This window comes from Aulonocara sp. 'chitande type north' Nkhata Bay, linkage group LG6 (assembly GCF_057382095.1).
Source record: "Aulonocara sp. 'chitande type north' Nkhata Bay isolate Kocher_YH1m ecotype deep benthic linkage group LG6, A_spYH_male_GT1.1, whole genome shotgun sequence".
NCBI classification, from domain to species: Eukaryota; Metazoa; Chordata; class Actinopteri; order Cichliformes; family Cichlidae; genus Aulonocara; species Aulonocara sp. 'chitande type north' Nkhata Bay.
Genome location: NC_141349.1, coordinates 38,910,423 through 38,982,511, shown reverse-complemented (window position 1 = coordinate 38,982,511; position 72,089 = coordinate 38,910,423). Strand labels below are relative to the sequence as shown.

The following is a 72,089-nucleotide window of genomic DNA, read 5'->3' as shown; positions in this document are numbered from 1 at the left end:
AGGGTGGAGTGCCCACTCCGGGTCGGGGATGAGTTCCTGCCCCAAGTGGAGGAGTTCAAGTATCCCGGGGTCTTGTTCGCGAGTGATGGGAGAAGGGAGCCGGAGATCGACAGACGGATTGGGGCTGCAGCTGCAGTAATGCGGACGCTGCACCGGTCCGTCGTGGTGAAGAGGGAGCTGAGTGTAAAAGCGAAGCTCTCAATTTACCGGTCGATCTACGTCCCTACCCTCACCTATGGCCACGAGCTGTGGGTAGTGACCGAAAGAACGAGATCGCGGATACAAGCGGCAGAAATGAGCTTCCTCCGAAGGGTGGCTGGCCTCTCCCTTAGAGATAGGGTGAGAAGTTCGGCCATCCGGGAGGGGCTCAGAGTAGAGCAGCTGCTGCTCCACATCGAAAGGAGCCAGCTGAGGTGGTTCGGGCATCTGACAAGGATGCCCCCTGGGCGCCTCCTGGGTGAGGTGTTCCAGGCATGTCCCACCGGGAGGAGGCCCCGGGGCAGACCCAGGACACGCTGGAGAGATTATATCTCTCGGCTGGCCTGGGAACGCCTTGGTATTCCCCCGGATAAGCTGGAGGAGGGGGCTGGGGAGAGGGAGGTCTGGGCCTCTTTGCTTAGGCTGCTGCCCCCGCGACCCAGACAAAGCGGATGAAGATGGATGGATGGATGGATGGAATAAATAAACCAGAAAAATATATTTTTGTTTTAGCAGCTACCTTTATTGTTCAGAGGAAACAGTATGGTACAATATAAAAACTGGAATCACCATGACTTTATGACACCTGTGAATCGAATGCTTTATAACAGAAAAGCTCTTTGGCATGAATTACATGAGGTCTGTCTCTTTTACACAGAACTTGAAAATCATTGAAATGCTCATTGAGACACGCTGTTTGCAGTGCAAAAGTAATCAACAATAACCTCTCATCCTTCACAACAACATGGTAGAACTTGGCATTTCACAATGGACTTTTATACAAACAACTAAATCTTCACAATAAATATTTCCATGGTGTTTTGCCCAGCTAACATTTAACACCTTGGTGTTGATTGGTAGCTGAAGAGTCTCTGCCATCTCACAGCCCCAGTCCAATGCATTTCAAGAAAGCATTTTACCTAGTCCAGTGGTCAGTCTCTTGGGGTCAAATGTCTGCCAACTGAAAGCAATAGGACTTTGATGTTTTGTTGCCAATGTTTTAATTACATTTTTGAAACTTTTCAATTGTTTTTTTTAAAGAAGCTGCGTTTTGCTTCATTGCGTATGCACCAGCTATGCAAAAGTGGTCCTGTTTTAAGTATACATGTAGGATAATGCATCATGAAATGATGCTTTGGTAGCAGCTTCTTGTGTGGAAATAAACCTTTGAATAATCTGTGGTGTTTGGCGATCAAGTGTTTCAAGAAAATAGTGATACCTGTTGATAACACTGCTGAAAATACAATATTCACTATTTGAAACAACAGCAGTAGCAAATACCAGTGCTGATTGTTTGGACAAACTAAGTCTCCAAAGATGAGTAGTAGATGCCGATGTAAACACCAGGACTGGATGCCATTTAACTCCAAGTCATTTGAGTCCTTTCCCAACTTCACTTTAGGTGGCTTGTTGTTTTGTTCCATTTAGCCATAGTTAAAGCTCTTAATTCTCATGTCCACTTCTTTTGATGTTGTATACTGATCTATTGCATGTAACATAATCAGTTTTATTTCATATTGTGTGACTCCCTCCAAGATATTGTGCATAATATCAACAGAGAAATTTTCACATGTATTGAAGCACTGCAATGAGTTTAGAATCCAAAACTGTTTAACACCCATCACATAAGGCAGTCTGGGATTTGCCTCCATTTTTTGGCAATGTTCAGTATGAAGTGCTTGAGTTCGCATGATTATCTTGGGTGAATCCTCTGTAAACTCTTTCTGAAAGTCCTCTTTCTCAGCAAGACAAAAGTAGCAACAATATCTGGCACTAAATGATTCTAGAAAACCAAACAGACAGTGAAGACCAAGGTTGTCAGTAGTAACTTGGTCAATAGTTCCATGTACTGGGTCATCATACAGGGCAATCGTAATTCCATCCCCTCCAGGATTTTCATATGATTCACAATTGGATCAAGTATCTTAGAGAAGCCATATGTTCAGGATGTTGAACTTCTTGGCAACTGTGAACATAATAAAATTGCATTATACATTTGAAATAAACACCAGAACAAGGCAAAGAAAGTGAAATTAAATAAATTGAGCAAAATAAACCTAAACAGTTGGTATAGCAGCTATTATAACATCATCCCCAAAGCTTGACTGATTCACACTATGAAACACGCAGGAAATGTTGACGTTTTTTACTCACCGCATTCCAAATATGATCTGTAGGTCAGCTGGCCCTCAAAACTGATGTACTTCTGTTGTTCTCTGCACTTCACACGCACAGCTTGCATCCTTCATGAAATGAAAAGGATATTTTTAAATAATTAGATTTACTACAAATACTTACAAAATTGAACAAAACACAGGCACACACAAAACACATAGGGCTTAAGAAACATCTAAAACTGCACACTTGTGCAGACTGCAACCATGTATGTTTTTCAATTTGAGTAAAACACACGTGCTTGCTAAACTAACAGCAGTACACATACAAGATTCACTCCATTAAACACACATGCTCCTAACCAAAGATCAGGCGAAAACAGTCGTGTATGTGACTCAATTTAGAGTAAACCACACGTGCTTTCTAACTGAACAGGTGAAACATCCACAAACGTCAATCCTCGATAAAACACACATATTACTAACAGAACATCAGGTAAAAAAGTCAATTTTCATGACTCAGTTTGGAGTAAAACATATGTGCTCACCGACCTTTTTGGATAAAACATTGGTGCACTGGATTTGCTAAAAACACACTACTCTGGTCAATTATACTACCTAAAGCAGCTATTGAACAATGCTAAACTTAGTTTAGTGATATATACCTTAATGCTGTCTGTGAGTCTAACAACATTAATTTAGCAGAAGCTAAGGTAAGCATCAACCTTGCCAATTATGCAGCATGTAAGACCCACAAACTCTCAAGCTGTAATGTTACTTACAGACCTTTCAGATAAACAGAAATCCCCCATTTTATCCTAAATTCAATCATTATTGAGCACTTTACTCACTTACGTGGCTCACCGCTGACAGTTGTCTCTGTTCCACTGTGGGATAGTGGGCGTGGTCATGCCATATTACTCCAATGGAATTTCCTCTGTTTTTTTGCTCCAACTCTGGCGGCCAATCGAAATGAGTACATTCCAAAATGAGTGAAAATGACTCTTTTAGAGGAAAATAATGTTAACTCTGGAGAAATTACTCTCTCCATTTTCCTGTGTAGTTTCCACCTAAATATGATATAGCATGTTCTGACTAAGAGATTTTTGAAAAAAAACAAAAAAACGTAGAGCTCTGCTATCACTTTCAACATAAATGAAGACAGAAAACTAAACAGCAGTGACTTTTGTAGGGTTAGTGAAGTTGGACTAGCTGGTATATAATGATGTGCTCCGTGATCGCTAGCTCACAGCTATGTTAGCATAACATAAACACAGTGAAGCTGGAGGATGAATGCTAACTTTTTTCCACTCCATAAAAGTTAACGTGAGGGTTCCCGATGGTTAGGGACTAATGCAATAGCATGGCAGGATGCTATAAACGGACCAAACTTCAGTCAGGAGAACAACTGAGATAATCCATCCACAATACGACAAGGTTAGTCATTAATATACTGCAACAACATGGGAATAGAGCAGCTGCCAGAGAATTCAACATTAATGAATCAATGGTAGGGAAGTGTAGTAAGCAAGAAGAATGAGTTGAGTAAAGTTTGATTTATCTGACTGTTTTGTTTCGCTTAATGCACCTTATAATCCGGTGTGCCTTATGTATGAAAACAGACCCGTTCATCAAAAGTTGCTCCTTATAATCCGGTGTGCCTTGTGGTCTGAAAAATACGGTATCCTTCAATTTCAATTCAATTCAATTCAATTTTATTTATATAGCGCCAAATCACAACATAAGTTGCCTCAAGGCGCTTCATAGATACAGAGAAAAACCCAACAATCATATGACCCCCTATGAGCAAGCGCTTTGGCAACAGTGGGAAGGAAAAACTCCCTTTTAACAGGAAGAAACCTCCGGCAGAACCAGGCTCAGGGAGAGGCGGCCATCTGCTGCGACCGGTTGGGTCAGGTCCTTTACCAGAGGTCTAGGAGCTTGAGGGTCCTGCACACTATCTTTCTATTTCTATGAGACAACGATCTTCTAGGCAATGATCTTGGAAGTCGTTCTTGGGATCTGTTCGAGCTACTTGCCCAGTTTGGGCAATATTTATTGATATACAGACATGTTTTCTCAGAGTATTACAAATTATTCATATAGAATTATCAACTTAGTTCAAAACAACCAGACCAAGAAAGAGGTGAGGCGATTCTTGGGGCTGGATGGCTGACTGTTACCACCGGTTCGTGCCCGAACTTTGTGGACCTGACCGGCCCCCTGACTAACCTCAACCAATAAGGTGCTTCAGATCTGATCCCAGGAACTACTGTGATACTTGCAACACAGAAATGGCAGTGTCCTGGCAGTGCTTGTGCAGATAAAGAATGCTTTAGGCATGTGGATAATCCCTGCTCCACACACCTAACTTTTCCCTCCCTTTCATTCTGCAACAGAGGGCAGTTTTGTCCAAGTAGGCAAGTTGGGTTGGCCGCCCAATTGTGTACATTAACTGGAAATTGTCAGATCAAGAAGGCCGGTATACCACTGTGGAGAAAGAGTGCTTTGGTAGGTTGTCGACTCTCTTTGTTATTACCTCCTGGACTACAAAATTTTTACCCTCTGCTTGGATCATGCACAAATTTGAAGCCATGCCAAAATACTACTAATAATAAAAGAAAATAAAGCTGCATCAGATACATGCCAAAGGCAGCACATATTCGTGGGATTCCATCCATCCATCCATCCATCTTCATCCGCTTTATCCGAGGCCGGGTCGCGGGGGCAGCAGCCTAAGCAAAGAGGCCCAGACCTCCCTCTCCCCAGCCACCTCCTCCAGCTTATCCGGGGGAATACCAAGGCGTTCCCAGGCCAGCCGAGAGATATAATCTCTCCAGCGTGTCCTGGGTCTGCCCCGGGGCCTCCTCCCGGTGGGACATGCCTGGAACACCTCACCCAGGAGGCGCCCAGAGGGCATTCTTGTCAGATGCCCGAACCACCTCAGCTGGCTCCTTTCGATGTGGAGCAGCAGCTGCTCTACTCTGAGCCCCTCCCAGATGGCCGAACTTCTCACCCTATCTCTAAGGGAGAGGCCAGCCACCCTTCGGAGGAAGCTCATTTCTGCCGCTTGTATCCGCGATCTCGTTCTTTCGGTCACTACCCACAGCTCGTGGCCATAGGTGAGGGTAGGGACGTAGATCGACCGGTAAATTGAGAGCTTCGCTTTTACACTCAGCTCCCTCTTCACCACGACGGACCGGTGCAGCGTCTGCATTACTGCAGCTGCAGCCCCAATCCGTCTGTCGATCTCCGGCTCCCTTCTCCCATCACTCGCGAACAAGACCCCGAGATACTTGAACTCCTCCACAACCCTTACTCATTGTTTGGTAGATTTTCCAGTGAAGCCTCTACAGCCAACTTCCATATGGTTATTGTGCGTACATATATACATCTTTTTGTATATAACCCCCCACACACCCCCACCACCACCACCACCAGCAAGATCATGCTTTGGGGTAAAATAGACCATTTAACAAGATTAACTACAACACAAATCTTCATTAATTATTTTAAAAGCTTGCAAAGGTGGTATTCTTAGAATATTTCCAACCTGATAATGCCATAACTGTAAAAACACTATGTTATTCACCGTGGAGCATCATAGAAATTACACATTTTGCTGTGATATCTGTGCTCCCCCTCTTCATCAAACTATATAACATTACTCAGCATTACTGGGATACACAGTGTCTGTACCTCTGCCAAGCATCCACCTTTTTATCTCTCTCTCTCTCTCAAACACACACAAACACACACTTTGCATTTCCCATGCAATCTCATACACACACAGCCCCACAAGCAGAAGTGACCTTGCCTCCCATGGGAAGGACCATGTTTAATTGTTCATCAGCACTTTCCTCAGTGTTCTGCGGGCTGGGAATTAAAGGAGAGGAGGAGAGGGAGAGAAAGGGGAGTGAAGTAGAGAAGTTAGCTCCCAGGAGGATACCAAACACAGAGGGAGAGGAGAATACAAGAGAGAAGAGTAGAGAAAACCAAGGCATGTGCCTAATTGTTTTGGAAGCAGATGGACAAACAATCAGGCAAACACATTCTCTAACGTAATCAACTTCAGCATGATGAGCATCCTGAGAATAAGCCCAGTAGCATTGTGAGTAATTGTTCTATATGTCTAGTTAGATTCCAATAAGAGCGCAGTAGCATTGATGTATTGTTAACAATATGGTGAGTAACTGGGGAATGATATGCTATTTAAACCTTCGTAAATCACACTGAAACATTAAACTACTGCTTTAATGGTACATATATTGGTCCCTCAGCTCTTTTGTACCATGTATGCTGACTAATCATCTGCTGACCAAATAGACTGTGATGTGTGAAGTGATATTCACTGATTTATTTCCATCTCTTTTCTCTTCTCTCCCTCCCTCTATGTTCGCTCCTTAGAATGTCTTCTATCACTGCTGTTTTTCTTCCCTTGCTTTCATTGTCTGTGCACCTCACCCTTCCTCTCCTTTTCACTCTCTCTCCAGACTTGTGACTAGATAGGGTGGCAGATAGTGATGAGCCAGCAGTGGCCATGCTCGGCTGCTTTGGCTAATGGAACTCTCCTGTCTCTACAAGGCCTCACAATGTAGTCCAGAATAAAGGCCTTATCTTGTGATCTTTGTGTGGGTGTATTTTCTCCCCCCGAGCATGTGTGCATCATGTCATCCCACAGTGAGCATTGTAAGGGGAAAATAGCACAAAAGAAACACAAGCATCAAGTTAATCATACATTTTAACAAGCCACAAAGTCGTTTTGAGAAAGAAAATGTGTTTGACTTTGACAGCAGGTTTTATCGTTTGCTGATGACCAATAAAAACTGCACAAACAGCAAAACTTGTACAGCTCCCTTTCGGTCAAGTGGAATTGTGTTGGTCAGGCTGATGAAAAAAGGATAATAAACATGGTAAAACTATATGAATGTTGTTTGGTTTATTCAATGACCTAAGCCTCAAGCTGATGTTAAACTTGTTGAATTGAGTAAGAATCTGCTGGGTTAATGCAAGCCAGTTGCTGCATTTCAGAGCTGTGAACACTGTTGACACTCAAAACCAGTGGAATTCAAACACGACGTGCTTAATATGAATTAAGATGTGTTAAATAGTATATTAGCAACACTGCATCAGGTATAAAATAGATTTTAGCAGTGGCAGTAAATATTGAAATAATTCCTGGACTAATAAACGAGGTGGCAAGATGTGTGGACAAGATTTCCAGCAGTGAAGCTTTTTCCATTAGCTCAACTAACATTGACATTATAGAAAATACATGAAAATTCACTTCTATGTTATGGAGAAAATATGAATGCTTTTAACAGTTATAACCACTGTGGTTAAGGCTACAGCCAACTGGGCAACCAGTTACGAGAGCTGGCATTTGTCTCAACTCAACTTGCTCTTTCAAGAGAAAAACAGAGGGTACATTCATATACATACACAATGTTGTCAATACAGTCACACATGCTGTAGCCACAAAAACATATGCTATAAACTAGGATACATGGTAAAACAATAAATCTGTCTTAGATGGCAATCTGTACTAGAGAGATGTTTTCTCAAGGTGCATATGTGGATTAATTAACTCACCGTATACTAGGAAAGTGAAAAATATCCTCAAGCACATTTCTATTTGCCATTTTTGCCAGTGAGATCAGGCTTCAAAGCTAGCCTCATGAGCTCACAAATTACCTCTTTTCAGTTCAAAAGAACTAATGAGAACATGCAAGGAGAAGAACATGTGAGTGCTAACTCCCTGAGTTTAACTTGGATAGGTTCATGCAAACAAAAAACAGTGTTTTTCTCAGTCATGCCACTGCAATTATTGCAGATGCACTTAGCCACTATTATCCAAATAATTAACATGGCTGTTGAGGCAATAACTTATTGCAATGTTTGTGTTGATCTTTTTCATTAACAAACTGTATGACTTAATTTCACTCATCCTCAAGGACTGACCATAAAAGTTGGGCTCAACTGTAATATGCTTTTATTTCCCAAGTAGTACTGATTTATCACCTGCTCAGACATGATAGGTACATTGCAGTGCACCTATCATTCCAGTGAGTGTGAAAAACAGAAGTTTTTCATGCACTGGCAAACAATCACACAGCCGTCAGCTATTGTCAAAATATTTTTATTAGTTTCTTTTAGCTTGAATTTTTTAAACAGTGAACGTGTAGAGGACATCTTGGCCCCAGAATATTCACTGGCCCCGAAATATTAGCGGTTGTCCTCTGAGGCTAAATCATGCGCTAAGCTTTCCATATTGTAGTAGGTTGTAAAAACGTTGGGAAAAATGTTTTTTTTTTGTGACAAAAACATTTCTCCGGATTAAAATCCTACTTCAGATGAACAGTTTTTTGGATTTTCTTACCTTAATGATTGAGCATGCATCATGATAATAAGTTAGTTATTAAAACGTTTTCCATGCACCATTATTCTAGTTCACACATGTTGTTCAAGGTAGTTAGCAAATAGAAGCTCATCTGTTTTGATGATAAATGACTGGAGCCTTTTTTCTGCTAATGCTAGCTGTTTTTTTACACAAGGAACAAATTGTAACGGATCTCAGAGCAGGTGAGCCAACGGCAGCTTGCCTCACACACTGCTCTCCTGTCAGTTTACTAGTGCTTCATCGACAGTGTGCAAAACCACCAGACAAACACTGCTGGCCTCTCAATTTGCTCAGTTCAAGTCATTGTTAACAGGAGATGGACACACCTGTAAAACAGTGAAAGCTATGATTTCCTTTAAGTAGAAAACAAGTACAGGTTTTAGCAACGATAGCCCACTGTGGCAGTATGTCAAGGATGGATGTGAAAAGGTGAGCAGTTTCATGATTGTGCTGTCTGAAATAAAAGGAGACAGATCACTTTACTTTAGTACATTTTAGTTTATGTCAGTTTTTAGATTTGACAAAGCAAGCAGTACTTGCCTTGCTTGTTCTGACAGAAACCCACTGACCTGTACATTGTTGCATTCATCTTTCCCTGATCCTGAAAAGTCTCCCAGTTCCTTTTGCCAAAAAACATCCCAACATCATGATGATGCCACCGCCATGCTTCACTGTAGGAATGTTGTTGGCCAGACGATGAGTGGTGCCTGCTTTTCTCCAGACGTTTCACTTGGCATTGAGGGCAAAGAGGTCAGTTATTGTTTCATGAGATTATATAGAATGCAATTAATTTTGTTATCTTTTCATGAGCAAGCAATTGAAGACCTGAAATTAATTCAATTCAATTCAATTCAATTTCTTTATTGTCCCACAAGGGGAAATTAGTTAACTCAAACAAAGAAGTAAATCATTGTAAAAGCAAGGTCAAAGCCATAAAACTTTGATTAAAAAATGTAGCCTGTATATAACAGACAGTTGCTACAACAGGCAAAGTGCTACAGAGAAAAGACAGAATAATTTATTACCATTTATCATTTTTTCATATTCATCTATTTTTCAGTTTCTCAATCTATAGGTTAACCTCAGTATGATCCACATCAAGATGATATACTGTGCATACTGTGAATGTGTTGGTGTGTAAATGTGTTTATAAATGTGTCTATGAAGATGCTACAGGATGGAAAGGAAGAAATGTTTGGTGGATCAATGTGTGTATTGTGATGCTCTCAATCTTATTCCCTCTACTCTTTGCTTTAATTCACGCCCTTGCCTTGCTCAAGGCTTTATGCAAATGCACACTTAGGAAAACAAATGATATATGAGTGAAATGAACCCCACATAGTACATAAATAAATGTATGGGAACAGCAGCACAGATTGTTTGCACAAACCTATTTTCCCTCCTCTGCCTTCTTCCATTTCCTCACACTTCTCCTGTGAGCAGAAGGAACTGCCCTGTGGCCTTATTACTGCAGTTAAACATGTTTAACTGTGTGTGTATTTGTGCAAATTTGTACTTGTCTGTCTGATGAACTGTTTGTGTGAGCTTGTATTCATTTATGGGGCTTTTTTGTATAAACCTCCTTTACATTTGTTTTGTTGATGTGGTTCTTCATGCAGTACTGTGTGACTTTATTTAGAGAAGTGAGTGGTATGATCCGAAAGAAAGTGAAATAAGGAGATCAAAGGAGGATACAGTTAATGCTGATGATACTTGCAAATTCTGTGGCCGCTAACATGGTTTATTTACTTAATTTTGCACTACAGAGAACTAGGGCTGCCACGATTAGTCGACTAGTCACGATTATGTCGACTATTAAAATCGTCGACGACTAATTTAATAGTCGACGCATCGTTTGAAGCTTTGTAAGATCACAAAGGACGCAGGAATGAGTAGTAGGATTTAAGAGTGTAATAACGGACTGAAACAGAAGATGGCAGCACTGCATGTACAAGGATGCCAGCTGCCGTTAAACCCCGAAGAAGAAGAAGCTGTGTCCCAGAATTCATAGCGCAGCCCAGCGCCGTTGTCAACAATGGCGGCAGCTAGTTAGTTTTAACTTTACTCTTATTATTCTTTCTTGGTCACAAAATAAACGTTTAACATATTTTCAGGCGAGAATGTAGCTGTGTAAACCTCAAATATCTGCTCAGTTTATCAAGACACCACATATTTTCAAAAGCGCTCCGACGTTTTCGGAGACGTCTGTTACCCACTAGCTCGTTAGCTAGGCGGGGGCAAGGCTAACTAGAGCCGTGAGAACACCGGACTCCCGGCAAATCGTTTTCAAACCCACCGCCGTCTTTCGCTAGTCAGGTTAAACATATATATAAGTCACTTAGATAACTTAAAAATGTTATTGTTTGGCTTTCTTTAGTATTTTATTTGTTCCTGAGTAAATCGGTTTGGCTGAGATTAAAGTTATAGTTTTTGCACAGCTAAAACTGTCAAGCAGACAGCTGATTATCAGAAGTGTGAGACGCTGGAGAATATACTCCGGTGTCCTGTTATATTTTAGAAAGCAAGGAGTTTATTAAACTTCACCGAAACAATCTGCAAATTTCATTAAAAATTAATAAACTACCATCTTGTCTTTATTTTTAGTTAGCACAAACACTTCAAGCTGTAAGCTAATGATAGTTATATAAGACCAGATGCTGCTGGTGCAATAAGCTGTACATCCAATGGATGATGATCTGATTAGTCGACTAATCGCAAAAATAATCGGTGACTAGTCGACTATCAAAATAATCGTTTGTGGCAGCCCTACAGAGAACTTACGTGTGCATGTGTCTACATAAATAGGAATGTTAATCTCTACAGTGCATTGATATGAATGGATTGGCCTGGTCACAAGCTGTAAAGTATGACACATGAACGAAGAAGTCATATCTCAGCTCAACTTTCAGAGGAAAAAAGAAACCGATAGAGCTGAAAACACTCTTCATTGTAATCCTCACAGCATAAAATGAAACCACATCACAGTCACACTCTTTTCTATAGATAGAATAATCAAAACAAACATTCATATGTTTTGAAGACTCAAATACTCTTACTAACACACACAAACACAGGGTTAAATAATCTCTAAATAACTGCTACAGTATGGTCTAATTATCAATTACAGCAAATGTCTGTTAAACCTTTTAACTACTTTGGTCCTCATTAACTCAAACAAAGGCATTCATTAACGGCTTAGCCCTCTCAGGTATGAAGCCACACACATTTATACAGACACATGTGCAGTACTCATATAACACAGTGACATACTACAGTGTGGAGGTTCAGGGGCTACAGCTTCTTACTTTAGTGTACTTGTGATTCATTTTTTAAATATGCATTTTACATGTGATCTTAAAATGAAAAACCGGGCAAATGAACCTTTCATTCCGATCAGCTCCTCTAGTTTTTCTTTCCTTCTTTCTCATCTCTATTCCCTTTGTGACTCACACAGCTCCAGTATGTATTAAAACTGGTATGTTCAAGCATATATTTTTTAGTCAGCTCAGTGCAAATTCCTGTATGATCATGCCCTTCCAATGCTGTTTACACCAACTTTAAAACAAACTTTTCATTAATTCTTGTTTTGTTCAAAACGTACGATACAAAACATGTTACATATCCGATTATGGTATGACATGGTATGACGGTGTGAACAGCACAAATCCGTTATTTTACAATCTGATCCAGGTCATTTTCGTATGTGGTACTGAATCCGATACATATCTGATGTTTTAGAAAGCGACTGCTGTTTGAATGGTCATGTCGCATTAAATCTGTCTTTTACGTTACTGACACAAGACAGACACCAATTATCAGCGCCGGAGAAGACATCGTGAACGCTTACTGGCCATCCAATGTAGATGTTAGTGAAACTGTTGGGAAGACAACGTTGGAGAAACGTGAACATTTTATTTGTACTGTATAATCTGCAGATTCTGACAGAAATTTCCAACTATCCTTTGAAGCACCGCTCCTCTCTAAAACAGCAATAAGGATAATTATTAGGCCACATGTAAATAACAAAATAACTTTATAACTTAAAGCAAAATTGGGAAACGTAAAGTCCGAAACAAGTCTTTATGTTAAGGGCCATCAGTCAAACAATACTGTTTGGTTTGGGTCTAAATAGAGAGCGTGGGGTTGTACATTTCCGGTAGCTTTACTTTGCGGTCAATCACTACTGCGAAGATATACTCCAAAATCATGTCCAAAACTCGAAAACGGAAAGATCACGTTAAGTTACAAAGAGGAGAAGGTGGGAACACTGACTGCTGTTGTGTCATAAAAAAATCTAATGATCAATTTTGACCTTTAAAAAGTTTAGATCGATCAGTTGCTTACATCACTCAACACAAGCAGAACTGCATTACAAAAATCAGAAGACACACCGTCCACATTCAGAAGCACATCTCTGTATAGTGACAGTTATTATGATTTAAACAGGCAAATGTTCAGCATTCAAACTACAGGTGAAGTCAAACCAGATGTTTCCCCGTTATTGTCGATATCAGCTAGTCAAGTACACACCTACACAGCATGTTAACAAACCGTGAAAAAAGCCACACAAAAAATGAATGATTGCTGGTAAGGGTTTCTATACATTAGTATTTACGAAGGGTATGTTGTGACATACCTTAAAAATTACAGTGGTCCCTCGCTATAACGCGGTTTACCTTTCACCTCGCTGTTTCGCAGATTTTTTAGTGCAAGTTTGCATGCTTTTTTTTTACGTCACATTGTGTCCTGCGTCCTGATCGCTGCAGACGATCTCCTCCGTGACGTCTCTCCTGTACAGTACAGAATCGCTGCATCGATCGCTAGCAGTGTGACTCTGCAGTGCAGTACTGTATGTCCACGATGTCCACGAAACGTTTTGCACCGTCAAAAAATAAAATTGGCTACTTGATTTCACCTATCGCTGGTTATTTTTAGAACATAACGCCCGCGATAAACGAGGGACAGCTGAGAAATATAACATTTGAATCCCTTTTCTCTTTTGCTCTGAGGCGCGGGGGAGAAATATCGACAAGTCGATGAACATCATTTACAGATATATTCGGTAAATGCCCAAGACATCTATAGAAATGTAAATCGCCGCTTGATTCATTCATTTGCTTAACTTGTTTTGGACTGTAAACAAGGTGTGAATAGGACACTGGAAACAAAGCTCCCCACGGGAGTTTCCGCACCGGAAGTAGCATATGCTAACGTGCACATAGTCAATTTCCCCCTCCAGAGGTGGGACCAAGTCATTGTTTTGCAAGTCTCAAGTAAGTCTCAAGTCTTTATCCTCAAGTCTCAAGTCAAGTCTCAAGTAATGTCAGGCAAGTCAGAGTCGAGTCTCAAGTCACTGGTGTAAAAGTCCGAGTCAAGTCACAAGTCTGAAACTTTGAATTTCAAGTCCTTTCGAGTCTTTAAAAAAAAAAAACGAAAAAATAATGTTGCAGTTATATGCTAAATGTAAATATTAGACCATGTAGTTTTTAAATCTGTGTTTTTCTCAACACATGACAAAATAGTGAACTTAGAAAATATACACAAATTGTGAAATTGCACCTCTTTAAAATGCAGCTCAATTAAACCTAGCTCCAAGAATAATTTTCACCGACAGTTCTGAGATAAGCTGCATGTTATTAATCTTGGATGCGGTTGTAGGACCGGCTTTAAAATCGCATGACAAAAATATCATACACATAAAAAAAAAACTGTATCTCCAACGTAGCCTGTACAACATTTGCTAGTTAGATGAAGTCAGCTATCTCATCTTAGCATATTTATAATCATACGGTTCTTGGAGTGAGTGCATACACTCATGAAGTTTAGTAACTTCAGGTCACTGCAACAAGCCCAGGTACAGTTTACCGACGGATGGGTACAGGACCTTGAAATGCACCGTGTAGAAAGTAAAGACCATCGTACGTATCATAAGTTTACCAGTCTCACAAATTGTCGTCATAAATACACATTCCTTAACCGTTTATTAATAGGACCTTTGAGCTCAACGGTAATTAATTAGTAGTGGAAATAATTTCTGGTACCCATCACAGAAATGTAGCAGTGACAATAATACTGTATGCTGTAATCGTACTGGGCAATTAGTGATACAAAACAACTGTTTTATCCTGTGAATAAAAGTATATGTTTTTGTCAATGTACCATAATAACAGAAGCGAAACGCAATATTGTGTCAGGACAATTTACTATTTATGCACAATAAACAAAGGAGCATAGCGCGACAATTTCTGTTCAGCGCCAGACTTGCTTGTAACCTATATCACCAATTATGTAATGAAAATGACGTATTAACTACTAAAAAACACTGACCTTCGTGTAAATGCTTGGAGCAGACTAACCTGTGAGCTGGAGGGTTCTGGGACGTTATATTTGATCTTTGAATGGCTGCAATCCAGGCCATCCGTCGCGTCTTTGTTACTTCGGAAACATGGCTAGAACAATTTCTCTTCAACGACGTAATCCGATAACAACCGATCTCTTTACCCGTCGGCTTCCCGTGGCTGTCATGCGACCGGCTATTGCAGTTAATAATACAACAGCTTCTTGCCATTTTTGTGTTTCTTTTTATCGCTGTGTAACTGATTTTAATTGAAAGCCTCCGTGCGCTAGTACCGCTTGCCACGAGTTCCCAGAATCCTTTGCGGTTCTACCCGTGAATGACGTCACATTTTCAATCTCTATATAATATGCATGTTAAATTTTATATTTGGGGTAAAATATCAAGTCTTTTCAAGTAAACCGGTTCAAGTCCAATTCAAGTCCCAAGTCATTGGTGTAAAAGTCCAAGTCAAGTCACAAGTCTTAGAACATTTTTTCAAGTCAAGTCTAAAGTCATAAAATTAATGACTCGAGTCTGACTCGAGTCCAAGTCATGTGACTCGAGTCCACACCTCTGTCCCCCTCCACCAAACTTTACATTTGACAAAATGCAATCAGACAAGTACCATTCTCCTGGCAACTGCTTGAGCTAATCTGAAGGCCAAATTAAGTTTCAGAGGTCATTGTAATTGACACTGCAAAAAGTTGGTGACCGCTGCACACTATGGTACTGAGCAGCCGCTATTTTTTTATCTACAGGTTGGATCATGGAAGCGTTGTCTTTTGGATATTGAGGCCAGAAATCTGGGTGCTTGTTTTAGTGGTGATCAAACTATATTTCTTAGATGCACAGGTTATCAGAAGATACTCTAAATTTACTTTTTTTTTGTTTATGTGGCTAATCAGCTTTGTTCATAGACAGTAAAAAGCTTTATATTTGATTTTATTCAGTCACAAGTCTACAAGTGACTTATAACAAATGAGCACTGATAAATAATTTGCGACAGGGTCTGGTTTGTAGCAGATCAATAACTTTATCTCAGTGCTGATAGATGTTATGGAAGTCACAGTTCTTTACAGGACCATTATATTCCTTCCCACCAAGCTTTGTTGATGGAGCTTGATTTGTTCAAAGAAGTGATTGTCATTTAAAGAGGAATGCACTTTGTCCAGTGTGATACCAAAATGTCAGATGTACACTATAGTACTATATTGACATATAGTACTATAGTGACATTCTCTAGCAATGGGCTTTTCTTTAATAAGAACAACCATGAGGAATGGTCCTCACAAATATACATAAAAGTATAAAAGGTAGCACAGACTATTGCTGCCACACAAAAGGGGAAATGCTGAAAATTTAAAACTAATGGTACATTTTAAATGTTTGTCCTTATTTTCAACAAACATACTTTATATTCTTTCCATATTTTACATTCTGATTGCATCTTATCACCCTCTCTTCTTTATAGCTCAGATTTTGTATTGCAGTGTTTTATCCCTTCATGTTTTTGTTTTGTGGGAAATATAATGTGTTAAGTCACTGGAACTACTGCCAAGCACCACACATAGGCAGGCCATTTTACAACTCATCCACAATTTGATAGTAATTTCACACTTGAGGAAGGCAGTCATGACAATACCCTCTCAATGCATGTGGAGATCCTCGCTTGTTGGATAGCACAGTTCACAACATTAAGGACAGCTTGAGCAGTTATGATTTATGTGGTTGGTTAATTTGGCTGTCTGGTATTTTGGGATAAAGGAGATCATTATGCTTTTGAAAGGCAATGCACTAAGCTTCTTAAAGTAACTAATTCAGCATCAGGGCAAGTACAGTACTGCCTGAGATGTGGTGGTATATTGTGTTTATACCAATGGGGACAAAAGTATGGCAAAAGAAATAAAAGAGATAAATAAAAGAAACTCAGTGTTTTAGTTCAATTTAGGAATTTAAACAAAACAATGTCAAGCACTGTATAGCAGATTCTTAAATATATGTGAAGATCAAAGTGGTACAAAATAAACTTTATCACACAATGTTTTAACATGCAGCACCAAGGTATTTTTATATGTTGGATGTACTATCATGATAGGCCAAAGTCAGCAAAAAATGAGTAAAACTTGCCATGTTTCTAGCATTAATCTAAAGTTTTATTTCCCCCTATTTCTGTTCTCTACCCACAACTTTGATTTTCCATGAATACACTCATATGTTTACCTTCTCACATTGCCTGCAGCGCTTTCTTTCACCTGTGCATATTTCTACGTAGGGATAAATAGGTAGATTTAGCTAATTTTTATTTTATTTTATTATTTTTGTATTCTCAGCACTGAACTTGATGCATACGCTTGAACCTGCCTGAGAGAAAAGGTAGACAAATATTTTAATTAGGGGTTATTTTTTGTGTCATTTTTGATTGACAGGCAGATAAATGCAGCGCTTTAGGCAAAAGAAAGTGTTTGTGTGACAATAAGGAACAGGGATTTTAGAAACAGAAGAACACAAATAAAATCCTACATAAGAAGCAAAACTTGCTAAAGTTTAAGCAGCTCCATACGGAGAATTCAAAAGGACTATTTGGAACTATTACTTCTTGTACTAAAGTCTAAGGAGCTTGGAAAGAAATGCGTCTGGACTTCTTTGAGTTGCTTGAAGACGTTTCACCTCTCATCCGAGAAGCTCCTTCAGTTCTAGGGTCAAATGGTGGAGAGTCCAAGATTTAAACCCAGTGGGAGTTTCCCCCCAAAGTGGGACAAAGGACCCCCTGATGATCCTCTACCTAATCATATGAACCAAGGTGTGAAAACGGGTGTGGGTCACAATCAGCCAGGGTTTCGGGTGAGCTCATTGTGAAACCTGGCCCCACCCATTCATGTGATTTCCTGAGGTCAGATGGCCCAGGGTGTGAGTGGGCATCTGGGAAGGGATCTCAAAACTGGATTATAGATGGCAGAGAGTTGGTGTCGTAAACCACCGCCTCTGTTCAAAGATGGTCGCTCACAGTGGACGTAAATGGCTTCTTTCACTACTCTTTCAAACCATCTGTCCTCTCTGTCCAAAATGTGAACGTTGGCATCCTCGAAAGAGTGACCTTTGTCCTTTAGATGCAGATGAACTGCTGAGTCTTGTCCCGTGGAGGTGGCTCTTCTATGTTGTGCCATGCGCTTGAGAAGTGGCTGTTTGGTCTCTCCGATGTAGAGGTCTGGGCATTCCTCGCTGCACTGTACAGCATACACCACATTGTTAAGTTTGTGTTTAGGAGTTTTGTCTTTCGGGTGAACCGGTTTCTGTCTGAGTGTGTTACTGGGCCTGAAGTACACTGGGATGTTGTGCTTGGAGAAAACCCTCCTGAGTTTCTCTGATACACCGGCTACATAGGGGATGACAATGTTGTTGCGTCTGTTTTTCTTATCCTTCCTAGTTGGTGTCTGATTTTCTTTTCTGTACATCTTTTCTGACTTTATGAACGCCCAATTGGGATAACCGCATGTTTTAAGTACTTCCTTTACATGTGTGTGTTCCTTCTTTTTCCCTTCAGGCTTAGAGGGAACATGTTCTGCCTGGTGGTGTAGGGTCCTCATTACCCCAAGTTTGTGTTCCAGGGGGTGATGGGAGTCAACAGTGTTGGGTAAGTTACTTTAAAATAGTAATTTAGTTACATTACTAGTTACTTCTCTCAAAAGTAACTCAGTTACTTCAAGTTACTCGTTACTTTCAAAGTAACTAGTTACTAGGGAAAGTAACTTTGGTTTTACTCAGAATTCTCTTGTTAATGTGTTGCTTCCATAACTTTGCCAGTCTTCTAGCTTGCTTACTTGCCACAAGTGCACTGTGCCACCTACCAATAGAAAGGAAAAGATAATGTGCATATTTCCACGAGAGAAATCCCACGCCTGGACCGTCATTGACTGCTGCCATGATTCTAGCCTACGTCACAGCGTCATGTGCGCCTTTTACATCCAACACAAAAACTGCAGTCGTGGTGCTTTCGATTGTACTCAGAACTCGGAAATTCTGCCTTCTGAATAGGAAGATGTAGGTAACACCAGACTGCAGATGAGCTGCATACAGGGCTGGACTGGGACAAAAAAATCGTCCCGGGCATTTTGACTAGAGACGCCCACCATTATAGGAAAAATCATAAAGCCTTTGAATGAAAATAAACACTGTTGTGAGAGTGATGTACACTGTTTTGATGGTATATATGCGTCAATCTATCAATCGTTTGTTGTAAGATTCAGATAATTATTTTTTTAAAAGCTAGACATTTTAAATGAGAATAAGAAAGAAAAGTATTTGTTTGTGCCCCCCATTCCCTGTTAATGCCCTACATGCCCCCCTGGCAACACTTTGCTAGACCCGCCCCTGCACAGTTACCAGCTGTCAGCTACCTAAAAAAGGATCCTGGTGTTATTTGTCTCTCAGAAACCGTTCATAACTTCCCTTCAACTCATTCATGTCACCTAAAAGGTAAACCTGTTTCTCCATCACAGCTCTGATGATTCAGTAAGGACATCTCCTGGTTTCATCTTCATGTTTCCCTCTCACCAGATAACCAAACCATATCATGACCAGCAGCTTTTTTGCAGCTGTGGCTCCAGCAAACATCAGCTGATACTAGAAATTAATATTAAATAAATTCTAACAATAGCTGATCAAGCTTAAACGTGCTGCTGTTGTTTAGCGCGACATCCGCTGGTTTGAGTGAGCGATAGACAAACAAGAGAGCCGATCAGCTGATCACTGATCAGTTTTCATGATTGAAGTAGAAACGGGAGAGGGAGGGGGGAGAATGAAAGAAGAAGAGGCAGCAGTGCAGCGTAAAGACACAGAATAACTCCAGCATTGTGCCTTTTTCATTGTAGCTGAATTACGGGACAAACTGTTCCCTTTCACCTCAATAAGAAACGCGTAATATTTTCTCTGAATACCAGACAGGACGGTTGGCAACTCTAATAACTTATGAACAAAATAAAGTTCAACATCAGTAACATAGCACCCACCCAGCTGTATAGAAACTCCGTCATGCTAGCTAGCACGCAGTACGGAAAAAGTCAGAATAACGAAAATAAACTCCACCTAAACTTGGTTTATATCTGACCCAGAGAGACTGCAGGTCATAACTTCTTACCTGAAGTTCAGTTCACACTTGGACCGGCGGCCGCCTCGGGTCTCTTTTCCTTCTGCGTCCCTTTTCCTTCATCTACCTGCTGGCCTCCACCACTTGCTAATGTTACTGAATCTGTGGAAGCTCCGCGATAGCCACCACACGAAGTAACGAGTAACGAGCCTATCTAAATCCCAGTAACGAGTAACGCGTTCCTGATTTTGACATAATAACTAGTTACCGTGCTCGTTACCACAATAATAACGTAGTTACTGTAACGCGTTACTTAATAACGCGTTAGTCCCAACACTGGGAGTCAAAGAGGAGGTACTGGTCCGTGTGAGTGGGCTTCCAGTAAACTTCAATGTTGAGGTTGCCATTCTCTTCAATGTGCACAGCGCAGTCCAGGAAATGCAAACAGTTATACTTTCTTCTTGAGGTGTTGTTTACATATCTGTACCAGTGGCTGGGTACTCTCCCAGCCCTTTCTTGGCTCATGCGATTAGGTAGAGGACCATCAGGGGGTCCTTTGTCCCTCTTTGGGGTGATACTCCCACTGGGTTTAAATCTTGGACTCTCCACCATTTGACCCTTAGAACTGAATAAGCTTCTTGGATGAGAGGTGAAACGTCTTCACGCAACTTAAAAAGTCCAGACACTTTTCTTTCCAAGCTCCTTAGACTATGATGACCTGGATGACTGAGAACCTTCACAGACTTCTTGTACTAAAATCATTATCCATTTTTCTTAGTGAAATTCAACCATAATGTAACAGATGTTACGTTTGCTGCAATATTTTTGATAACATCTGGAGTCCGCATGTGAAATCAAACACTGACAGAAGTGTGGAGAAAAAAAAAGTCTAATATCATGATAGTTTAATATCTTGGTGATGTGCTATTACTTGTTTAATTTCATTTATGTATAATGATTAATGTTTAATTTAATGGGTTCTAACGGTTGTGTGCACTTATGTGGTGAACAAGAGTTGAGATTACAGGGCTTTTCGAATACACCTTCTTAAATTCACTATCTTAATGGGGAACAACATTCTCATGGGACCTGGGACGTTGTGACTGGGAGGAACTGCCTACATGACCTGAATCTGAACTCTATTTCATTGCTGAACTTCTGTGATAATCACAGTTTGCCTATAACAAACAACTTGTTCAAACAAAAGGGTAACAGGTCAACCTTGGCCACATGTGATGATCACTTTTGTAATCATATCATATTATCACATCTACAGACACGTCATATGGTGGTAGAGGATGCTGGACAAGCCTGGTTTGTCGAAACATATTGTGAGGGATTGTCTGGGCAAGGCCCCGGTCAATGAGATCTTCAATGATGCATTGAGTATTTCTTCTTCAGTCACTTTTCTCACTCACTATGTGTTAATAGACCTCTCTGCATTGAATCATACTTGTTATTAATGTCTGGCTCTCTTCCACAGCATGTCTTTTGTCCCGTCTTCCTCCCCTTACCCCAAGTGGTCGTGGCAGTTGTTCCCGCCCTCCCCGAGCCGGGTCCTGTTGAAGGTTTCTTCCTGTTAAAAGGGAGGTTTTCCTTCCCACTGTTACCAGTCAAAGAGCTTGTTCATAGGGGGTCATATGCTTGTTGGGTTTCTCTCTGTATGTATTATTGTAGGGTCGGTCTACCTTACAATATAAAGCGCCTCGAGGCGACTAATGTTGTAATTTCTTGGTATATAAATAAACTGAATTTGAATTTAAAATTCAACTCCCGCCTCAGACAAAACGTCAAGAGGGAGGCTAGATTGATTGAGTCTGAATGAACCACATTCCACACCTCCATTGCTGAGGTGGCTGTACGGAACTGCAGCCACAAGGTGGTTGGAGATAATAGCCCTCAATCTTGCTAAGTAAGTTAAATGTGTAAACTAAGTTTTAAAGGATTGATAGTCTACATACCAATTCAGAAATGTTTACAGTTGTAGCATGTATAAATGAAGCACTATATTTGAGTAGGCTTATGATTTACAAATAAATACACAATTAAATCATTCATCAACATTTTTTTCTAGCACTTCTGATGTGTGTAATGAATATCCAATTCAAAACATTTCTGCAAGAAATAGTTTAGAAATTGATGTACATTAGATTTTTCAGTTCATAAAAAAACAAATTATCTTTAGAAAACAGTCAGTGCTTTCAATCTGTGTTACACAATTTGTTTTTTGACCTTCAAATGACTTGTTTATCTGCAGGGAACCAAACCCTGGTTATGATTATAACCCAGACTACTTGACTTCAGTACAAACAGAAAACAGAAATCCCAAATCAAATATTCTAATTTCTTTCCTGCACATTCTACATATTTATATGCAGATATTTGTCTATAGAGAAAATCTGTACGTTTCCTTTAATTAACTGAAATAACACAAAGCCAAGTTAATGATAGCTGTTCTCAATAAAATGTGTAAGGTAAACATTTGTTTCAAGTGTAAACAATATTGACAATTTGTACAATATGTACTTTCTTCCTTTAAAGTATAATTAAGAGAATTATTTTTCTTTAGACTTTCTAAGTGACTAAGCCACTGGGACACAGATTGTTCCTTCTTAAAATACAAACAGGAAATGAGAAAAAATAGATATATGTGTGTAGTTCAATTACACAAGCTTTGACCTTGTGTAATCAAATGTCAAACTTGAACATGTTTAAAAAACAAAAACACTGAACCACAAATTGATTAAACTAGTGTAGAAGTGCTTGAAAAAAACTCAAAGTAAATGCACTACATTTAACATTAAACTAATATGTAGAGATAAAGATTACTTACGTTGTGCTCTGTCTGCTAAGTATTTGAACAAAATAAATGTAGAACTGTTTATCATTAAATACCCAGTCAATATCAGAGAGCGTGTCAGTTTGACCTGTAACATATCACAAAGATTTATTTAAAGTTTAACTTGCCTGAAATTGAAAATTAAGAAGAACATGAAATAAATGTAGTACATTCCTACGGAAACGAGACCTTGGATATCAAAACATCTTTTCAGGCCACGCAGAATCTATGAAACTTTAAACCAACAGTAAAGATGTGATCACAGAGCAGAATTTTATTTTAAATAAATGGGTTTTTGTACGTTTTTGAAGTAGGTGTTTAGGAATTACAGCCATTTTTTATATATTCACCTATTTTCAGAGGCTCAAACCAGAGGTGTGGACTCGAGTCACATGACTTGGACTCGAGTCAGACTCGAGTCATTAATTTTATGACTTTAGACTTGACTTGAAAAAATGTTCTAAGACTTGTGACTTGACTTGGACTTTTACACCAATGACTTGGGACTTGAATTGGACTTGAACCGGTTTACTTGAAAAGACTTGATATTTTACCCCAAATATAAAATTTAACATGCATATTATATAGAGATTGAAAATGTGACGTCATTCACGGGTAGAACCGCAAAGGATTCTGGGAACTCGTGGCAAGCGGTACTAGCGCACACAGGCTTTCAATTAAAATCAGTTATACAGCGATAAAAAGAAACACAAAAATGGCAAGAAGCTGTTGTATTATTAACTGCAATAGCCGGTCGCATGACAGCCACGGGAAGCCGACGGGTAAAGAGATCGGTTGTTATCGGATTACGTCGTTGAGGAGAAATTGTTCGAGCCATGTTTCCGAAGTAACAAAGAGGCGACGGATGGCCTGGATTGCAGCCATTCAAAGATCAAATATAACGTCCCAGAACCCTCCAGCTCACAGGTTAGTCTGCTCCAAGCATTCCCACAAAGGTCAGTCTGCTGTTGTAGTTAATACGTCATTTTTCTTAACATAATTGGTGATATAGGTTACAAGCAAGTCTGGCGCTGAACAGAAATTGTCGCGCTATGCTCCTTTATTTATTGTGTTTATTGTGCATAAATAGTGAATTGTCCTGACACAATATTGCGTTTCGCTTCTGTTATAATGGTACATTGACAAAAACATATACTTTTATTCACAGGATAAAACAGTTGTTTTGTATCACTAATTGCCCAGTACGATTACAGCATACAATATTATTGTCACTGCTACATTTCTGTGATGCTACCAGAAATTATTTCCACTGCTAATTAATTACCATTGAGCTCAAAGGTCCTATTAATAAACGGTTAAGGAATGTGTATTTATGACGACGATTTGTGAGACTGGTAAACTTATGGTACGTACGATGGTCTTTACTTTCTACACAGTGCATTTCAAGGTCCTGTACCCATCCGTCGGTAAACTGTACCTGGGCTTGTTGCAGTGACCTGAAGTTACTAAACTTCATGAGTGTATGCACTCACTCCAAGAACCGTATGCTTATAAATATGCATATAAATATGCTACGATGTGATGGCTGACTTCATCTAACTAGCAAATGTTTTCCAGGCTACGTTGGTGATGCAGTTTTTTTTTTAAATGATATTTTTAAAAAAATATCTTTTTTTTATGTATCATATTTTTGTCATGCGATTTTAAAGCCAGTCCTACAACCGCATCCAAGAATAACATGCAGCGTATCTCAGAACTGTCGGTAAAAATTATTCTTGGAGCTAGGTTTAATTGAGCTGCATTTTAAAGAGGTGCAATTTCACAATTTGTGTATATTTTCTAAGTTCACTATTTTTTCATGTGTTGAGAAAAACACAGATTTAAAAATTACATGGTCTAATATTTACATTTAGCATATAACTGCAACATGCTTTTTTTTCGTTTTTTTTTTAAAGACTCGAAAGGACTTGAAATTCAAAGTTTCAGACTTGTGACTTGACTCGGACTTTTACACCAGTGACTTGAGACTCGACTCTGACTTGCCTGACATTACTTGAGACTTGACTTGAGACTTGAGGATAAAGACTTGAGACTTACTTGAGACTTGCAAAACAATGACTTGGTCCCACCTCTGGCTCAAACATAATTTGGGCAAACTAAAAAAAATGAAATACTTATATTAAAATATTTTGCAGTCAGTGAAGGTTTTTTTTTATTATTATTGTGAAACGGTCTGCAAAACAAACGGAGCTACACTAATTTATGTGTATATGTTAGCCAAGCTAATGTCAATTATGGACAACACTACTTGCCTCCTTCATGAGACTATGAAGACCCTGAGCAGCTCTTTCAGTAGTAGATTGCTACAGCAATGGTATATTATTTTCACTCCTACTGCACTTTATGTATATATAAAAAAGAAAAATATTGGTGTTTCTTACTGCATATAGTAATCAACTATACATGGCATAGTATTCTGTCTTTTTTTGTAGACTTTTTTTTCCTATTTTTATTTCTCTAATATATTTCCAGTTCACCTTTTCTTTTTGTCCCTTGTGCTGCTGTAATGAGTGAATTTCCTCAGTGTGGGATTAAATAAAGTCTATATCTTTGCCTATGTCTATTTGGCGATATATAAAAATACAATTAAATCCAGTCTTAGTAGTCCCACAGAGTGCCTGTAGGGCATGGAGGTAAGCTAAATTCTGAAATAAACATACAGTCGTGTGAAAAAAAAAAACATTCTATGTAGTCCTGTGTAAAAACCTAATACCCCATGATTCAGTATTTTGGAGAACCAATTCTAGCAGCAGTAATTTTAAAGTAATTATTTTCTGTATGACTTCATCATGTGTCACACTTCACTGTTGAGGAATTCTGGCCCATTCTGCTGCTTTAGTTCTCATTTAGGTTTGCAGGCATTTGTTTGTGCACAGCTCTCTTAATGTCTTGCCAAAGCATTTTAGTTGGGGTTGGTGTGGACTTTACCCTTTTCTTTTTCAGACAGTTTCTTGCAGAATTGCTTGCTTTATCCTGGCAACTTTTCCAGTTTTTTAACAATTAAATGGTCATGAAAGTAAACAGTTAATAGGCTAACTGAAGCCTGACATGTAGCTCTTTGGATTTTTGCAGTTTCTCTGTGAATTACATTGTCTGACCTTGGAGTAAATTGGCTGGGTTGTCCACTCCTGGGAAAATTATGGTTTCCACCCATCTGATGAGCAAACTGTCAAAACATCTGCTGTTATAGAAATTGTAACACTGTAACAAGTACGTTTGATTAGCACTGCATAAACTGGTTATTGTTCACATAAGGAAGCACTGAGGGAACAATAAAGATATCATTTGTTTTTCAGAGGACTGCGTGTGAACACTTGAGTCCTGTGAAAACTTCAATATTGATAACATAGTGTAGCAATTATTATTATTTTTTAGGGGATGCTGGACAAGTTTTTTATATTTTATATGTTTTTTTATATTTTATTTTTTGACAATTTCAAGCAATATAATGTAGTAAAGTGCAGCTCTAACTATATAATAATGTATCGAAAGTAGTGCTGTTGAGCAATAGAATATGTAGTTTTTTTTTTATAGATAGCAGTTTTACATTACATTACAAACCAGGTGGATTCATATTTAAAGACTTTTTTTCTCAACCTCCATAGCAAAACTGTACACACATACACGCACATTCATTTGATAAACACTACTCATGACACTGCATAAACAGCAAGGAGACAGTCATGACCATCTTGCAATCTCCTTCTTCATCTCTCGGGATTCTTCAGCAGCAGGGGAGTGGGTGGAGTTCAAAGCCGAGTAAAAATAAAGAAACAAAATGTAAACTGAAGAACTGTGTACTCTGGCAGCTTCCTCCCAGTAACCGTCTGGCAAACCGTTATTAGCTGTCTATGTGGGAAATCATTAATTTTAGAAAAACAAAATATGTCAAGTTTATCCCTGGGGCCAGCTGCTATTTCTGTGTGTTCAAGACAGGAAATGTTGAATGTGATGATATCCTGAAGGCAATTTGTTATTTATTAATTTCTTCTCAAGCATTTTATTTGAGCTGTGGGTTGAAAGAAAAGCTGTAATTTGTACACAAACACACGGTTTATTTACAGGCTAATGCAAAAAAAAAAAAAAAAGGACTCACAGAAGGGAATATTTAATATCTCTGCTTTTTAAGTATATTCATTATTTCCATTTTGATGTGTCACCTCAAATTCAGTGTAACTCCACGGAAATTGATTTCTACTGCTCTTTTCCATACTTGTGTTTTGCCCCTGACATCACAACCTCAGATTCAGCCTTGAAAATATTCATGCATTCTCACTCCTTGGGAAATCTTGCCTTAAACCAAGCCCATTCATCCATGATGGCAGTGACAATACAATGGTGACAGGCACCCAGAATCCCAAAAATGTAGTACAACTCCAAACTCAAAATGCAGCACAACATGAGACCTTTCCTCACCAGAGATTCTGTCAAGTTCCTCGCTCAAATTTAGTCACCTCTTGTCTGGGCTACTCTGATTCCCTCTGTGACCACACTCCATCCAACCTCTGCATCTAATCCAGAACACAGCAGCATGCCTCGTTTTTAACATGCTCAGACCCTCCTACGTTATCCCACTCTTACAGTTCCTCCACAAGGCTGCTTGTATTGCATACAAAATCCTGTTGTTGTCAAACAAGGTTGCAAAGGGATTCACACATGCATACAACCAGGGCACTGTCCAGGTCTACACACACCATCTTGCTCTGCTTGTCAGTGACGAGAGGCCACTTAGTTCATCATTTTGATTCCTTCCCAGACTTCCTGATTTCTCCTTGTATTTCCATCTCTTCTCTCATTCCTCTCTTCAAATGTGTTGTATTTATTTCATAACTTTTTATTATAATTCTGGCGTATTACCAGCCTTTTTTTATGAATTCAACTGTTGAGCTCCAATTAAGTTACTCGGAATGAGAATGTCAGTCAAATTAATGAAATCTAAATGTCAGTCTTTTTGCCTACTACTGTTTTTCATTTTCTCTGCTCTATTTCTCTTTTTGGGCTTCTATAAGAGTGTTGTTAAAGCACTGAACATACATCTGAAAGTTACAAGCTGAGTTATATGAGCTCACTCAATCTTAAGTTGATAATTGCATGCTTCCTCCCCTGAATATATCTGGAGACTGGTATACATACCAGTCTCCAGATGCGTGTACAGTTTTGACTCACTCACATTAACCCTGTGAGCCCTAGGCGTGAGAAGCCTACTCGAAGGCTTGTTAGGTGTGGTAAATGTTGTGCATGTACATGGATTGAGCGCACATCACGATAGGAGTCAAAGCATTATACGATGACCATAAAACTTGGGGAAGACTGTAGCTTGATTGCCTGCTGTCTGTGCACTAACCTTTTCATGGTTTGGCTAGGAATCAGTGGATTTAGAGAGCCATCTGTCCCAAATGCAGTTTCTTCTGCAAGAAGAAAGGCTTTCACTGCATAACTATATGGGGCCATTTTTAATTGGTGTTGTCCTTTGACAAGTGACAACCTTATTTAGAATTTTAAATTTTGTCAATGTTAGTCTATGAACTTAGATAAAAATAATCTAAGAGAGGTACATAGAGCACCACAAATGTCTCATCTAGCTCCTTAATAGAAAACAAAATAATACATAAAATTCTCTTAATAAAATAAATTTAATTGTGCCAGTGTATTAAAGCATGGCTAACATTCGGATGCAGTTGCCGAAGTTCATTTAAAAAGCTTAATTCTTTCCACTGCTTTTGTTCATGGAGAATTATCTTCTACATTATAGGCATTCATGGTTCTCAGGAGAAGAAGTGTTCTGTCTTTCATCACTATTCCCTTGTGCTAACAATGATATGATTTTTGAGGTTTTCATGACATCAGAAAATTAAGTATTGTTTCCATCAAGTTTTAGACATAAATTCATTGTTCACAGAGGATTCATTCCAGTTACTATCTACCTTCCAGTTTCCCTGGAATATCTTCAGCAGGTCAAAGGTTGCCATATTCCATTGGTACAGCTGGTGGATTTTGTACTGACATTCACTTGGAAAAGTATAATGTCTGACTGTCTGTGAAGGTTCTCAGTCATCCAGGTCATCGTAGTCAAAGGAGCTTGCAAAGAAAAGCGTCTGGACTTCTTTAAGTTACTTGAAGACGTTTCACCTCTCATCCAAGAAGCTTCTTCAGTTCTAAGGTCGAATGGTGGAGAGTCCCAGATATAAACCTAGTGGGAGTATCCCCCCCACAGAGGGACAAAAGGACCCCCTGATGATCCTCTAATCGCCTGAGCCAAGGTGTGAAGCTGGGTGTGGGTCACAATCAGCCAGAGTTTCGGGTGTGTTCATTGTGAAACCTGGCCCCACCTTATCATGCGAATTCCTGAGGTCAGATGGCCCAGGATGTGAGTGGGCGTTAAGGCGTCTGGGAAGGGATCTCAAAACTGGATTATAGATGGCAGAGAGTTGGTGTCATAAACCCCCGCCTCTGTTCAAAGATGGTCGCTCACAGTGGACATAGATGGCTTCTTTCACTCCTCTTTCAAACCATCTGTCCTCTCTGTCCAAAATGTGAACATTGGCATCCTCGAAAGAGTGTCCTTTATCCTTAAGATGCAGATGGACGGCTGAGTCTTGTCCTGTGGAGGTGGCTCTTCTGTGTTGTGCCATGCGCTTGTGAAGTGGCTGTTTGGTCTCTCCAATGTAGAGGTCTGAGCATTCCTCGCTGCACTGTACAGCATACACCACATTGTTAAGTCTGTGTTTTGGCGTTTTGTCTTTCGGGTGAACCAGTTTTTGTCTGAGCGTGTCTTCAAGTAACTTAAAGAAGTCCAGACGCGTTTATTTGCAAGCTCCTTTGACTATAATGTCTGACTCTTTCCTAGAACCAAACGCCAGTTGATTTTAGAAGAAAAATTTGGCTCATGGTTACCAGAGGAATTCTACTATTCTCACTAGCTGCTTTTGCCCATTTATTATTCTTGGCACATACAAAATAGTTTAGCACATTTTGTAAATCATTTATAGTTCACAGAGAATGTCCGCTAATGACTTGTTTCAGAGAATCTGTTGGGAATATCACCACAAAAAACATTACAATTCTCATTTCCTAAATACTGTTAAGAGAATTTTATCAAGGTGTAAAGCTGCAATTCTTCTAACTGCTTGGCTTAAAGAATTCAGGCAACACTTTATAGGCCAGTAAGAACTGTCTACATAAAAGATCGGTAACCAGTAGGAGTTGAGTAAGAAATTGAACAATAGTCCCTCCTCATTGCTGTTCACTTTTTCCTGGGTCAGTATTAGGCAAATGTCACAGAAAAGCTGTTAACATGGATGTTAAATGTGCTGCTGACGACAGTCGGCAGCATGACATATTTTTCCAAGAAGAATCATTGTCAGTTTCTATGTGTATTTAAAGTTATTTTGGACTTTCAGCTCCTTTGTGGATGAACTGACACTAACCTCTTGGTTGGAAAAAAGAAAAGAAAAACATGCAACCTGTTGCTGCCTCATTAGCTTAGTTTCTTTTTGTGATGAGTATTTTAACATAATTAACTAATGTGTTAAACTTCAGTCATACAACAACCTCTGCTATTCTGAGGTAAATTAATGTGCATGTGTGAATGTGTGCTTTTTTGTTGTTGTCAATGCAGTCTGGTCAGTTTAGCAGAGATATAAATTCACAATATAATATCTAAAAGGGCTGTATGACACCATACAGGGTGATGAAAATACTCTTAATACACCCTAGGAATATCCAAACTAACACGTTCATGTTCTCCAGTCACTTGAAGAACTAAAAACACTATGGAATACTTTAATCCTTCATGCATGAATTACGACAACCTCAATCTGGATTTTTTTTTTTTATTCATCTTTAGACATGAAGAAAAGACTTTTGAACTTCATGTTTTTAAACATGTACTTTTCAAACAGTTTTTTACATGTCCACTTTGGTGGACATTATACATTTTGACTCATGAATTTGGTATGGAGTGCCACATCAGTGTCCATTGTAGTGTTTTATGTGCAAGTATACCATCAACACTGACACAAATACAAGAAATCAGGCTTTGAATAGCTGTCCACTGTAGTGACCACTATGCGTGAAAGGGCTAAACTAAAGATACCTCCCAAGTAACTGGACACCTGTGTTGTTGCCTAGTGGGGCTAATGCAATTAATGGCTTTCACTGCATGCACACAGTTCAGACATCTGTGGAAAATGCAACATGAATAAAATCTGGAAACGACTGATTTATAAACACCAAAGATACTGCATTTGAATAAAATCAAATTCACAAATCTTTCCTGATGTAGACATAAACTGTTGTCAGTGTGATAGCTGATGCAAAAGACTCATAAGCTGGGTCCACTGGAAAAAGTTCAAGGACTTTAATTAACTCTTTTAAATTCGCAACAGGTAGAGGTTCACAACAGAATATGCAGCTTTTCAGAATGATACAGAAGTTGATATTCAACTTTCAGTCTTTCTTTTTGTAGATTAAAGGCCAGTTACGACACGGTGGTATGACAGGTAAGTGTTCAGTATCCACGCAGGTTGCAGGCACATGTTGGTTGTGGTTACTTTCACAGGTGAAACTGCAGGTAAGATAGATTTCTGATTTGTAAAGATGTATTCTCTAGTAATGATTCTCTTTTTCTCCAGAGTCTCTGGTGCAGGTAAGGTCTCTCTTTATGAGTGAGAATGGGTCAGGCAGGTTTTTCCAAAAGCATGGCAGGTAAGCACACTAGGACAGAATCTATGATGAAGGAGGGCAGATCAGATGCAGCAACTACCTACAGAGCATGAGTTAACAGGTAACAGGCCTCAAAGTAAGATGTGTGAAGAACTCTATCACACTGAATAACTGGGTATACTGTATATACACACTACCAGTCAAAAGTTTGGACATGCCTTCTCATTTAATGTTTTTTATTTATTTTCACTATTTTCCACGTTGTAGATACATATTGAAAACAGTGGATATATGAAACAAGATTTAGGGAATTATGTAGCAAAGAAAAAAATGATCAACTCGGCTGAGAGACATATTTGACAACTGTTAGAATTCATATTATGGCAAGAACCAATCAGCTAAGTAAGGAGAAACTATAGTCCATCATTACTTTAAGAACTGAAGGCCAGTCAGTCTGGAAAACTGCTAAAACTTTGAATGTGTCCACAAGTGCAGCTGCAAAAACCGTCAAGCGCTACGACGAAATTTGTTCACATGAGGAAGATGAAAGGAAGATCAAGAGTCACCTCTGCTGCTTAGGATAAATTCATCCAAGTCACCAGCCTCAGAAATGGCAAGTTAACAGCACCTCAGATTAGAGCCCAGATAAATGCCACAGAGAGTTCCAGGAGCAGACAAATCTATACATCAACTGTTCAGAAGAGACTACACAAATCAGGCCTTTATGGTCAAAGTGCTCAGATTACCACTGGGACCACTGTTGCCTTCACTCTCGATATCTTCTTGAACTCTTCTCTGAGCCCTCTGATCTCCTTCTCCATGGAGGGTACTGACACTTGTGGCTGCTGTCGTAGTGTAAATCAGCTGTTTAGTCTCTGTAATGGTCGCGGTAGGTATTGTCAGTAGTGCTGCATTCACATCAAGTAGTACCCTTCTAAGGATACTTCATGTAGTCTTGGTAACCGGCTACAGAGGGTCGAGGTTTCAAGCTTCGCTATGATCCTATCTTTCAAGTCAATTCCTCTTGCACTCAACAATCCTTCTTCTATCACACTTGGGGCTTGGTACTTAATCTCGGGTGCGGGTGATGATATCTCCCCCCTGACCTCCCCACTGAGTGTTGTACCTCGTCAATATCTAGCTGTGAGAGCAGTCCCTTCTTCCGAAGGGCTGAGCTACTAGTTGTTTTGCCATCAATGAGGATGCTGGGTATCGAAGATTCAATAGATCCCTCGTCCTATTCATGAAACCCCTTCCGCTGGGGTTACTTGCATAGTAGCATTCCAACGGCGCCCTATTTTCATCTCTTGCCCACTAATGTCGTCTTGTTCCAGTAGTCCACTTCTCCATGTGTGGTCATCAAGTCAAAAGCCTTCTTGTAATCAGTCCAGGGCGTGCACAGGTTGTTCAGTCTGATTCTACAGTCTCAGGCAACTGCTCTGCCTACCAGAAACTGCTGTTTTGTCCCTTTGGTATTCCTACCAATTAGTTTCTGTTCCTCATCTTATGCATTGAGCCATGTGCCTGTTCATCTCCGCCGCTATGATGCCTGACAGGAGATTCCATGTGGTACTGAGGCAGGTTATTGTCCAGCTTTCAGTTAGCCATTCTTGCCGTGTCTCGTCAATTAGCAGCTGGTTCATTTTTGCTGCCAGACATTCATGGAGTGCAGTCAGCTTCTTCAGCCAGTAGGTGTGAATCATGTCAGGGCCTGGTGCTGTCCAACCCTTTCTTGGATATCTGCCACTCTGATGGTTACTGGACCCTGTTTAGAGAGGTTGCTGTGGTCTGCTCTTGGATCCACTAGCCACTGAGCATTGCTGTTATGGGTCGCAACCTTCTGTCATAGGCTCTTCCAGTGTCGGTCAGTCTTTAGCCTTGGTGGGGCTTTTCTGTATGGTTATGTGGAGAACAGCTGGGTTATCCGCCTGCCTTCTATTTTTCTGGTACAGCTCTTCAAGCGGCTGTCAAAGGCTGTGAGTCTTTGCTTGGTATTTTCTAAACGCCCCAGGTATGAACAGCTAGCTATACTTCTTAGGCACTTTCTTCAATGCACCTTTCTGCAACTCAGATAGTTGGCTAACTTCGCTTCTGATCTTGTCCAATGTCCTTCTCCATCAAGGGTTCTGCTCGTGGCTGTTCACTTTGTGGCTGATCACTGCTGCCATGGTGTAGATCAGCCCGATTAGTTTCCATGATGGTTGCAGTACGAAGTGTCCCTAGTGCTGCATTCACATCATATAGCAGACCTTCAGAGGGCACTTCATGTAATCTTGGTAAGTGGCTACGGAGGGTCCAGGTTTCAAGCTTCACCATAATCCTGTCTTTCAGGCCAGTTTCTCTCGCACTCCTTCTTCCATCATACTTGGGGCTTGGTACGCTATCTCCGGTGGGGGTGATAATAATATCTCCCCCCTGACCTGTCATCTTGGCTCCCTGCCATAGAATTTGTGTTGTACCTCTTCAATCTCTAGCCGTGAGAGCAGTTCCTTCTTCCAGATGTTGGAACACTGAGCTACTACTTTTGCTGTCAGTCTGGATAGCTGTGTATCGAAGATTCCATAGGTCCCACATACTATTCATGTAACGCTTTCCACTGGGGTTACTTGCAGAGTAGCATTCCAACAGCACCTAAAAGGACAAGGGGCCCGACAATCACTCAACCGAATGACTCTGAAATATTGACATTAACAGGGCATTAAACTACAAGTACTACTAATGAAAGCAATCTGACAAATTCTACATCAGATATGTTAAAAACAACAATACTGAGAATTTAGCTGTATTAACAAGTAAAGTTATCATCCATGATGATATCTCTACATGCAAAGTTGGCTGCTTCTCTCTGTCATTCACAGATCTCTTCATCAAAAACAGTGGGTAGCAACTGTACCAGTTTTATTTAAAGTTCCAAATAACAACACACCATTAGAAATGGAGCTTAAAACCAGGAGCATACAGGCATGACATAAAAAAAAAAATTATCTCTGTGGTTTTTCGGGTTGAAGCTTGGAATCTACAGTCTGTGCACACGTGAGATTAACAATAATATGTCTTAAAGTGGTACAATATGGAACCTTTTATACATACACGTAATAGTTATTACTTTGATGGCAACTAAATTATTTTTTACAGTGTAATCATCAGGCGAGAATTTCTGCCTATTGTATCATTTGGTTTATAACATGACACAAAATGCAAAACTGCACTATTTTGTCAGTTTTCTTCAGTAGATTAGAGTTGGCTAGAAAAAAATGTAAACAAGTATCCTTAATATCACTCCGTATGAGTGCATATATGCATCACTGTGAGCTTGTTCACCTGCTAAAGTTAGCACATAGCTCAAAATTATTCACTGCTTAAACACATCATGAAATATTTTTGAGACTCTTACTCCTCTTGGAAGAAAAAGTGAGAGAAGTGTGATTATTTCTTTGTCCTTGAGTTGGAAAATTAAATTTCCCTTCTTACCTTTTCTATACCCTGTTGCTGCACAGCAAAATAGATTTTCTTTCTGGGCCTGAGTTGTTTTCTTAAAGGGGCTCAAAACATGAAATGGATAGATGAGGAAAGAAATAAAGATAGAGACAGGTGTAGTTGAAGAGATGGAGAGATGAATAGAAGATGGGGAGTGGGGTGAAAGGGGAAATGGAAAGATGGATAGAAAGATGGATGCATGATTAGGTGGGTGGGTGGTTGTAGGGGGGGGCAGTGAAGTTAGTGGCATCTATAAATAGGTGAATGAATGGATACCTGGCTCGTTGCTGGCTGAATGAGTGGATGGATGGATGAATGGATGGATGGGTGGAGAGATGAAAAGCCTTGAGGTGAGGAGAGATTTTAAAAGATGAATGAATACCGAGCAGTTCACTCTCTGCACTTCTCCATTTTCTTTCTTTCCCCCAGCTCTCGCTCTCTTTTCTCTGGGTCTCTGTCTCGCTCTGTCATTGTTTCTCTCTCTGTTATGGACTCTCTCCCCTCCTCGCTCTCCCTCTCTTATTCTGACCAGATGAGTAATAGCTGTGATGCTGTGGCTTGACTGATTAATGCACTCAAAGAACCGAGGGAGGTGGAGCACAACAAACAGACGGGGGAGGGAGGAAAAAAGAGGAAGAGAAAAGATCTCAGAGAGAAGCCTGAAGAAGAGTTAGTGAGAATGAACATGTGTGTCAGCATGGAAATCTTAATGCTGCCATTCAGGCTACTGCATCAAGTTGTGTGACTGTCAGAAGGTCCTTTCTTTTTCCTCATCTCTCTTTCTCTCTTTTTAATTTTAGAAAAATCATGCTCGGTGGTACTGTGAGGGAATGAATTGATAATAAACAGAAAGTGAAAGAGTAAAAACACGCACACACAGGTAAGGCAAAGTTACAAATAAGTTACTATTTTATTTTATTTTTTTTTAATTTTGGGTTGATGAGGCTGAAGATTGAAGTGAATACTGATTGACTGTTTTTGGTTGTTTTTTTCTCTTGACCATCATTGGTAGCTCTTTCTTCTGTTACTTCTCACTTACTAATTAGCAAAAAAACTACTATGTCTTGATTGTTTTTACTCTCATAGAGCGAGGCACTTCTGCCCGTTTTTGCACTATTAAGATTAGCAAGTATTAATGAGTCATGAACAAGATTTCTGAAACAAAGTCAGCCTGTATGTCTTAAATAAAGCAGGAAAACTTCTTTGATGATAAATGCCCCTTCTTTATTTGTCACATGCATAGTTATACAAGTATAACACGCAGTGAAATGTAGCCTGACACGCTCCTCGACTTGTGCAAAAACGGTGGTGGGTGGGGGGGGGGTAGAAGAAGAACATTACATATATAATATATACATTAGGTGAATGTGCAGTAGTAGCATGTATGCAGCAAACAGGTGAATTTTGTACATAAAGTGAATTAAATAAGATTGTCTATTCTTATTTAATTCACAATCTGACTATTTTACAGAATAGACGATATAAACCTTGATAAGTGAATCAAGGTACACAACTGCAATATCCTTCATAATTTTGCCAAGTTGCAGTATTAGAGTATGCATTTTGCACAAGACTCATTTTGCATCCCTGAAAAACCAGAAACATTGATTTCACTGTGATTATGTGACTTAAATTTGGATGCTTCATCAGATCTTAAGCTTGTGCAATGAGAAAACATCAACTGCTCACTGTACCCCAAGCTTCATGCATTTGTTTAATGTAAATATGTTGTGTTCCATCATGCCGTTGTCAGCCTGTGCTTGGTTACAGCACAATGTAACTGCAGGAGTTGTCACAGTGGTCAGTGGTCAGAAATGGACTTCTAAAAATAGAAGCCATGCTGGAAGTGTGACAGTGCTGCCCAAGGTGACTACCTTAAAGGGTAGACTAGCCAAATTTAAATTGGATATGATTTTTGCTTTTTATGAGCAGGGTTATAGGATATTTCGAGGTGTGACATATTTGTGAATATGTCATTGGTGACAAATATATACCTTCGACAAACTCACATTCATATTGTTTTGTTTGTGTGCTCATCTTGACAGACATGGCTTGAAGCTGTTTACCTTGTCGACAATGAGAACCAGTGAGACATGAAGCACATGCTGGAAACTAACTGCTAGTAAGGCTCAGCGGAGAAGTGGCATCTCTAACTCAGGCTTTCGCCCAACGGATTCCACTGCCCGACTACCCGCTTCCTGCGGCTCCTCCCCAGGTAACACATGCTCCTGCCGTCACTACAGCAGCCACAGCTACTCCGGCCGCTAGCGCGGTAGCTTCAGTAGCCTCCCCAGTTTTGCTGGATCAGCTTTTACCTTCACCTGAGGCTTTTTCTGGAGAGATCGGAAAATGTGCGGGATTTTTGTTGCATTGTTCCATGCAGTTTCAATTACTACCTCATGTGTTTGTTACTGACGGGGTTAAGATCGCTTACGTCACCCAGCTACTACGTGATCGAGCCCTGGCCTGGGCCCAGGCCCAGCTGCAGGCGTGCCCCGGAATGTCTTACGATGACTTCCTGTCTCGCTTCAAGTCGGTGTTTGATAAAGGCTCTAGTACGGAGGCTGCCGGCTATCGTTTGATTAATCTGAAGCAAGGTAGGCGAAGCATGGCTGACTTTTCTGTTGATTTCTGGACCCTAGCTGCACAGACCAAGTGGGGACCTGAGGCCCTGAAGACCACTCTGCTAAATAATATCCGCGAAGAGCTCAAGGATGAGATAATGATGCGGGAGCTTTGTGTGTTTAAGGCACCAGTGACCCCGCTCGTACTAGGTTATCCATGGCTTTCACAACACAACCCACACATCGACTGGAAGAAAGAGCAAGTTATGGGGTGGAGTATGGGCTGCCACATGACCTGCCTTCGGGCCGCCACGCCTTCTGTCCCTTCTTCCCTCTCCGGGAAGCCTTCTAAAGCGCCAGAGCTATCTTCAGTTCCTTCCGTCTATCATGACCTCGCAGCAGTTTTTAGTAAGGATGAGGCGAGCTCGCTTCCACCACACCGGCCCTATGACTTTGCTATCGATCTTCTCCTTGGGGCGCCTCTGCCCTCTGGCCGACTCTACAGCCTCACACAGCCCGAAAGGGAAACCATGGAAAGATACATCAATGACTCTCTGGCTGCCGGGATAATTCACCCGTCATCTTCCCCGGTGGGGGCAGGTTTCTTCTTTGTTGACAAGAAAGACAAGACGCTCCGGCCGTGTATTGATTACCGCGGCCTCAACAAGATCACTGTAAAGAGCAAGTACCCTCTTCCCCTCCTGAATTCAGCTTTCGAGCTACTCCAGGGGGCCACGGTGTTCAGCAAACTAGACCTGCGAAACGCTTACCACCTGGTGAGAATCCGGGAAGGAGAGAGTGGAAGACCACTTTCAACACACATATTGGACACTTCGAGTATCTCGTCATGCCCTTTGGCTTAACCAATGCGCCCGCGGTCTTCCAGGCCCTAGTTAACGATGTTCTGAGGGATTTTATTAATCGATGTGCTTTTGTGTACCTTGATGACATTCTCATTTTCTCTAAGTCCCAGGCGGAGCACGAGAGTCACGTGAGGCAGGTCCTGCAGCGCCTCCTGGAGAACCAGCTGTTTGTGAAAGCGGAGAAATGTGAATTTCACGTTGACACGGTGGCCTTCCTTGGCTATATCATCTCTCGGGGGGATCTCAAACCTGACCCTGAGAAGGTCCGGGCCGTGGTGGACTGGCCTCAACCGCCGAACCGCCAGCAACTCCGACGGTTCCTAGGATTCGCCAACTTCCACCGACGCTTCATAAAGGACTACAGTAAGATTGCCTCACCTCTCACCGCACTTACCTCCCCCAAAGTTCCTTTTCAGTGGGACCTCTCTGCTCAGGAGGCCTTTTCCCTACTAAAGGAGAAGTTCACAACCGCCCCCATCCTCCGTCAGCCCAACCTCAGGCAACCGTTTGTGGTGGAGGTGGATGCTTCGGACTCTGGAGTGGGAGCAGTTCTGTCACAGCGATTCGAAGGTACGCTCCATCCCTGTGCGTTCTTTTCTCGTCGTCTCTCACCCGCAGAACAGAACTACGGCATCGGTGATCGGGAGTTGCTAGCGGTCAAACTGGCCCTGGAGGAGTGGAGGCACTGGCTTGAGGGCACGGAACACCCGTTCATCGTGTAGACCGACCATAAGAACCTTGAGTACATCCGGTCTGCCAAACGCCTAAATTCACGGCAAGCCAGGTGGGCCCTCTTCTTCATAAGATTCAATTTCTCCATCACTTACAGACCAGGGTCGCACAACGTGAAGCCCGATGCACTCTCCCGTCAGTTTTCCAGTACGGAGGGGGACTCCGATCCTGAACTGATTCTTCCAGCTACTTGTGTTATTGGAGCTGTCACATGGGAGATCGAAGCTCTCGTGCGCGAGGCCCAGGATACTGACCCTGACCCGGGCCCCCCTGGTCGGTTGTTTGTCCCTGCTGCTGTCTGACCCCAGGTGCTCCACTGGGGCCACACTGCCCGGTTCACCTGTCATCCAGGAGCCCGCCGCACCTTCACCTTCCTCCAGCGGTTTTTCTGGTGGCCCTCCTTGGACAAGGACGCCAGGGAGTACGTTATGGCATGCACCACATGTGCCCGGAACAAATGTCCCAACCAACCACCCGCCGGGCTTCTTCAACCGCTCCCCACGCCAGGATGGCCCTGGTCCCATATAGCGCTGGACTTCATTACGGGGCTCCCACCATCATCAGGTAATGCCACCATCCTCACTATCGTTGATCATTTTTCTAAGGCAGCTCATTTCATCGCCCTCCCGAAGCTCCCTACAGCCCTGGAGACCGCCCAGCTGCTCACCACCCACGTATTCCGGCTTCATGGCATTCCTTTTTTTTTTTTTTTTGCCTGTCCCGTTTGGCTCTTTTGCCATCAGAATTGTTGTCTAAAGGCAAAGAAAGATGCCCAACGGATTTACTTTACCAAATTGACCATCCCAGCCTTGCCGTAATGGTCAATTTGATTCACCTTTTATTGTTTATTTTATTTTCACTTACTGAATACAGGACAGACTTGACTGGGGGAAAGAAGGGGAGAAAGAAAGAGGGAAAGAGAAACAGCTGAGAAGAGGGACGGGGGAGAAGGGCAAAAAACAAAAACCAACAGAATGAGCAGGAAAAAAAATGCATATATCAATCACCTGGATCACCTGCTGAGAAAGAAAAAAGAAAACAAGCAGAAGAGAACAAGAGTAATAGAATAAACAACATCACAATGATATATGGGAATATGGCAGTAAATACTAAATATTAAACATTATTGTGCAGCACATAAGATCAACAGAACACAGTGTGCTTTGAGGTAGGAGCCAAAAAGGGTGTAGTTTGTGGGTGTGATCACCCGTGTGTACACCTGTGAGCATGGACGCGCTTGTTTTTTTTTGTTTTTTTTAAAAGGTTCCTTCATGTAATGATCTGCTAGAGGGTGTGGGGGGGCCACAGCCCCGTCCTCCAGGGCATGAAGCAGGTATGGAGGAGATCAAAACTCCAGACATCCAGAGGCCCCCAGAACACAAGAGACCAAGGAAGACCAACAGAGGGCCAGCCACGCCACTGTCCCAGAAAGAGCTGAGGAGAGTCCCAGATGAGGGCTCACTCAGCAGCCGCGGAGCAGAAGCCAGGGGGAGTTGCAGTGACGCGCCCGTGAGCTCCGCCGGCAGCCAGCCATGCCTGAGTGACCGAGCCCCAGGCCGAGAGGCCGGGGACACCCCACCTCCGAAGTGGCCCGAGCGAGCCCCAGGCTCCAGGCCCCGATAAGCGGCCGCCAAGGAGTGAGCCGGTGTGTACCTGGACGCCCATCCCCGGACACAAAGAACCACCAACGCACCGATTTCTGAGGGAGTCCGCCACTGGCAGGGGAAGTGGTGGTAGGGGAGATAGGCCTCCAAACCTTGGAGGGCCTAAGATGTCCCCAGAGAGGTGGTGGCTTCATGGCATTCCGATGGACATCGTCTCCGACCGGGGACCCCAATTTACCTCTCGGGCTTATAAGGAGTTCTGCACGCAGATGGGCGCCAAGGTCAGTCTCTCTTCGGGCTTCCACCCTCAGAGCAATGGACAGACCGAGCGTACCAACCAAGAGCTTGAAGCAGCACTCCGCTGTGTCATCTGTCACAACCAGACCACTTGGAGCGAGCAACTCCCCTGGATTGAGTACACCCACAACTGCCTGACCTCATCAGCCACTGGACTGTCGCCGTTCGAAGCCTCACTGGGCTACCAACCACCCCTGTTCCCGGCCGTGGAAGGTGAGCATACCGTCCCATCAGTGCAACATCATTTCCGCAGGTGCCGCCGGGCCTGGCGGTCCACTCAAGCCTCTCTGCTGCGGACAGCGGAGCTCAATAAGGCGCTCGCCGACCGCCGCCGGATCCCTGCACCTGCCTATACGGTTGGGCAACAGGTATGGCTCTCCTCACGCTTCGTTCCCATTCGTGCTGAGTCGAAGAAACTTTCCCTGGCGTTCATCGGTCCGTTCGAGATCGAGGCCCTGGTCAATCCATAATGTTTTCCATGTCTCCCAGGTCAAACCCGTGCTCTCCAGCCCGTTGTGCCCTCCTTCCAGGCCCCCTCTGCCCGCCCGGCTCGTGGATGGGCAGGAACATCACCTGCATTATGGACTCTCGGCGGCGGGGGAGGGGCGTTCAGTACCTGGTGGACTGGGAGGGCTACGGGCCAGAGGAACGTTCCTGGGTGCCCCGGTCGGCAGTTCTGGCTCCTGGTCTGCTCCGCGAGTTTCACCGGCGGCATCCGGGTAGGCCGGGTGGGTCGCCGAGGGGCTCCCATTGAGGGGGGGGTACTGTCATGACCCTGTGCCTTCTCGGCTGACTCTGTATGGCTACAAGTGTTTTTGTTGTGCTGCGTCTCTCTCTCTCCCCTCCCACGCACTGCGCTCTACCGGGGCGGAGTCATGACGGCTCCAGCCCCTGGCTCGGACACCTGCAAACAATCGTCTCATCTCATTCACTTCTTAAGGCGGCTGCTGAGAGTGCTTCTTCGCTGGATTATTGTGTAACACTCGTCAGTGTCATTGCAAATCTGAGCTTTTTCCCGAGTTTCTTTCGTGCTGCAACTTACCTGTTCTTCCTTCCTGTGCCAGATTTCTCGCCAGCCTGAGGACCGCTGTTTGGTGAGCTAAAAGCCGGAGTCCGAGCTACCTGAGCTTCAGTGAAGGATTGTGTACATAGCCCGTTCCCTTCCCGTGCCTGTGTTCCCCGGAGACCCTCTTCCTCTGCCCCCTCACCTGTATATATCCGCACCTGGTGTCTGTGTGTAAATAAATTGTGAACTTAAGTGACGGTCTGCCTCCAAGTCCCTCCTTAGCCTGACAGAGATAAACGAGGGACAGCTGAGAAATATAACATTTGAATCCCTTTTCTCTTTTGCTCTGAGGCACGGGGAAAAATATCGACAAGTCGATGAACATCATTTACAGATATATTGGGTAAATGCCCAAGACATCTATAGAAATGTAAATCGCCGCTTGATTCATTCATTTGCTTAACTTGTTTTGGACCGTAAACAGGGCGTGAATAGGACACCGGAAACAAAGCTCCTCACGGGAGTTTCCGCACCGGAAGTAGCATATGCTAACGTGCACATAGTTAATTTAGTATACAGAACTGTTTTCCTAACAAAACCACTGTTATAATTAAGTGAAGGTGCTCCCATCTAATTTGAACCTTTGGCCTCTAAAATATGTGGTTCAATTGCGTGCTACGTACATAACGTAATGTCAGCTAGACCGAAATGAAATTTTATTATATTGTTAAAGTCATTAAAATGGCGCCTGAAGCTTGTTGTGATGTGAATTGTGTGTCTGCTCTAGAAACTCAGAAATTCAGTAGTGCGGAGCCGTACGTTAAATACTCACATCAGCCTGTACTTTGAATTCTGTAAGAGCTGTATAAAATACAGCTATGCATAGGTGTTTTGAATGAATAGAAATGTGACACATGAGAAGGTGTGTCTTTGACTGTTCCTGTATAACTTCTTTTCGGACTAGTTAACAAGTTATGCTCCAGTCATTTCATGTTACCAAGATGCATGTCCTTTTGTAATATAGTTACATTTTCTTTGTACATTTCATTTATCCACCATCATACATTAAGCCAAGAAGAGGTCATTATACTAACAAGAGGTATCAACACTGGGCCAAAGTTCAGCGCGTGGTTAAAGTTTGTAATCCAGCCGGGGTGTAAATATGACTCAGCAGCCAGTCGTAGAGCTGAAGCAGGCAGCATCAACACATAAATCTACTCTACCCAGCTTAAATCACAAGACTACCTCTGACCGAAAAGCTGTAGATTTTTCTTGTTTGCACAAATTAATTCAGATTTGCACTAATTCTTTTCACAGCTCCAACAAAATGAGGAAGAGGAGGGGGAGGAAAAACAATTAGATTGAATTACAAATGTATGGAAGTCGAGGACAAGGAGAAGGAATTAGGATGAGGAGGAAGAGAAGCAGCAGGAGCATCTTTAGTGATATCTATGATGTCATTGAGGTTTGTTTCATTAATATGGTCCTCTCACAAAAAAAGATGACTTGTTTTAGTTCACCTACTTCCTGTAATAAATAGTGATTTGCAAAACGTGGAAAACCACAGAGCAGGCGCATATAGTGCATCTGCAGGTAAATGAACATCAAATCTCTCAGACTAAAATCTGTATTATACGTTTAGTCTTATCCCCCTTATGATAAAACCCATGTCAGCCATTGGTTTATGGACTTTGTATTTTGAAGCCTCAACATTTGTTTTATTGCTATTGCTATGTTGTTTTTTGTTAGCCTTTTGGGACCATATTAGGATGAGGGATCAGAATCTTTATCGTGTATCCATAAGATTTGTACAGCAGATCTAAGTTGTGCCTTGAAAACAGGAACGTTGTCTGCATAGAGGAGAACTTTAATTGCAGGCTTGTACAAAGTGAGGCTGTGGGGCGATTGTGGCTCAAGAATTGGGTGTTCGTCTTGTAATCGGAAGGTTGCCGGTTCGAGTCTTGGTCGTTGTGTCCCTGGGCAAGACACTTCACCCACTGCCTACTGGTGGTGGTCAGAGGGCCCGGTGGCACCAGTGTCCGGCAGCCTCGCCTCTGTATGTGCGCCCCAGGGCAGCTGTGGCTACAATGTAGCTTGCCATCACCAGTGTGTGAATAGGTGAATGACTCAATGTGTAAAGCAGTTTGGGGTCCTTAGGGACTAGTAAAGCGCTATACAAATACAGGCCATTTACCATTTGTGCTCACATTTGCTGCAAACACTCGTTTTAATTCTGTTACCCTGTTTTGATGCAGAATTCAGTTAAAATCAGGCACTTTCTTTTATAATGTGTTCTTGTAAATTGATTGTGTATCGCACACATTTGATTTGACTTTCCGCGAGACAACAGTCGTCCGCTGGCCAAAAACGTTTTCCAAATACCCCCACGTGATTAAGCCTGGATTTAGAAAAGAATAGCAAAAGAATCTGCACCTCCTGCTTCACATGCAATTTTTGTATGTGTGTTCAGAGGTGGCAGCGAGAGGGGAGACCTCGGGTCACCCAGCTGGAGAGCCTGACCAGGAGGAGTCGAACATTAACTATGCTCTTCCAGGGCACCCTGCAGACTCTGCTGCTGGGAACAGCGAGGGAGTGCGGCCGCTGCTGGGATGACGTGAACGCCAAACAGGAGTCCATCACAGGTCGACTGCAGGTATGCGAGTCAGACCTTCTGAGGAGGGTTTCGGTTTTCTCTCTTCTTTATAATTGACCCTTGTTTTCTCTATCTCAGCTCCTTGTCTCAGAGTGGGAGGGATTTGAAGCACAAAGGGAGGAGCTTGTCGTTTGGTTGGCTGATATGGATGTCCACCTGAGTGAGGTTGACCAGCTGACAGGAAACACCTGTGAAAAACTGAAACAACTGCAGGTGTGTGGTTGTTTTGATATGACATATATTTAATATGAGACATTGTCCTAAACTGGACTAACAAAAGACAATGAGTCCAACATGAAACTTGTCTTACATAACGCTGAAGTTCATTAATCATTTTAATCATAAACTCGTTGAAATATTTTTACTGAACATGCAAACATCTGCTGATGAAAATGTGTTGATTTATTGGTCCGTTATGACGCTATTGCTATTTCTAATGTTGTTATCACTTTCTGATGTTTTATTAATTAAACAATACATGTTGTGTTATCTATAGATATAGTATTTATATATGTATATATATTTATTTAAAGTATAGTAAAAAAAATAATTATTACTGTTTAAATGACTAATATGTGACATGTATTAGTAGTGATGTTGTGCTGAGGGTTAAAATGCCCTTTTGTCTTTTGGTATACTACGAAATGGCAATAAACCATTAATATATGTCTATGCTGTACTCGTATTTATTTTACCCTACTGAAATTACATTTTATTTTGAAAGATTTAAAAGGGTTCTTAAAAGAACCATTTTAAAAAAGTTCTTTGAAAAACCTATAAAGGTGCCCCAAAGAACCATTTCTTCATGGTTCTTTGGGGCACATTTAAAGGTTCTTCAATGAACCACTGAAAGAAATAGTTCTTCAAAGAACCATTGTTTGAAAGGTTCTTTGTGGCACCAAAAAAGGTTCTTCTATGGCATCAGTCTAAAGAACCACTTTTGGTTCCAGTTGGCACCTTTATTTTTCTGACCTCCAAACTCCAAAATTTAGATTATCAGAAATGTATATCTCTGACATATAATTTATATGAGATATTTAACTCACAGTGTAGTACTAACTATACAAACAATAAATTAATGTGCAAATATAATAAATATACCAATAGCCAAGTTTTGCTGGGTTAAGGGAACACTAAGAGGAAGGCTCACCACATATGTGTTGACAGTTATTGGAAATTTCTTGTGAGAAAAGGCACTTCTAGAAAAACAAGTGTTTAAATCAAAACCTGAAACTGTCAGTTCATCCTTTTGTTTTCATCCAATACCTGCATGCAAATTTAAATGTAGTGTTTTCTTACTCTCTTCCTGTTTTATTGCTTACCTTGTTTTTCTTGATACTCAATAAACCATCTTGAGAAACCAGTGAGCATATTTTTAAGGTTAGAATCTAAATTTAATCGAAGTTAAAAGCCTTTTTTTTTTTTATCAGAGAAGAACAAAAGATTGAAGTTTTGGAAGGGGATCATTCAGAGGAAATTGTAGGCTAACATCAGAAGGGCCAGCCTTTCCTGAATAGGAAAAAGTATATTTTAGATGGAAACAAATCTGCAAATTATTCAAGGTGATAAGTGATAGATATTAGAATAAAAAAAGCACTAAAACGGTTATGTGCTACCTTGTGTCAAAGGATAATTTTTAGAGATAGTCATTTGGCTGTGAGTGTTTCAGTACATGCATGTGTCTGTATTTGTAGTTTTGTGCATTAGTTTCCAACCTAGCCTTCTGGCCTCATGGTGGTAGGGACAGGTGTTCTAGAACAAAGATATGGTTACGTTTCTACACACAACGAATCACCGAAGAAAAAGAAAGCATATACAAAGTGATGGAGAATTGGAGTGAATTTCTTTCATTCTTTTTTTTTCTTTTGGCTTCATTTTTCTTTATTCCTCTGTCCTATCGATCCAAGGCTCCCCTACCTCTTTGTCTTTCACCCTCTTTCATCAGATGATTCTGTTTCACATGCGTTGGTTTCACTCAGAGCACCCGTTAACTGTTAACCTTCATATTCTAACTCTACAGATCCATCATCACACTGGGTATGTGTGAGCATATAGAATAAGTGCTTACAGTAGATTCTTTCAAAGACAGTCATGTTGTTATAAACCACTTGGTGGCACTGTGGTACTGGAGCCAGACAATAGTCATTTTTTTCTGTATTACAAATTTTTGCTGTCTTAATGAAGGTCCACAAAATTAATGTAAGCTGTGAGAGAGACAGGAAGAGCAAGTGTGTGAAGAAGGCAGGGAATCTGAGTTGGGAGATGGATAACTAAAAGTGGAATAGGGAAGCTCTGGCATGGTGAGATCTGTTGTATCCACAGCCATGCATAGAGAGCAGGGATAGGGGAGAGATGAGGCATTTTGCATCATAGCTTAAGCCTCATTTCCATGCCTAAACCCTGCTACCTCTTTTACAATACAAGGGATGCTGAGATGTGGGGTGATATAACATAACAGCAGCACATAACCATGACTACCCGCTTTCAAAATGTCAAGTCTCTAATATGAGCATGCACTAAAACTCCTTTTTATGGCAGATATTGCAGATTTTCAGATGCAGTACCCTGCAATTAACTGTCATTCCCTCTGTCTCAATTCCAAAGAGATGAAAATGGTGATAATCATTCTCCATTAATACTTATCGCATTCGTGATCAGTGAGCAAGATTTCATGAAAAAGAAGAAGCTCAAATTAAAGTTTTGGTTTTTTAGTCTTTATTTATCTATGGAAAGTTGAGCAAGTAAGACAGTGTTTCTGTTCGTAAAAGCTGCCAGAGTGTACAGCTCACATAGCATTTTCCAACACTTATCCGTTATCTCTAAAAAGCCACAGTATATAGGTAATGCTGCAACTTCAGTTGCTTCAATAGATCCAGTTTTCATTGTTGTAGGTATGAAAACTGTATGTCTTAAAACACTGTGTGGTGCCATCCTTTACATCACTACTTAGATGTAATCAGAAATAAATGTATCAAATATGATAAAGCTGTGTTGGGCTATCAGTAGAACTTGCTATTTCAGATCATTTGTGCAGGCAATGCTTAATTGTTGTACATGTCAATAGACATGTAGTATTCATATAAATATATTATAGATTATATTAAAGCTGTGGAACAAAAAGTATGAACTAAAAGACAACAACACCTTTTGTAGATTTAATTGAATACTTTGGTGATCATCTTATGTGGGCTTTTCACCAGTGACACCCTCTCGGAAAATAGAGTACCGTAATTGTCAGGCTATAAGCCGCTACTTTTTGCACAAGCTTTGAACCGTGTGGCTTTTAGTCAGGTGCGGCTTTTCTATGGATTGTCCATGATTTTTGTGATATCGTAAGACGATTTGTTTTGTTTGTTCCGCTGTTGTACGGCACTACGTTGTCTGGCGGAAGGGCATGTGATCAGACACACAGTATCGGGGTTCAAGAGTGGTATGTTGGTCACATGTCCGTTCGCCAGGCAACGTAGTGCCGTACGAAAGTAGCGTGAAAAACAAACTTCAAAGTAGGGCTACGTGTTCAGCGGCGAGCGGCGATAAACTTGCAAAAATCAAGTTATGCTCAACTCCACCAGTGGATTCTGACAGCGTGGAAAAGTGTGAAAACATCCACGATCACCAACGGATTTCGAAAGGCTGGACAGCTGCATGATGGAGAGGAGGACACCTCCACGGCCCTTCAGAGGGTGTTCGACTCCGACACTGACAATGAGGATTTCTTTGGTTTTGAAAGTGACAACACAGGAGAGAAGCGGAGAGTGGATGACGTAGCCATCCTGAGCCTGTTCGTTTCCGACACTAGAGAAGAGGACTTTGGTGGTTTTAGTGCGCAGGAGGAAGAGAAAGATGGTGGTGAATGACTGACTTTCCGATCGTTAAGTCTGACGTCACTAGCCGTGTCTGGGCCTAAACTCCACTGCAGGTCCATATATCAAACGATCACTGGCATTACTGAGAGTTGAAAAACTGTCTAAAGTCTTTCATCTTTAATAAAATGATCAGCGTTCTGCTCTACCAGGTGTAACAATTGAGTTTAACATCCAGGCATCCATGAAAACGGAATTTATGACATTTAACGGAGTTAGAAGTTAGCAGGAAGTTAGTTCGCTAGCTTCTATCTAAATACAATATAGCATGTCCTGACTGCGGGGTTTTGGAAACAAATTAAAACGTACAGCTCTGTTATCACTTCCAACATAAATGAAGACAAAAAACTAAACAGCAGTGACTGTCAGGGTTCCTGGGTCGTTGACCCAGTGATTTCAGTTTGTTCATGTTCAGTATAGTTCGCCACATTAATGCTCTCACTTCCTGTTTTTTTCCCCGTGTCAGCTTGTCTCTCATGTCATTAGTCAGATTATGTTCAGCCCTGTACTCACCTGTTTCCAATCATTGTCATCATTCAACCTGTGTATTTAAGTTCCTCGGTTTCACCAGTTCTTTGTCCTGTCATTGATGTTCATGTCATCTCTCCGTATGTATGTTCAGTCAGTCAGTCAGTTAGCCAGCCAGCCAGCCATTCATCCATTCATCCATCCAGTCTTCCAGCCAACCAGCCAGTCAGTCCTTTGTTCCTGCTTTGCTCATTCACCCGCTCCAATAAATCGTCATCATTTCTGCACCGTGAGTCCTGCGTTTGGGTCATCTCTTCCACGCCTCCACACACAACCCCTGACAGTGACGTTTGTAGGGTTACTGAAGTTTGGCTAGCTGGTATATAATGTTGTGCTATGTGACCGCTTGCGACACAGCTATGTTAGCATAATATAAACAAGCTAACTTTTTTCCACTCGATAAACGTCAACGTGAGTGTTCTCGGTGGTCAGGAACAAATGTAATCGCATGGCAGGATGCTGTAAAAGGACCAAACTTCAGCCAGGAGAACAACTGAGATAATCCATCCACAATACGAGGTTAGTCATTCATATACTGCTGCATGGGCTGGGCTGTAGTTACATCCTAAGGTTTTTAAAAACTGAGCTTAAATAAATGATTAGCGGTAATAAAAGCTGAGGGAGGTCAACAGTGATCACTGACTGTTTTAGGAGCTTTTTGAGATTAAATAGAAGAAAATACAAAACATTAAACATGTTAACAACACAAAAGCCATATTAAACGCAGACTACTTTAGGCCCGGAAGTAGGATTCGTCACGCCATCACTTAACGACCGGTTTCTTCTTGTTAAAGCCGTGTCACTGCACCTGAGCCTAAAAGGTAGGCCGAATCTATTTTTCTGGTGTGCTGTAGGTTATTGTTATGTACTACATCTGTTACTCGTTTATGAAGCACAGTACATGTTTCGTACTTGTAATTACCGGTACTTGTACATATACCCTAAAAAGTTATGCAAATATGTACCCGTAACTTGTTGTACCCGTTAAACCAACAGTGTGTGGATTAAGGGGAACTTGCCTTTGTGTGTGATGTTAGATATTGCAGCAATGACAGTAATACATACAAATATGCACAATTTTCCCAGTGATGACCCCAATGAATTTTTTTTTTCTTTTGGCAATTTTCTTCCATGAATTTGAATTATCTTGTGTAAAAAAGAAAATAGGACATCATTTATCCTCAGTCCTAAAAACAAGACCAAAAATTCATTCTAATAAGCATTATTTTTACAATACTTTTTCAAATTTAATACACAGATTTTTCCATTTTCAAAGCAGTTATTTATAAAAAAAAAAAAAAAAAAAAAGCTTTTCAAATGAAATTTTAGGATCCTTTTTAGGGATCGATATATGCACCCCAATGTCATTGGCAAAGTGTCCACCGTATCCATTTCATGCCTTGCCTCTCAAAAATGTAAAATGGACATGCATGCAGAAGTTGCAGTACCAGCAGAGGCAGGTATGAATTACATCCCTGGGTCCTCCAACGCTAGAAACTAAGCTAGGTGGCTAATATGTATTTACATGTAAATGTGTCAGCAATATCTGTTTAAACACGTTACCATGTTTATTCTGATATTACTGCATGCACATCTATTTCACGCCTTGGAGAGGAAAAGTACGAAATGTACACAGTCCCACATAGCAAGCAGGTCTGGCCCGGATCTGGTATCAAGCCGGCACAGCTGGCTGACTTGTGGCATGACAAGAGACGTATGTCATCCAGATATGGGCCAGGCCGGGCATAGATGGCACTGTCTATTGTGGTTTGGTTTATGTGGCCCAGGCCCATAGAAAACATGGTTTGACCTGGATCTGGCATCAAGCTGGCACTTCTGACTGACTGGTGTCATGGCAGGGTGTATGTCAATCAGATGTAGGCCAGGTCTGGCAATGATGGCACTATTTATGTTCCTATTTTCCCCATTTTATTTAGAAGAACCAAATGCCATGTTGCAGTACTATACTGCTATGGTAGCCAACGTTTGAAATGCAGGTTTGACAGGTTTGTGAGTGCACACTTTATCCAAACTAGTGACGGTTTACTCATCTTTGCCACCGGGTGGCTGTAGCTCACCAGGTAGAGCAGATCACCTACTGATTGGAAGGTTAGTGGTTCAATCCCTGTCTCCTCCAGTCTGCATGTCGAGAGTAGGGGTGGGTACCGGTAGTAACCAGACCGAAAAACAGCGCACATTTTGGTGCTTTTTTTTCCTGAGATGTGATACACTTCAGCTTCTAGCCAAACATTTTACGTTTCCAAGGATAGTAGGCAGGCCCAGGTACATACGTTCTTTTAGAGCAGAGCTACAGATTACAAATGCCCATGGCGGTCAAAAGTCTGGCTCTACTTCACAGCAAAAGATGCAAACTCAGCAGCCTGCAACAAGTGCTTTAAGGTGATACTGTGCAAAGGAGGTAACACCTTGAATCTGATGAAATAACTGGGGACGCATAGCAGGTTTTTTTAAAGCCGAGAAATGCACCGTACCTACTACGGGTGTGGTGCCTGTTATTGGACCCGGAGTTAGCAACATCCCCCAAGAACCCGAAGAGTAGAGTCCTGGCCCCTAGCCCTGCCAGTGTAGCAGAAATGATGACGGATGATGATGGCAGCAGCAGCCGTTCTTCTCTGCATAAGTAGCTTAATATTGTTTGTGTGTAATTTACGTTGAGTACGCTAACCACGTTATTACATTAATGAATGTAAGGTGAACTAGCAAACACCGTTGTAGTTACATGCGGCTGTCTTCTTGTTTGATGGCAGATACTCTCTTCACCCTGGCCAAAAAGGCTAAAATGACCAAAGAAAAATTGGAAAACAGTTAAACATGAGAGGTTTTTGGACAAAGTTTGTGTTTTTCCATTGTTTAAGCATTGCTTCCAGGCAAGAGTGATACCATATGCAATATAGCTGCAGAAAAGGCTAACATTGTTATCTTTTTACAGAAAAACAGCTAAACATGAGAGGTCTTTGGACAAAGTTTGTGTTTTCCTTTCTTTAAGCACTGGTTTGAGCACCGTTTGAACACCGTTTAAGCACCGCGACTGTTTCAAAAGTACCGGTTTGGTACTGGTATTGGATAAAACCTAAACGATACCCATCCCTAGTTGAGAGTATGAATGTAGTTAGGAAGCACTCAGTTTAGAGGAAGTGTGTGATTAGGTGAATGTGGTATGTTGTATAGAGCACTTTGAGTAATCCACCAGAGTAGAAAAGCACTACATACGAATCAATCCATTCACTGTCTAAACAGACTTTCGTCATGTTACTTTTGCACTAATATGTACCGGTGCATGTTGTTATTACATGGCTTGATTAAGGTACACATTAGGCTGACATTTGGGGCCAGAGCTGAAACTGTTCTGGGCCAGCACAGGGCCAGCAGTGTGTCTGCAACTGGCCTTGTGCTGGCCCATGTGTGGATTACTTCTGGCAAACCAAAGGGCTGTCATTCTTTGCGGTATGTGGGCCATGTGTAAGCACATTGTGTGTACCAACCTGACTTCTGCACAACATAACTGATGGTCCCATCCCCATTAAGAATTCCACAAATGAACCCTGATATGGCACACCTGTGAAGTGTAAATCATTTCATGTGACTACATCATGAACCAATGGTTTGCAGTGCTGCCAAGAAAGGAAAGGGTGGCAACTTGGAAGAATCTAAAATATAAGACATATTTGGAGTTATTTATCAGTTTTTTTCTTTGCTACATAATTCCATATATCTTGATGTCTTCAGTATGTATCGATAATGTAGAAAGTAGTAAAATAAATAAAAACCATTAAATAAGATGGCCAGATCAATCTCTCAGATCCTGTGTTAGCTGGATTTTTCCCTATTTCTTAAGGGCATGACATTAAGATTCTTTTCATCTAGTATGGATAGCTGTTTTAGGCCTACCAGTTCTTCCTGTGTCTTCCACTTGTCCAGTTTACACAGATTTTTAAGGACATACTCCACACCAAGTTTTTAGCTGTAAAGCCTTGTTCAGCTAATAGCCTTGTGAATATCACCTTGTTGGTGCAATAATACTATTTTGTGCTTGTAAAACTGGAAAACTGTGTTTTTATGACTAATTGGTAGTAACAGTACAGTAAGTGCCTAAAGATAGAATTGAACTAGATACTGTAACTTCCACAGGTAACACATAGGTACATGTTGTCTATATGCATGACAAGCTTATTAAATTCAAAGCTGCCATTAAAGACACACTCTTCATACAACAACCCCACATGCAATCACTTTTGGGATGTTTTATTTCCAGCTGCACCTATGGAATTTATCCCTCTCCATATACACCAATTACATATAAAACACTGATGAATCACATTAGGGCAATGTAGACTAGAACATTAATCATGTGTAAGGCAATCACAGATAATTTATGGCTTCTCCTGTGTTTCTAAATGATCTCTCTCCTGTCCCTGATTGATCCATTATTTGGTCGTAAGCAGAAACATGTTTGCCACATCAATCAAATGATTAATCACAAATAATTGCCTTGACAGCTGAACATAATATACTCTATAGTGTGTGTGTGTTTGTGTTATGTGTGTGGAGTGGAGGGTTAAATACAGTACAGTGGAGAGAGGAAGGTGAGTTGTATTTTTGTGGTTCTTAACTCTCATAGAGACTGTGTATTGTTTACAGTTCTTTGAAACTCATTCACAGTGTGAATGTCCTTGCACTGACAAGTCAAGCATGAATACTGTTTTTCTTTTGTAGGCATACAAAATCAATATTATATTAATGTGTGTAATACAAATGGTTGCTTATGGTAACAAGCCCATAACAAATGATCATCTGAGTACAGTTGTCATCAGTGCTACACAGCATTTTAGTGCTTTCTGGTCAGGCAATTGGAGTTCTAATGGATTCCAAATCCTTAGCACTGGGATCCACAGATGGATCATCCAAAAATCTTGTGCCGTTAGAGTGTCTAGGTGGTTTCCTGTTTGTGAGAGGAGTTCCAGATTTCCATCCTCTGGGATGGAGTTTCTAGCACTTCACCTACTGCTCATTCCAGGGAAATAAGCAGGATGGTTTTTAAACCAGCACCGCCTGCCATTCTCACCAGTTTGTCCTGCTACCATTGGTGGTAACTCTGTCTCCTTGTGTTAAGCTTCATGCTTGTCTTTCCCATGTTTAACGTTGCCTCCCTGTTTGCAGTTCCATCAGATTCACCCCCTGTTGTGCTACTCTTCAGCGCTGGTCCTGTTCAGTTCAACTACTACAGTCAACTACAAACGGAAGGTTTCATACTCACTGGGCTCACTTGCCTTCCCTCCTGCCTGTCGTGACTCTCTTGGATTTGCTGTCTGGACTTCCTAGAACTGGACCATCTCCTCTCACCATGCCGACCCCCTACAAGACACTCCCACAGACACGCCTTCCAAGGCTAATTGGTCTTCATCCACAAGTAAGCACACCCCACTGCAATACCTACTCACTTCTAGCCATTCTCTCGTCTTCCTGCTTGTCTTCCTCTGTTACAGAGTTTCCAGTTCCGTTGCTCTCCTTGTGTCCCCCATGTTCGAACGTTTCTCCATCCTTGACCTTCCTTGGCTCCAGGTCTCCTGTTTATTTTTTCAGTTTCAAGCCATCCCATATGGAAAAGAATTAGTAAAAACTTATAAAAAGACTTGAATAAGGTGTGGCCTACTTCATATAGTGAATCATATAAGGCTTATATGATTTACTCATGAAAGTGGCCACTTTCTCATTACTTTCATATATTGTTTTAGTAAGTATCCACATACAAGTTTCATTTATATGATTTTTCAAGGGATCTTATATCTGTTTTCACTCTTGTATGCTTTTCATACAAGTTACATACTAGACAGACACAAACTTTATAAGATTTATATATATCTTTTCCATATGGGATGTTCTAGTTTGAGTTTGCCTTTTTTTAAATAAAACCTTCTAAATAGTTTACACGTGTAATGAGTCTGCTTTCGGGTACACACCGCACACCAACCCCCAGTTCTTGACATATGCAGCCAATCACTTGTGAGTAGGGTTATCACAATACTCAGTACTCAAGGAAAATACTTGACATTCAATAACATATTGGATATCACGGGTGTAATTATTAACATAATTTTAACATGTACATATGAAAAATGTTTTATGATTCTCTTAGGGGTTGCCAAAAAACAATAAAGACAACATTTTTAGGTATTCTGAGGTAATGTATTGTTTCTTGGGATTTGGCTCGACATTTTCTTTGGTTTTCTTGTAGAGTTGGTCTAAGTGCTGAAAGACTTTTTTTTAGTTTCAGTCTGGGACTTAACAGAACCATATCACTTCTTAGACAGAATTAGGGGTGGAGAGTGTTCCCAGAGGAAAGATTAGTGATTGCAGCAGACGTCAGTGGGCATGTAGGTGCAGGGAACAGAAGTGACGAGGAAGAGTTGGGTCGCATGATTAGGCGAAATGCAGGATAACAGATGGTGGGGAATTTGCAAAAAGGGTAGAAATGGTTGTGGTGAAGACATTTTTTATGAATTGGGAGGTACAAAGGGAGACTTACAAGAGTGGAGAAAGGTGCACATAGGTTTGACTTTGGACATTAAGAAGAGCAAGTGAGTGTAAAACAGAGGAAAGCATTAAGTGGGGGATGTTGAAGAAGAAAGAATTTTAAGTTTAGGAAGAAGTGACACAGACTCTGGGTAGTACGGAAGAGTTACCAGACCACTGGAGAAGTTCAGGCTGGACAACTACAGATGTGATTTGCTTTGTGGCATATGGCATTTGTGTTGATGGAGGAGTATATAGTATAGTGAAGGTCAGAGGGAGTCGCACAATGTCTTTGTGGAGCTAGAGAAAGCATTTCACAGGGTGCCAAGAGAAGAACGGTAGTACTCTATGAGGAAGTCAGAAGTGGCAGTATGCGAGGTTGGTGCAGGACATGTATACAGACAATTAGACAGTGGTGAGGTGTGCAATAGAAATTATAGATAGGTTCTAGGTGGGGCTGAGATTACATCAAGAATTACCCCTAAACTTCTTTTTTGTGATGGATAGACTGACAGATGAGGTCAAGGAAGAATTTATTAGGATTTATGTCTTTATTGTTGATTGTGATGCTTGCAGAAAACATTGTAATCTGTAGAGAGAGTAGGGAACAATTTGAAGAGAAACTGGAGAGGTGGAGCTATGCACTGGAGAAAAGAGGAATAAAAGCCAGTTGAGACGAAACAGAAACCTTCTATGTGAATAAGAGGGAGAAAGGTGGAAAGGTGAACATCACAAGCATAAATAGTGAAGCTAGATGATTTTTTTAATACCTGGGGTCAACCACCCAAAGCAACGGACAGTGGACAGAGGAGGTGAAGAAGAGTTTGCAGGCATGATGCAGTGGGTCAACACAACTATCAGTGTGATTTGTGATGGAGGGAAGAAGAAGATAACAAATTTTAGACAAATAATTGTTTTAGCCTTTTAAATTTAGGCCATCCATTATAACATCACAGACTTGCAGGACTGATAACATGACTACATTCCACATTAGCATTGTCATTTTATTATTAATTATAGCCGTTACGATATTAGACACCTAATGTAACTATTGGATAAGATTGCCATCAGATGCACCTTTATTTCTACAGGTGTTAACACAGTGGATTGATCTGCATGTTTGATTTGGCAAAGATTTTATGTGCTACCAATTACTAATGCTGTTGTTGGTCCCAAGCCAGTACCAGCATTAGGAGTACACTAGCTTGTGAGTCTCTGAGGCTGTGTTTGCTGCTACTGAGTAATTGCTAATAATTTAGCGGCTAACATTAACATGTGCACCAGCCAAGTTAATATGCATGATGATTTATCCTCTATATATTTTTGGAAATTCCTCTTAAGTGTTGTGGACATCAACTACTTAGACATGATATCCAAGTACACAGCTGCTAGTAAGGCTGTGTCCCTCCATGTCTACAATGGTGCTATAGGAAGTTATGTACCAGCTGGAGGATTCAAAGATGGCACTGTTTATATCAATACTGTCACAAATGAGTAGTGTATCTAATCTGATAGAAATTTTTAGTATTGATTAGCGTCTGAAAATCAATTTCTTGACAACCCCAGTTGTAGGAAGTGCCCATATTTATGAAATTGTACTATAATAAGCTCTCCATGCTCATCAGAAAACCTTTTCTGGGACTGTTCTAGGCTTACCTTGTGTCTGTTGAAGCTGCCTGCAAAAGTAAAAACATAAAAATCAAGTTGATAGATACTAATTAATAATGTAAGTATTTTATGCAACTACCCTAGTTGGGCATTGGCAGTACTTGATTGTAATGGAAAACGAGTCGAGCTGCTTCTAGTTGCATCAAGTTGATCCGAGTAGGTAAAAGGGTTGTAGAGACTGACAATCACTCAGTCTTACATTCACACATATGACCAGTTTAGAATCACCAAGTAACCTTACATTCAAGTATTTTAACTGTGGGAGGAAGCCATACAGACACGGGGAGAACATACAAATTCCACAGACCAGGGCCTCGGCCAGCCAGTATATTGAAAAGACTGTGTTGCTGTAAGGTGATAGTATTAACTATTGCATCACCACACTGGCCAGCTGAAGAAGATGCATAGATGGATTGATATGCATAATCTGGGCTCATCCTCATAAAATTTACAAAACATCTGTTTTGTTGAATTTTAATGTTATGTTGTTTAAGCTAAAACCCTTTGAAGCTGGAAGGTGAAGTAAAGCAAAAGAACTTTATATGAACTTACAAATAGGTGGGAAAACAAGATATTAGGGACAACCGGGAAAAGTTCAAAACAAATTCAAGAAAATGAAAAACGTAATGGGAAAAACAGGCTTACAAATACAATAGAGCTAAGATGCAGGTGGAGTGAAAATGAGGCACACAATCAAAATCAGCGGAAACAAAGACAGGACATAAAACCAATTAAAATACACAAGAAAGTGATGAGCGAAATAAAAGAGGAAATGAGTAAGACAGAAATGCAAATAACACGATGATAGATAAGAAAAATCTACAAAAATATATATTTTTTAAAAGATGCAAAAAAAAACAACAAAACTGTTGTGGTAGAAGAAACAGTTTTCATCTATGTTATTCCTCCCACTTGTCTCCCTTTTTACCAGATTCTCAGCATTTAACTGTCTCAAAATTTCATAGCAGATATCCTCATCCCGCTTACCCAAAGTTTTTTCTCTGTCATCTAACTGCCTTCACAGCCTCTCTTTCTTTCTTTTCTGCTACTGTTCTGCACCTGCATGCTCACCCTCTTCAGCTCTTCTTTCCATTCATGTCTGTCAGGCAATTACCATCTCCATGCCTCCTATCTATTGATTTCTCCTCTCCCTGTGTTTATCACTTTCCTCTTCCATTCTCTCTTGCTCTAATATCTATTCATAATTCTGGGTTTATGCCTCACTGTCTTTGGGCTTTCCTTCTCTTCATCTGTCCATGTCTTTTGTAGGGTGTGTGTACACAGTAACCACCCCTGCTGTTCTGTCTTACTCCATCTCTTCTCTGTTTTCAGTTTTCATTTTTTTGCCTCCCACTAACCCTTCCACCCGTAAACCCACAAAGCCCCACCCTAGCCCTGTCTTTGTGAGGTCTCCATAGACATTAGCTGTCTCCATTCTGCCTGACTGAGCTAAATTATTCCACAATAAGTCACTGGGCTAATTCACTAGCATAATCACCTCATGCATTTGAAATTTAAATGATTTCATGAGCGCCCGCACTGCTCTCTCATTAAAGAATCCCTCTCAAGACTCAGACAAGCAGGTAGGAGTGAACAGGAAAGGAAAGTACAACTTTTACCTGTGTGCGTGTGTGTGTGCGTGTGTGTGTGTGTGTGTGTGTGTGTGTGTGTGTGTGTGTGTGTGTGATGGCATCACATATTGAATCTGAGAGTAAGTGTGTCAATGTCTATGCATGTATTTGTGTGAGTGCTTCCTCATTTGTGTTAAGTTGGAGAGGCGATTTTTTTAGACTGAAAAGCATGTACATTCTTAGCCAATTAATCAATTATTATACTTCCTGAATAACTGGTGTTGGATATTTCTTTTTGACCTACAAGGTCAGTTTATAGCTGTATTATGAACATGCCCTTCAGTTGACAACACTTCACAGGGCTCCTGGAGACAGTATGACTGAATGTAAACTCATGGGAGTTCTAGCACTGAGTAGTGTGTCAATGTGGCAACAGACAGCCAGAAAGCACGAGACTGGCAGGAACATGCACCTATCCAGACACATAAAAATAAGCAAGTTGTATTTATAAACATGAAATCAAAAATATAGAAAAATATATATGGCTCACTTTTGTATTACATAGTAATCACACTATTATTAGACATTTTTTTTATGGATTAGGGCAACAATGTGGAGCCAGACAGTGAAATAGAGAAGCTAATAATGTCTTCAAAAATAAACACAAAATTAAGTTTTAAAATCACACAACATTGGTACGTTAAATTACACTGTGTGCACCAGCAAAACCATTAGCCTGAACACACTTCTATTTTGGGGTGATATCAAATTCCAGAACAGCAACCTCACAGTCAGAGACCATAAAGCTGTCAAAGATGGTTGATGGGCTGAATGTCAGTTGGAACATATTGCCTCTGTCTCCATATTGATGCTACATTGATGCCAGACAACACCATTCCTCGCTTTTCATCAGTCTTCTAGCTAATGTCCAAACTTTGGAAAACAAAGTGGATGAACTAAAGGCCAGGATGACTTTCCGTTGGTATATTAAGGTTTGTAATTTTTTTTTTTTTTACTGACACATGGATGGATCTCTCAGTCCCTGACTTGGCTACTGTGACCTCTCTGTTCACCTCCAGGACTGGACAAAGGAGTCGAGTAAGCAGAATGGAGGTGAGGTCTACATAATGACTAACAGAAGGTGGTGTGTGGATGTACACGTAGTTTTGTTTCGGGTGCTCTTCTGATCTTGAATACATCATGATCAGATGCAGACCATTTATCTGCCTAGAGAGTTTACAGCTGTGTTCTGGACTGCTGCTTATATTCCACCCCACACCAACATCATGTGGGTGCTAGACAAGCTGAATGATGTTATCGACCCGGAGGAAGCACCTGGAAGCAGTTTTTATCGTGGCTGGTGACTTCAACCTGAAGAAGGTTCTGCCAAAGTACTACCACCACATAAACTTTACAACGCATTGCCATAACATCCTGGATCAAAAACAATGGTGTGCTTGGTTTCAACATAACTTTATTCTTTCATGAGTTATTTACAAGTTCCTGACCACTTATAAAATGTGTTCAATGTGCTGTCCATTGTGTTGGATTGTCAATGCAACCCTCTTCTCTCACTCTTCACACACTGATAGCAACACCGCACGAGAAATGCCAGCACAGGCATCCAGTATCCGTAGTTTCAGGTGCTGCACATCTCGTATCTTCACACCATAGACAATTGCCTTCAGATGACCCCAAAGATAAAAGTTTAAGGGGGTCAGATCGGGAGACCTTGGGGGCCATTCAACTGGCCCACGACAACCAATCCACTTTCCAGGAAACTGTTCATCTAGGAATGCTCGGACCTGTCGTGGTGCACCATCTTGCTGGAAAAACTCAGGGAACGTGCCAGCTTCAGTGCATAAAGAGGGAAACACATCATCATGTAGCAATTTCAAATATCCAGTGGCCTTGAGGTTTCCATTGATGAAGAATGGACCCACTATCGTTGTACCCCACATACCACACCAAACCATCACTTTTGTTGTTCCACCAGTCTTGGAGGGATCCATCCAATGTGGTTTAGTGTCAGATCAATAGGAGTGGTTTTGTTTGTTAACCTCACCATTCACATAAAAGTTTGCCTCATCACTGAACAAAATCTTCTGCGTGAACTGAGGGTCCTGTTCCAATTTTTGTTTTGCCCATTCTGCAAATTCTGTGCGCCGATCTGGGTCATCCTCGTTGAGATGCTGCAGTAGCTGGAGTTTGCAAGGGTGCTATTTGCCCAACTTGCATTGAAATCTGCTGCAATGACCCGGTTACTGCGTTCACCAGATATCAACACAATTTCGATCCGCTCCTCACGTGTTAACCTCTTCGACATGTCAATGGCTGTGAACAAAGAGAAACTTGTAAGTAACTCATGAAAGGATAAAGTTACGTTGAAACCAAGCACACCATTGTTTTTCTTGTGACATTACCAATAAGTTTGATGTGTCACATGGCCCTTTTCCTATTGAAAAAACAAAAGTTGTATCCAAGATGGCCGACTTCTTAATGGCCACCATGGTCACCACCCATCTTGAGGAGTTTGCCCCCTCACATATACTAATGTGCCACAAACAGGACTTTAATATCACCAACCATTCCCATGTTATTACGGTGTAGCCATATAAATGGCCCACCCTGTACACTAAAGACTGTGAAGTTTTTTTTAACTTTTTATCCATCACTGGATATATCCATAAATGTGGATCTGATCTGATCATGTTGTGCCATCCATTGCTGTAGCCTGGTACACTGTCAGAAGAGCAATAAATACAGCTAAGGGACAGTGTAGGGAAAAGGTGGAGTCCTGCTACGTTGGCTCAAACATCAGGCACATGTGGAATGGGCTAAACCTTATATGCCTGCTTTGAGAAGCACAGCAAGTCACACTTTCTGTCAGAGGTGGATGTAACCAGTATGTAACAAAATATATAAACAATGGGCAAATAAGAAGACTTCAGGAACGGCAGGAGCCTAGAGGATGGGTAACCACAATGAAAACACAACCACAAATGATGTGAAGCAATGGTTCAACTGTATTTGAAATTTGTGCACTGTATTGCATTTAACAATAACAACCAAAATTATGTGTGTGTGCACAGATACCCAAAATAAAATAAAATAAAGGAATGTCAGACCTGGGTCTTTTAAAGTGTCAATAGAATCCAGTTCAGGCCTGTTTGGTGATCTGGTAGTTTAGTGGTGTGAGTTCAATCCACGATCGATGAATGGTTTGCACAGTTTTGTCCTACCACAGTTCAGGCAACCAGATGTCCCCGATGGCCCCCAATGGCCTCGCTGGCCATCTCTGCTGGCCTTCCTGCTGCTGCGGAGCCTGGGGTGGTCTGCTTGCCTCCACCCCGGGGGAAAGGGTAACATCTCCTGGGTCTCGGTGCCGTTTACCCCTCCAGGGGCAAGGGTACCTGGACCTGGGGTATAGAGTTTGTTTGGGGAGTGTGAGTGCTGAGTATTTGTATATGTGTGCATAAGGGCGGGAATGCATGTTTGTGTCTGTGTGTACCTGTTTGTCTGTGTCTATATATCAGGTCGGGTCTTACACTCCACCTCTCTGGGAACTCCCAGGCCCTCCAAAGGCCTATCTCCCCTCTCCACACTCCCTGCCAGTAACTGATGCCTGGGCTGGGCGCTCAGGTATGTACCAGTTCACTCCCGGTGACTACTTGGCGGGGCCTGGTGCCTGTTGCTCAGTCAGGCCTCTTCTGGGGCAAAGGGGGTCCTCGGGCCTCTGGGCCTGCGGCTCAGGTCACTCTGGCACAGCTGGCTGCCGGCAGAGCCGGCGGGCACGCCACTGCAACCCCCTCTGACCTCTGCTCCGTGGCTACTGGGTGACCCCTCATCTGGGGCTCTCCTCAGCTCTTCCCAGGAGGGTGGCACGGATGCCCCTCCGGTGGTCCTCCTTGGGCTCTCGCACTCTGGATGTCTGGAGCCTGGATCTCCTCTGCTTCATGCCCTGGGGGACAGGGCTATGGATCTCTACATCCTCTAGCATGGGGAAATCTTTTGAATACAAGTGCGCTGATCCACACAGGTGTGCATACTGGTGTTTACTGTTCATAGACATAAACTACACCTTTATTGGCTGCTATTTCCAAGCACATTGTGCGCTGTCGGTCCTGCTTGCTACACAACAACATTCAATATTTAGTATTTACTGCTGTTTACACTTAGCTAGAAAAACGTGATGGTGTTGTGCTTAGTATATTGCTCTGTTTTTGGTTTTTTTTGCTTGTTTTCTCTCAAAAGGTGATCCAGGAGATTTTTTTTCTCTTCTTTCTGTTTTTGAGTGCCCTTTCTCACTGTCTCTCTTCCCTTCTGTTTTTCCTTTTCCTTCATCTTTCTTTCTCCCTTTCCTATCCCTCAGTCATGTCTGTCCCGTATGTAACAACTGAAAATAAAATAAATAATAACAACAAAGGTCGATCAAATGGACCAATACGGCAAGGCCGTGATGATCCATTTGGCAAAGTAAATCTATTGGGTATCCTTGTTGGTCTTCAGACAACAATTCTGACGGCTAAAGAACCAAATGCGACAGGCAAAAAAAAAAAGAGCCACCCACAAACCTCTTAATAGCTTTCCTGTCTAATTAGTTTAATCTCTTTATAATGTTTATTATTTTATTCCTGTTTCTGTATAGAAAACAGCTGGTGTCATGTAGCTTGGGGTGATGAGCCACGGTGTTTATCAGTATCCATGTCCTGCTGATGCTGTGACTCCATTCACTCAGTCACAGCATCACTGACGCCCGTCACCTGATTGGTTGTCGTGGCGTGACTTGACGCTGGAGTCAGATTTTTCCAAATTGAGCGGCAGATGCGATAAGCGCGAATGTACATTTCAAATTCCTTTAATTTTAAATATGTTTATATTGTCTATCCTGTAAAATAGTCAGATGTCTATTCATATTAATGTACAGAATTCACCTGCTTGCTGCTACTACTGCACATTCACCCAGTGTACATACTATATGTATATATATATAATGTTCTTCCTCTACACCCCCCCACCCCCCCACCCCAATTTTTGCACATGTCGAGGAGCGTGTCAGGCTACATTTCACTGTGTGTTATACTTGTATAACTATGCATGTGACAAATAAAGAACCTTGAACATTGAATGCACAAAATGCACCATATAAAATGAAGCGCATATTTTACTTCGCACTTCAAACGCATCAGTCGCACTAATTGTTCACGTGAATAAGGCAGAAAAGCGTTTTCAGTGTCACCACCAGTGTTGGTCAAGTTACTTAAAAAAGTAATCAGTAACTAATTACTGATTACTTCCCCAAAAAAGTAATCCTGTTACTTTACTGATTACTTATTTTCAAAAGTAATTAATTACTTAGTTACTTTTTAAAAACACGATTTACAACCTGAAGAGGTGATAAAGCGATAGATCTTTCAGCCCAATTCTACTTTTTCTGCATAATCCATCATACAAAATGTAATCAAATGGAAAAGTCTATTTTTTTTTGTTTGTTTTATTAGTTTTAATCTTTTAACTTTATGCATCAAGCAAAAATTTTATTATATGCAACATTCTCTGAGATGAATAAATTAGTTTAACATTTAAACCTATTTTCTGCACATTCCAGCACATAAAATAAAATATTTTTTGTGTTTACACTCACTCTTTGAAATAGATGCAAGTGAAACACAGCAGAAAATAAATAAAATCAAAGACTCAGCGGTCCTGTTGCTCTATTTTCACCTGTAAAGCAGGACTGGGGTAGGCGGAGGTTTACCCTGGTGCAGGTGTGCCGCGGTCAGTTGAAGAATCCGCGAGTTTCTCTGTGAATTTCCCATTACGTCGTTGCGCACTCGGTGCTTGCTTGGAAGTTTAGGGGGTTTTTTTGCTGTAAAAAGTTTTCTTCCCACGCACAACGGACGCTAATGTTTTTGTCACTTTTTATGGAATCAAACTCAAAGTAAGGTCAGTACTTCCACGCTTTAAATGCTGCATGCTCATACTGTCTCCCACAATCGATATGTGATCCATTGTTGATCTGCACACAGCTGTTGTCACCAACGGCGCACTTGCTTACGTCACTGTCATGAGACATTCTCGCAAAAAAAATCACGGTTTTAGTAACGCAGTAACGCAGCGTTCCTACGGGAAAGTAACGGTAATCGAATTACCGATTTTGCAATAGTAATCCCTTACTTTACTCGTTACCGGAAAAAAGTAAGCAGATTACAGTAACGCGTTACTGCCCATCTCTGGTCACCACCCAGAAACGGATCACCATGTACCTCAACCAGAAGCGTTGGATGAACCGGGATGTTCGTCTCCTCCTGAAGGCCCGCAACACTGCCTTCAGTTCAGGAGAACTGAAGGCAGTGTTTTAATGTACTAATGTTTGTTTGAGAATTTCTAGAACCTAAGTTATGGACATTTTAATGTTCCTCTTATCCATCCAGAGCCTGTCTGTCATGATGGCCCTCTGCACCTCTGTTAGCTGATTGACATCCTTCCACATTTCCATGATTTTAGTATCTACACTTCTTCTCTATCGGGCGCTTTCTCTAGCTCCGTTCTCCATGTTATACCCACATGCTGCTAGGTTTTGTTTGACAATTTCAGTTTCAGTGATACTGGTAGTTGGGATGGTGAGTAGAGCTGTGCTCTATGTATCTGGGTTACTGTCAGTGTGCCGTGGAGTTTTGCCCTTGGTTGGCCACAATCTTCATCATCAGCTCAGTAGCTACATGTGCTGTTGAAAGAGGTTGGGGATCATCTTGTTTAGTTATACTGCTCTCTTCTTCCAGGGTTGAATCATAATTTTCTTACAGCTCACTACTGTTCATATTTTTGCTATAGCGTCTGGATGTTTCTTCTGTTGAAGATAAATTGCTATCTTGATGAAACAAAAATGTATTAATGATTCATCCCTTGAGTTAGTTGCCTTTTTTATGCTTGAATGATTCGTAGGTCAGTTTTAAGGAGCTTCACAAGCAAAAAAAACATTCCTCTCAAAATATTTAGATACAGGGACTGATTGAAAAACAGCAAAATGTCAAAAAACCTTGAGAAAATGTGGAGAACTTGAGGCCACTTTGGAAAATTAAATGAATTCAATTCAATTTCAATTCAATTTTATTTACATAGCGCCAAATCACAACAACCATCACCTCAAAGCGCTTTATATTGTAAGGTAGACCCTACAATAATACATACAGAGAAAACTCAACAATCAAATGACCCCCTATGAGCAAGCACTTTGGCGACAGTAGGAAGGAAAAACTCCTTTTAACAGGAAGAAACCTCCGGCAGAACCAAGCTCATCAGGCCATCTGCTGCAACCCGTTGGGGGTGAGAGAAGGAAGACAGGATAGAAAACATGCTGCGGAAAAGAGACAGAGATTACTAACAAGTAGTACAGGGAGGTCTATTAACACATACTGAGTGAGAAAGGTGACTGAAAAGGAAAAACTCAATGCATCATGGGAGTCCCCCAGCAGCCTATGCCTATTGCAGCATAACTAAGGGAGGATTCAGGGTCACCTGGTCCAGCCCTAACTATATGCTTTAGCAAAAAGGAAAGTTTTAAGCCTAATCTTAAAAGTAGAGATAGTGTCTGTCTCCTGAATCCAAACTGGAAGCTGGTTCCATAGAAGAGGGGCCTGAAAACGGAAGGCTCTCCCTCCCATTCTACTTTTAAATACTCTAGGAACAACAAGTAGGCCTGCAGAGCGAGAGCGAAGTGCTCTAATAGGGTGATATGGTACTATAAGGTCATTAAGATAAGATGGGGCCTGATTATTTAAGACCATGATGTGAGGAGCAGGATTTTGAATTCAATTCTGGATTTAACAGGAAGCCAATGAAGGGAAGCCAAAACAGGAGAAATCTGCTCTCTCTTTCTAGTCCCTGTCAGTCATGAAGGTGTGGCTTGTTGGAGGCAAAATCGAAAGAAATGAGGGTTGACCCAAGATTGTATACTGATGCTTTATAGCCAATTGCAGTGTAAAAGGGCTGTTACGCATCTTAAAAAATAAAAATAAAAATTAACACTCTCAGAAAAGATTTGTTAAAATCCTATAAACAGCCGAAAAAGACAAAATTAACACATTATGTGTTATTTCAAACACAACCACATTGTCAATTGTCTGGTGACAGGATCTTTTATGTGCCATAGTTATTTGTGCACCTCAGTTGGATTCACACCATATGGGGAGTGTTAGCCCATTCAATAAGCCATTGTACTGAATTCTAAACTGTATATTGTATGTTCATTCTCCTTGGTATGAATCCAACATCAAGCCCATTCCAAAATCCCCCCCAAAATAATAAAAGAAAAGGACTCAATTTTAATGGAACCAGGAAAGTACAACTTTTACCTGTGTGCGTGTGTGTGTGTGTGTGTGTGTGTGTGTGTGATGGCATCACATATTGAATCTGAGAGTAAGTGTGTCAATGTCTATGCATGTATTTGTGTGAGTGCTTCCTCATTTGTGTTAAGTTGGAGAGGCGATTTTTTTAGACTGAAAAGCATGTACATTCTTAGCCAATTAATCAATTATTATACTTCCTGAATAACTGGTGTTGGATATTTCTTTTTGACCTACAAGGTCAGTTTATAGCTGTATTATGAACATGCCCTTCAGTTGACAACACTTCACAGGGCTCCTGGAGACAGTATGACTGAATGTAAACTCATGGGAGTTCTAGCACTGAGTAGTGTGTCAATGTGGCAACAGACAGCCAGAAAGCACGAGACTGGCAGGAACATGCACCTATCCTTCCACATTTCCATGATTTTAGTATCTACACTTCTTCTCTATCGGGCGCTTTCTCTAGCTCCGTTCTCCATGTTATACCCACATGCTGCTAGGTTTTGTTTGACAATTTCAGTTTCAGTGATACTGGTAGTTGGGATGGTGAGTAGAGCTGTGCTCTATGTATCTGGGTTACTGTCAGTGTGCCGTGGAGTTTTGCCCTTGGTTGGCCACAATCTTCATCATCAGCTCAGTAGCTACATGTGCTGTTGAAAGAGGTTGGGGATCATCTTGTTTAGTTATACTGCTCTCTTCTTCCAGGGTTGAATCATAATTTTCTTACAGCTCACTACTGTTCATATTTTTGCTATAGCGTCTGGATGTTTCTTCTGTTGAAGATAAATTGCTATCTTGATGAAACAAAAATGTATTAATGATTCATCCCTTGAGTTAGTTGCCTTTTTTATGCTTGAATGATTCGTAGGTCAGTTTTAAGGAGCTTCACAAGCAAAAAAAACATTCCTCTCAAAATATTTAGATACAGGGACTGATTGAAAAACAGCAAAATGTCAAAAAACCTTGAGAAAATGTGGAGAACTTGAGGCCACTTTGGAAAATTAAATGAATTCAATTCAATTTCAATTCAATTTTATTTACATAGCGCCAAATCACAACAACCATCACCTCAAAGCGCTTTATATTGTAAGGTAGACCCTACAATAATACATACAGAGAAAACTCAACAATCAAATGACCCCCTATGAGCAAGCACTTTGGCGACAGTAGGAAGGAAAAACTCCTTTTAACAGGAAGAAACCTCCGGCAGAACCAAGCTCATCAGGCCATCTGCTGCAACCCGTTGGGGGTGAGAGAAGGAAGACAGGATAGAAAACATGCTGCGGAAAAGAGACAGAGATTACTAACAAGTAGTACAGGGAGGTCTATTAACACATACTGAGTGAGAAAGGTGACTGAAAAGGAAAAACTCAATGCATCATGGGAGTCCCCCAGCAGCCTATGCCTATTGCAGCATAACTAAGGGAGGATTCAGGGTCACCTGGTCCAGCCCTAACTATATGCTTTAGCAAAAAGGAAAGTTTTAAGCCTAATCTTAAAAGTAGAGATAGTGTCTGTCTCCTGAATCCAAACTGGAAGCTGGTTCCATAGAAGAGGGGCCTGAAAACGGAAGGCTCTCCCTCCCATTCTACTTTTAAATACTCTAGGAACAACAAGTAGGCCTGCAGAGCGAGAGCGAAGTGCTCTAATAGGGTGATATGGTACTATAAGGTCATTAAGATAAGATGGGGCCTGATTATTTAAGACCATGATGTGAGGAGCAGGATTTTGAATTCAATTCTGGATTTAACAGGAAGCCAATGAAGGGAAGCCAAAACAGGAGAAATATGCTCTCTCTTTCTAGTCCCTGTCAGTCATGAAGGTGTGGCTTGTTGGAGGCAAAATCGAAAGAAATGAGGGTTGACCCAAGATTGTATACTGATGCTTTATAGCCAATTGCAGTGTAAAAGGGCTGTTACGCATCTTAAAAAATAAAAATAAAAATTAACACTCTCAGAAAAGATTTGTTAAAATCCTATAAACAGCCGAAAAAGACAAAATTAACACATTATGTGTTATTTCAAACACAACCACATTGTCAATTGTCTGGTGACAGGATCTTTTATGTGCCATAGTTATTTGTGCACCTCAGTTGGATTCACACCATATGGGGAGTGTTAGCCCATTCAATAAGCCATTGTACTGAATTCTAAACTGTATATTGTATGTTCATTCTCCTTGGTATGAATCCAACATCAAGCCCATTCCAAAATCCCCCCCAAAATAATAAAAGAAAAGGACTCAATTTTAATGGAACCAGATTTCTTTGTAGTGTGTATGAATTGCATTCTATCTTTTAAATGTTAGGTTGACCCAGTATTTGAAAACTGTATTACATTTGGTTGATAAGTAGCAGCCCAAAAAGAAGTGGCCACAGTCGTCATATTTCATACGTTGCTCAAAATTGATAGAATTTCTCTTTGACTTTTGATCTCTTTTGTTTGCATTTAAAGAGATGCACTTTTTCTATGTTGATATTCCTAGATGTTAGCTAACTTTACAAAGAGTATAATTCTTTTCTTAAAGGGTAACACTTCCACTACATTTAATCAAAATACAATACTTTATTTACTATCATATTACACTGCACTCAGATGTAGATTAATTAAAATGTAATTTGTGAACTCTTGAATGTAAGCATTAAACTGTTGGAAAAACAGAAGCAATGGACAGAAACACACATGTGTGGACATTTTACCTCAGCATGTTATCAGATGTGCATGAGTTAACCATGGTAGCCACAATAGATCGTTTTGTGTAATGGCCTGGTGCTTTTCAAGTTGGAACACAGATACGGTATAATTCTCACTGCCATCAGAACACTGCAAACACTTAAGACAGTGAAGTGAAGACAGGCTTTTACATGGTGTAAAATCAATTGTGGAAGATGGATAATGGTAAAAAAGAATTCATTATTTTGCTCCACAGTACAGACTGCTTTACAAAAATTCGTACAATGATTGTACTGAATTATTTTAAGAACCCTTTCAGACAACAGTGAATGAAATATTTCTTATGATTCTGCTTCTCCTATTTTCAGATCCCTCTGCTTAATGGAAAAAGTTTCTAGTGTGGCTGTAGAGGGGTCATTTATTAAAGTAAAAATGCACCAACCATGGTCCAAAAAGCAAACTCATGCAGATAATCCAATTGCTATGTGGAAATTTGAAGGCTTTTCAACCAGGGATATACCAAATTGACCCTTTGTTTAATTATCATCACCAATTACATGCAATTATATATTTTAGAAAGGAAACAGCTTTGTGCTGTCCTACAAAACAAACCAGAGCTTCATGTTTGTAAATGAACCTCAGCCAAAAGTTGATGGATTTATGTGATTAGCTGATTCTAAAGCTGGACTCCATGCCAGCTAATTATCTTTAGAACCTGACAGCAAGCAGAAATAAATAAGTAGCTGAAGCCTCAAAGTAAGCTTTCCCGAAGCAACACATTTCTTTGATGGCTTTTTTAAGCATTAGCAATGTATTTTCTTTACAATAGTTCCTGTAAGCTAGGAGAACACATCACTTACTAAGATTAAGAGAGGACCAGATTTGCATATATGTCGACTGAGGAACTAACAAAAAGCATATTTTAAAGATTCTGACAACCCTTTAAGGGACAAAAACAGAAGTAAATCTCCACTCATTCCCCACCCTTTCTTTTCTCTACCACCATCCAAAACTCACATTATACCTCACTGATTTCACTGCAAGCTCGCAAGAAAGCGGATGGCTTAATACTTTTCTTCTGGAGCTGTCACCACTTTTCTGGTCATCTGAGTGACAGCTTGCTTCAGAGGTATTGCCATTTCAACCTGTTAGTCTGTCAAGACTGTCTTTTTTTTCATCTATTAGACCATTACTGTTCACCATAAAAAACAGCAGCTTTTCAGATTAAACATATTGTTTGGTGGCACAGGGGCAAATATGTTGTTCATACTCACATAAAAAGTGTAAAGTTAAATATACAACAAAGCATGGCACATGTGTATCACACATGCTTTTAATGACCAGGGGATATTCATTTTACATACGAATATTTACAATTTTAGCCTTTGTCTTTCACTGTGTTTTTGCCTGTTTGTTTATTTTAATTTTACAAAATCACATATATCTATGCTGACAAAAACAGACAGCCAAGGCAAACAAAAAACAGGGGCAAAATAAGAAAAAAACGAATGTTGACTCACTCTCAACGCACCAGTCCCCACTGAAGCTTGCAGAAACTGAGTGACATGTGTTTACCTGTTTTGTTCTTTCCTCTATACTCAAATTGCTCCATGGATGGAAACAGAAAGAGCTCCCAAAAGCACAGAGGCTGAATATGTGCATTTTTATTTTCCATAACCTTCAGTTCTGACAGCCAGAAACACACCTAGTTTAGAGGGCTTTTGTTTAAGAGATGTCTTACAACGTGGGTTGTGTCATTTTTTGGCCACCTTGTTGCATTTGATAGACAAAAAGCAGATGTAAAATACAAAACAGCAACACAGAATTTTTTTCTGTATTTGTGGCTTCATGTTTCTTGTCTTTCTGTTTGCACTGTTTGAAGTTGACCATTTTGTGTCTTTTCTTTCTGAAATATTCTCTGAAGCATGTTTGAGCAAAGCATATCCTCTTTCATAATAAATGTTTGCCACTGTTAGTGAAAAGTAAATAAAACTTTACAAGTAATTACATCAACTGTAACCAGGGCCTCGAGGAGAAACTTTGCTCAGTGTCAACT

The 72,089-nt window shown here is 40.9% G+C and overlaps 1 protein-coding gene, 1 long non-coding RNA gene and 1 pseudogene across 5 annotated transcripts; 2 read left to right on the top strand and 1 right to left on the bottom strand.

Annotated features, from left to right (window-relative positions):
• Nucleotides 1-17,748: 17,748 nt before the first annotated feature.
• LOC147328464 (uncharacterized) lies at nucleotides 17,749-20,657 on the bottom strand (annotated as a pseudogene).
• A 2,685-nt stretch (nucleotides 20,658-23,342) lies between these two features.
• Nucleotides 23,343-35,296, top strand: LOC147328463 (uncharacterized). The gene is made up of 3 exons (XR_015129945.1): nucleotides 23,343-23,898; nucleotides 31,460-31,493; nucleotides 31,626-35,296. It is a non-coding gene; the product is annotated as an uncharacterized LOC147328463 (long non-coding RNA).
• Nucleotides 35,297-35,300: 4 nt separating this feature from the next.
• On the top strand, nucleotides 35,301-45,424 carry LOC147328462 (nesprin-2-like). 4 transcript variants are annotated; one of them, XM_086296842.1, is made up of 6 exons: nucleotides 35,301-35,802; nucleotides 35,934-36,013; nucleotides 37,179-37,348; nucleotides 43,517-43,664; nucleotides 44,670-44,852; nucleotides 44,931-45,424. In XM_086296842.1, the coding sequence occupies exons 4-6, from the start codon at nucleotides 43,572-43,574 to the stop codon at nucleotides 45,096-45,098; spliced, it is 444 nt and encodes a 147-aa protein (XP_086152968.1). In that variant the 5' UTR covers nucleotides 35,301-35,802; nucleotides 35,934-36,013; nucleotides 37,179-37,348; nucleotides 43,517-43,571; the 3' UTR covers nucleotides 45,099-45,424. The 4 variants fall into 4 exon arrangements, 3 of the variants coding, with proteins under 3 accessions (XP_086152968.1, XP_086152969.1, XP_086152967.1); XM_086296843.1 differs by having other exon boundaries at nucleotides 35,301-35,820; nucleotides 44,754-44,852; XM_086296841.1 differs by having other exon boundaries at nucleotides 35,301-35,820.
• The last annotated feature ends 26,665 nt before the right edge of the window (nucleotides 45,425-72,089 follow it).

Excerpts from the sequence above, each read along its gene's own strand:
- LOC147328462 (XM_086296842.1), top strand. The coding sequence starts at position 43,572 with ATGTATGGAAGTCGAGGACAAGGAGAAGGAATTAGGATGAGGAGGAAG. Across the intron at positions 43,665-44,669 it reads ATATCTATGATGTCATTGAG|AGGTGGCAGCGAGAGGGGAG; the intron begins GTTTGTTTCATT and ends ATGTGTGTTCAG. Across the intron at positions 44,853-44,930 it reads CCATCACAGGTCGACTGCAG|CTCCTTGTCTCAGAGTGGGA; the intron begins GTATGCGAGTCA and ends TCTCTATCTCAG.